Here is a 72,089-nt window from a genome sequence, read left to right as displayed (position 1 = left end):
GAAAAGATCTGTACATTTAGGTCCACCCTGTAGGGGAGTTGTCTTTACTGTGACGTGACAATTCAAACTGGTCTGACAAAACACAGGGGATCAGAGGACTTCTCTATTTCTGCCTGAATACCCTGAGGTAAGACTTTCCACTCTCTATTCAAATGCACTCACACATAGAGTTTTAGTTACATTTTTATATTTTTTTAAAAGTTTGAAAAAATTAGGGCCGAACCCTTATCTCCCAACATCATTCTTTACAGGATGGTGAGACACTGACCAATCACAGAATTGACCTTTATGGATACTCCCATGATAAAAATTATTAATCTGTAAAGTAAGGAGTTTTAATGTTAAAAATCAAAAGTTAACAAAATATTTTCCATATTTATTGGTTTATGATGAATGATGATGTTGTATTTGAAACAGCATGGTTAATGACCAATGTGTACTTCCTCTGAATATCGTAGAATTATGAAGATGATAAAAAAAAGATCATTTATCTGTAGATAGTAATTTAATCATTTTTCGTATGTATGTTTGTGTCTGTGTGTGTGTGTATGTGTGTGTGTGTCTGTGTGTGTGTGTGTGTGTACATATATAGTGTTCATCTCAGACTGATCATTATGCTCAGCATCCAGATTCTGCTTATATTTAGCTGCCTGCTAATGACTGGTTATTCAAATGGTGAGTTTCTACTGACTGGTTATTCAAAGGGTGAGTTTCTTGTGAGTTTCTTGTACAGCTTCTGATAGATGCTCTGGACAAACTCCAAAAAGATTAACACTCTATACCTACAGTCGTGTATTTGATATGCAGTCTTGTAAAACAGGAAAGTAATTATATTCCGTGTTCCTCTACTGCAGTAAGGAAATGACTAAATAAGAGGACTTGGAGAAGCCACTTGAGCTGTGAAAGATGTGTAATGATTTAATTTGCTGTTTTGTATGTTACAGATTTCTACAACATTTCTTTGCCGGGGGAAATTAACGCGTTGGCTGGATCTTGTGTGCAGATTCCGTGCTCATTTTACATTTCTGACTTCAGTGACAGACTTAGAAATTCGTCTAATACTGTTCATGGTGTGTGGATTAAACATAAACCACAGTTTAAAGACAATCCGCCTGTCTTCAATGGTACTACGAACTTGACCAGAGGATTTCGCCTGATTGAGTTAGTGGGAAACCTGTCTCAGAGCAACTGCACCACAGTCTTCCACGGCCTCGGATTTAATCATTCAGATTCATATTTCTTCAGAATTGAGATGCTGCAGTTTAAAGCAACATTTAGCTGTGAGACAGTAAGAAACAGACCTTTAAGAATCACTGTTACAGGTAAGAGAAAAATTGACACAATAGTTATGCCATTGATGAATACATTCTTTTCCATTCATCACAAAAAGTCTTTTCACATCACATTAAAAATATGGCAAAACACTATCTGACACACCACAAGTGGCAAAGCTGGAGTGTCTGCTGTTTTTTTAGACTCTCCTCAGAAACCAAACATGACGTCTGTGGGTGAAGTGAAGGAGGGGACCACAGTGACACTGACCTGCTCTGTTGATGTTCCATGTCCAAAATTTGTCCCTGTCCTCTCCTGGTCTTCTCCACTAACAACAGGGGAACCTTTAACTCAGTTCAGGCAGAACGTGGACAAAACCACCTCACTTTTCTCAAATCTGACCTTCACTGTCTCATACACTCATCACATGATCAACATCTCCTGCAACGTAACTTATCCAACAGAGAGTGGGAGTTATACCAGTGCTGAGACAACCATGATTCAAGTTGCATGTAAGTGTTTTTTAAGTGGAACTTGTCATGAGAAATGATCGACATATATCCACACACACACACACACACACACACACACACACACATAACTGTCAAAGTGCTAACATTTTTTTTACTGCTTTTCTTTCCTCCTCCAAAGTCTCCCCAAAGGAAACTAAAGCCACTATTGAGCCTCCTCATCCTGTCCCAGTGGGCAGTAATGTGTTTTTATCGTGCCAAAGCCGAGCCAGTCCCACAGTGGACAACTACACCTGGTACAGAGAAGGAGAGCAGACACCAAAGGGCTTTGGAAGCAGGATAATTATGAGTGTGACTGCTGAGGATCAGGGACAGTACTACTGCCAAGCTACAAACACACAGGGTTCCCAGAACTCACCTTCTGTCCCGCTGACCATAAAGAGTGAGTTTAGTGCATTGATTATATCTGACTTAGAAACACAACACACTGACACACAGGAATGACATTAACTAAAGGGCTGAAGAACTGTCAGAAATAAAGGAAGATGACACAAAGTGACACTTCAAACCCAGAATGGAGAATCTATAAAATTAGAATACAAAACAAATTATGATATCATGCTATTTGGGAAACATTTCTTTTCCTTTTAGAGAGAATTGTTTCCATAATAAGAAGGCTGTGTTGTGTCTGCTACTGACTGGTTATTCAAAGGATAAGTTTCTTGTGAGTTTCTTGTACAGCTTCTGATAAATGCTCTGGACAAACTCCAAAAAGATTAACACTCTATACCTACAGTCGTATATTTGATCTGCAGTCTTGTAAAACAGGAAAGTAATTATATTCCGTGTTCCTCTACTGCAGTAAGGAAATGACTAAATAAGAGGACTTGGAGAAGCCACTTGAGCTGTGAAAGATGTGTAATGATTTAATTTGCTGTTTTGTATGTTACAGTGGTCTACAACATTTCTCTGCCGGGGGAAATTAACACGTTGGCTGGGTCTTGTGTGCAGATTCCGTGCTCATTTTACATCTCTGACTTCAGTGAGAAACTGAGAGACGCGTCTAATATTGTTCATGGTGTATGGATTAAACATAAACCACAGTTTGAAGACAATCCGCCTGTTTTCAATGGCACTATGAACTTGACCAGAGGATTTCGCCTGATTGAGTTAGTGGGAAACCTGTCTCAGAGCAACTGCACCACAGTCTTCCACGGCCTCGGACTTAATCATTCAGATTCGTATTACCTCAGAATTGAGATGCCTCAGTTTAAAGTAACATTTAACAATGAGACACTAAGAAACAGACCTTTAAGAATCACTGTTACAGGTAAGAGAAAAATTGACACAATAGTTATGCCATTGATGAATACATTCTTTTCCATTCATCACAAAAAGTCTTTTCACATCACATTAAAAATATGGCCAAACACTATCTGACACACCACAAGTGGCAAAGCTGGAGTGTCTGCTGTTTTTTTAGACTCTCTTCAGAAACCAAACATGACGTCTGTGGGTGAAGTGAAGGAGGGGACCACAGTGACACTGACCTGCTCTGTTGATGTTCCATGTCCAAAATTTGTCCCTGTCCTCTCCTGGTCTTCTCCACTAACAACAGGGGAACCTTTAACTCAGTTCAGGCAGAAGGTGGACAAAACCACCTCACTTTTCTCAAATCTGACCTTCACTGTCTCATACACTCATCACATGATCAACATCTCCTGCAACGTAACTTATCCAACAGAGAGTGGGAGTTATACCAGTGCTGAGACAACCATGATTCAAGTTGCATGTAAGTGTTTTTTAAGTGGAACTTGTCATGAGAAATGATCGACATATATCCACACACACACAAACACACACACACACACAAACACACACACACACACACACACACACACACACACAACTGTCAAAGTGCTAACATTTTTTTTTACTGCTTTTCTTTCCTCCTCCAAAGTCTCCCCAAAGGAAACTAAAGCCACTATTGAGCCTCCTCATCCTGTCCCAGTGGGCAGTAATGTGTTTTTATCGTGCCAAAGCCGAGCCAGTCCCACAGTGGACAACTACACCTGGTACAGAGAAGGAGAGCAGACACCAAAGGGCTTTGGAAGCAGGATAATTATGAGTGTGACTGCTGAGGATCAGGGACAGTACTACTGCCAAGCTACAAACACACAGGGTTCCCACAACTCAACTTCTGTCCCGCTGACCATAAAGAGTGAGTTTAGTGCATTGATTATATCTGACTTAGAAACACAACACACTGACACACAGGAATGACATTAACTAAAGGGCTGAAGAACTGTCAGAAATAAAGGAAGATGACACAAAGTGACACTTCAAACCCAGAATGGAGAATCTATAAAATTAGAATACAAAACAAATTATGATATCATGCTATTTGGGAAACATTTCTTTTCCTTTTAGAGAGAATTGTTTCCATAATAAGAAGGCTGTGTTGTGTCTGCTACTGACTGGTTATTCAAAGGATAAGTTTCTTGTGAGTTTCTTGTACAGCTTCTGATAAATGCTCTGGACAAACTCCAAAAAGATTAACACTCTATACCTACAGTCGTATATTTGATCTGCAGTCTTGTAAAACAGGAAAGTAATTATATTCCGTGTTCCTCTACTGCAGTAAGGAAATGACTAAATAAAAGGGCTTGGAGAAGCCACTTGAGCTGTGAAAGATGTGTAATGATTTAATTTGCTGTTTTGTATGTTACAGTGGTCTACAACATTTCTCTGCCGGGGGAAATTAACACGTTGGCTGGGTCTTGTGTGCAGATTCCGTGCTCATTTTACATCTCTGACTTCAGTGAGAAACTGAGAGACGCGTCTAATATTGTTCATGGTGTGTGGATTAAACATAAACCACAGTTTAAAGACAATCCGCCTGTTTTCAATGGCACTATGAACTTGACCAGAGGATTTCGCCTGATTGAGTTAGTGGGAAACCTGTCTCAGAGCAACTGCACCACAGTCTTCCACGGCCTCGGACTTAATCATTCAGATTTGTATTTCTTCAGAATTGAGATGCCTCAGTTTAAAGTAACATTTAACAATGAGACACTAAGAAACAGACCTTTAAGAATCACTGTTACAGGTAAGAGAAAAACTGACACAATAGTTATGCCATTGATGAATACATTCTTTTCCGTTCATCACAAAAAGTCTTTTCACATCACATTAAAACTATGGCCAAACACTATCTGACACACCACAAGTGGCAAAGCTGGAGTGTCTGCTGTTTTTTTAGACTCTCCTCAGAAACCAAACATGACGTCTGTGGGTGAAGTGAAGGAGGGGACCACAGTGACACTGACCTGCTCTGTTGATGTTCCATGTCCAAAATTTGTCCCTGTCCTCTCCTGGTCTTCTCCACTAACAACAGGGGAACCTTTAACTCAGTTCAGGCAGAACGTGGACAAAACCACCTCACTTTTCTCAAATCTGACCTTCACTGTCTCATACACTCATCACATGATCAACATCTCCTGCAACGTAACTTATCCAACAGAGAGTGGGAGTTATACCAGTGCTGAGACAACCATGATTCAAGTTGCATGTAAGTGTTTTTTAAGTGGAACTTGTCATGAGAAATGATCGACATATATCCACACACACAAACACACACACACACACACACACACACACACACACACACACACACACAACTGTCAAAGTGCTAACATTTTTTTTTACTGCTTTTCTTTCCTCCTCCAAAGTCTCCCCAAAGGAAACTAAAGCCACTATTGAGCCTCCTCATCCTGTCCCAGTGGGCAGTAATGTGTCTTTATCGTGCCAAAGCCGAGCCAATCCCACAGTGGACAACTACACCTGGTACAGAGAAGGAGAGCAGACACCAAAGGGCTTTGGAAGCAGGATAATTATGAGTGTGACTGCTGAGGATCAGGGACAGTACTACTGCCAAGCTACAAACACACAGGGTTCCCAGAACTCACCTTCTGTCCCGCTGACCATAAAGAGTGAGTTTAGTGCATTGATTATATCTGACTTAGAAACACAACACACTGACACACAGGAATGACATTAACTAAAGGGCTGAAGAACTGTCAGAAATAAAGGAAGATGACACAAAGTGACACTTCAAACCCAGAATGGAGAATCTATAAAATTAGAATACAAAACAAATTATGATATCATGCTATTTGGGAAACATTTCTTTTCCTTTTAGAGAGAAATGTTTCCATAATAAGAAGGCTGTGTTGTGTCTGCTGTTTTTTTAGACTCTCCTCAGAAACCAAACATGACGTCTGTGGGTGAAGTGAAGGAGGGGACCACAGTGTCACTGACCTGCTCTGTTGATGTTCCATGTCCAAAATTTGTCCTTGTCCTCTCCTGGTCTCCCCCACTAACAACAGGGGAACCTTTAACTCAGTTCAGGCAGAACGTGGACAAAACCACCTCACTTTTCTCAAATCTGACCCTCACTGTCTCATACACTCATCACATGATCAACATCTCCTGCAACGTAACTTATCCAACAGAGAATGAGAATCATACCAGTGCTGAGACAACCATGATTCCAGTTGTGTGTAAGTGTTTTTTAAATCGAGCTTGACATGAGAAATGATTGACATAGATCCACACACACACACACACACACACACACACACATAACTGTCAAAGTGCTAACACGTTTTCTTTTACTGCTTTTCTTTCCTCCTCCAAAGTCTCCCCAAAGGAAACTAACGCCACTATTGAGCCTCCTCAATGTGTCCCAGTGGGCAGTAATGTGTCTTTATCGTGCCAAAGCCGAGCCAGTCCCACAGTGGACAACTACACCTGGTACAGAGAAGGAGAGCAGACACCAAAGGGCTTTGGAAGCAGGATAATTATGAGTGTGACTGCTGGGGATCAGGGACAGTACTACTGCCAAGCTACAAACACACAGGGTTCCCAGAACTCATCTTCTGTCCTGCCGACCAGAGAGGGTGAGTTTGGTGCACTGACTATATCTGACTTAGAAACACAACACACTAACACACAGTAATTAAAGGGCTGAAGAACTGTCAGAAACCAAGGAAGATAACACAAAGTGACACTTCAAACCCAGAATGGAGAATCTGTAAAATTAGAATACAGAACAAATGTTGGTATTATGCTTATATCTGAAAGGAAAGAAAATAATCAATCAGACTGATTGATTGATATGTTACCGTGGTAGTGTGTCATAACCTTTTCCCATGTTCTGCGGTCGTTGACTTCTTCATGTTCCACAGCGGTTGACTGCTGTTATCGCCCATTGTTTGAAATAGTTCTGTGTTTCTTGTAACTCTATAAGACCTTGTTGTGTTTACAGGACAGCCTGAGTCAAAAGTGATGATGTACATTGGCTATGCTGGAGGAGCAGCAGTTCTACTTCTGCTTTGTGTGCTGATCGTCTGTGTCATAAGGCAAATGCACTTCTCATCTCTTTCATTGCCTCAGAGTGGAAATCGCTCTGTAGAACACTGTACAAATTTTCACACATATATATGCACAAGTTAAACCCGGATATAAGACCTTACTCAGACACAGTGTTGTATTCTGACATCAAGGTCAGGATTTAGGTATTTTGCTACGTGTGTGATAACGATGAACTAGTCACAGAAGAGATATGGTGTACAGCTAAAGTCAGGGGAAATGATGTCAGACTAATGTTTTCATATTGTCTCTGGATGACATCGTTAGCAGTGCCAAAATTATACACAACAGCACAGCTCTGGTCTGCTTACCAAGAGGGACATGTCCTGTTTTGTTTTAACTTAAAAACCTTTTTAAGTTTGGTAAGAGGAAAAGGAAATCAGAGATACATGGGACTTCACCATTTATCCTCTTCTTTTTAGTTTTTATCATGTACATCAGTTTCAGAACTGAAATGACAGATACAGATAACCGAGAATAGAAAAGTACCAGTGAGACAAGAAACAGCTAAATGTTTAATGTCTCATTTATTTCTCAGAGGGAAAAAATCCAGAAAGTCTGATATGAAGAAGGAGAAAAATCCAAGTCAGGTAAAATGGCTCCACATTTTCTATTGGTGTACACAGTTATGTACTAGATAGCTGTCAAACTTATTGTTTCTGTTTCTTTTGAAGGAGGGGGAAAATCCTAGCCAGGTAAGATGCTTTTACCACAAGTAGCTCAGCCACTATTGTATACACATTTCACTCAAAATTAATTTTATAACATCAATTGCCTGTTACTTTAAATCATCATCTATATTTAATGCATTTATTTTGAAGCAGAATGAAGAACAGGATGAGATCCACTATGGTGAGATAGATTTCTCTAAACACCAGACCAAAACCACACCTGGACCGAGCCAGAAACCTGAAGTTGGATCAGAGACAGAGTACGCAGAGGTAAAGGGGTTGCAGACTAAGAGACCGCCTGAAACTGGCAGAGAAAAAGAGGACATCTACTCTGTGGTGAAGAAAACATGATGCAATGCACTTTTTTGACACAATTCTGTTTGTAATAGAAAATTCAACAGTGACGTACAGCCTATGATCTATTTGTGCGTACTGTTGTCCTAAAGCCTAATGTTGTATTAATTTGTGTTGTTTTATTTACTGAGATGAAATGGAGGACAGTGTTAATGTTAATATTAACGCAGATCTGGTTGAAAAGTCCTAAATTCAACTAACTGATCGTTAGTTGGAGAGGGTATTGTATTTGTTGGTTTTCTTTTTTGTCGTATTGCCCAAAATAAGTTCGTAATCCAAAAGTCTACAGTAAATCAGTCCAGTTAGTTGGAGGTTGACATGTCAGAGATGGGTAGACAGCGCACAATTTGATAATCGCCACTACCAGACGTTTCTCAGATCCTAAGGTAATTTTTCCTGTAGGGTCCATTTGTGCTTGGGACATATTTGTATTGTGCATATTTACCCTGAGATGAAATCCTGCAGGTACCCCTGGTCACTTGGTAACGTGAAAGACAAGTTAACGTTAGCGCCTCTGGACGATTAGCAAACATGTTAGCTCAGCTTCAGCTGCTATCGAACATTAGCTTGTTGCTAGTTTTGTGGCATTCGCTGAATATTTTGAAAAGATGAGTGAGTGTTTGTTTGCCACACTTGTTCACATTGAGTGCTGGCTTTGCCATGACCATAAAAATGGTCGGGTAACCTAATCAACACAGACGAACAACACTATCTATCCTGTGTGTGCAGAGCAAAATGTAATAAAGATACGGCAAAATACAGTTAGCTTGTTAAAGGAAAGCTTTCGTTGTGTGTGTGTGTGTGTGTGTGTGTTTTTTTTCAGATTGCAATAGCTTGTTTAACGTGATCATATACCAAATAACTAATCACTGCTGATACCATATGCTAATAGATAAAGGAGTGATGATAATGCAGTACGCGCTTTGACACTCTCTCTCTCTCTCTCTCTCTCTCTCTCTCTCTCACATACACACACACATTCACTGGTTTGACTGTCTTCACAACTCTTTTTCATTAAGTCTTTGGATTTAGTGAACAAATTCACTGTTCATCCCGTCAATATGTAATTTATTTGTAATGAAATGAAAACATGCAAAATCCATATGGTAAATAAATAGGCGGATTTGGAAATTTGGAAATGGAAAAAGTCTGTGTCATGTTTCACTGGTTTTGAGTCATTTCTATGACTCATTTTCACTATGGAATCGTTTATTGGGTCATCCAACCATACAGTCTGCTGTTTCCATTTACTCTGATCGGATTTCGTATTCGGAGTATGTCATTGCCTCCTGCTTGTTCTGAACTTGGCCTGTTCTGTTGGCCACCGTTCCTGGATTGTGTTTTGGATTTTGGTGAAACTCCTTTTTATTAAACGTCACGAACCATGCAGTTAGTTCCTATGAACCAATCATTACAGAAGCACTGGCGATTGCTATAATTATGTTACTTCCTCATTGGTGTGTTTGTTTGTTTGTTTGTTTGGCAGAGTGCTAGAAACTAAGAACAGAGATGTCAGAGATGAGAGATTGGGTTGGAGATATTGAAGTGTGTCCTGGAAATGCATGTACTGTCTGCAGACTTCTGTGGCTCTCTGATTAAAAATGCATGTGTTTATAAACGATATGGTTATGAAATCATGAACTTACTCATTGTACAGTGGTTGTGTTGCAGTGTTACTCACTGTGGATGGATATAAAAAAGACATGAACTGTATTCACACGTATTATCACACTGTTGACAGACCGTTTCCCAAACATGTACATTATCCATCCATCCATCCATTTTCTCCCGCTTATCCGGGACCGGGTCGCGGTGGCAGCAGGCTGAGGAGGGTCGCCCAGACATCCCTTTCCCCGGCTACATCCACCAGCTCCTCCTGGGGGATCCCAAGGCGTTCCCAGGCCAGCCGAGATATATATTTCTCCCAACGTGTCCTGGGTCTTCCCCGGGGTCTCCTCCCAGTTGGTCGCGCCCGGAACACCTCCATAGGGAGGTGCCCAGGAGGCATCCTGACTAGATGCCCGAACCACCTCAACTGATTCCTTTCAATGCGGAGGAGCAGCGGCTCTACTCCAAGCTCCTCCCGGGTGTCCGAGCTCCTCACCCTATCCCTAAGGGTACGCCCAGCCACCCTGCGGAGGAAGCTCATTTCCGCCGCTTGTATCCGCAATCTCATTCTTTCGGTCACTACCCAGAGTTCGTGACCATAGGTGAGGGTTGGAACAAAGATCGACTGGTAAATTGAGAGCCTTGCCTTCTGACTCAGCTCCTTCTTCACCACGACGGTCCGGTACAACGACCGCATGACTGCCGCCGCCGCCCCGATCCGCCTGTCGATCTCCCGCTCCATTTTACCCTCACTCGTGAACAAGACCCCGAGATACTTGAACTCCTCCACCTGAGGCAGGAACTCAGTCCCAATTCGGAGGGGGCAAGCCACCTTTTTCCGGCATAGGACCATGGCCTCGGACTTGGAGGTGCTGATCTTCATCCCGACCGCTTCACACTCGGCTGCAAACCGCCCCAATGTGTGCTGGAGGTCACAGTTTGATGAGGCCAACAGAACCACATCATCTGCAAAAAGCAGAGACGCAATCCTAAGGCCACCGTACTGGACACCCTCCTCACCCCGACTGCGCCTTGAGATCCTGTCCATGAAAATTAAGAACAAGATCGGAGACAAGGTACAGCCCTGGCGGAGTCCAACACTCACTGGGAATGAGTTTGACTTTGTGCCGAGAATACGGACACAGCTCTCACTGCGGTTGTACAGGGACCGAATGGCTCGCAGCAGTGAACCTGGCACCCCATACTCCCGCAGTACCCCCCACAGGACACCCTGGGGGACACGATCGTAAGCCTTCTCCAGGTCCACAAAACACATGTAGACTGGATTGGCAAATTCCCATGATCCCTCCAGTATCCGTGCGAGGGTGAACAGCTGGTCCGTTGTTCCACGGCCACGACGGAATCCACATTGTTCCTCCTGTATCCGAGGTTCAACAATCGGCCGCAGTCTCCTTTCCAGTACCTTAGAGTAGGCTTTCCCAGAGAGGCTGAGTAGTGTGATACCCCGATAATTGGAGCACACTCTCCGGTCCCCTTTTTTAAAAATGGGGACCACCACCCCCGTCTGCCACTCCACAGGCACTGTCCCTGACTCCCATGCAACGCTGAAGAGGCGTGTCAGCCATGACAGCCCAACAACATCCAAAGCCTTCAGCATTTCAGGGCGGATCTCATCCACCCCTGGCGCCTTGCCACTGTGGAGTTTTCTAACTGCCTCAGTGACCTCTGCCAGAGAGATGGGTGACGACCCTCCTGAATCTTCTGGTCCTGCCTCCTCTATGGAGGGCATGTCAGTCGGATTTAGGAGCTCCTCAAAGTGTTCCTTCCACCGTCCGACCACATCCTCAGTTGAGGTCAGGACCTCCCCATCCCTGCTGAGAACAGCCTGGACGAGGCCCTGCCTGCCCTTCCTGAGTCGCCTGACGGTTTGCCAGAACCTCTTTGAGGCCAAGCGAAAGTCCTTTTCCATGGCCTCCCCAAACTCCTCCCATACCCGAGTTTTTGCTTCCATGACAGCCGTCGCTGCTGCCCTTTTGGCATGCCGGTACCTCTCAGCCAATTCCGGAGTCCCCCGTGCTAGCCAAGCCCGGAAGGCCTCCTTCTTCAGCCTGACGGCTTCCCTCACCGGTGGCGTCCACCACCGGGTCCTTGGGTTGCCGCCACGACAGGCACCAACGACCGTCTGGCCACAGCTCAAAGCTGCCACTTCAACAATGGAGGCTCTGAACAGGGTCCATTCAGACTCCATGTCCCCAGCCTCCCTCGGGATCAGGGAGAAGCTCCTCCGGAGGTGTGAGTTGAAGATCTTCCGTACAGGGTCCTCAGCCAGCCGTTCCCAGTTCACCCTCACAATGCGCTTGGGTTTACCAGGTCTGTCTGGCAGCCTCCCCCGCCATCTGATCCAACTCACCACCAGGTGGTGATCAGTTGACAACTCTGCCCCTCTCTTCACCCGAGTGTCCAGCACATACGGCCACAGGTCTGATGAGACAACTACAAAGTCGATCATCGACCGTTGGCCTAAGGAGCTCTGGTACCAGGTACACTTATGAGCTACCTTATGCTCGAACATGGTGTTCGTTATGGGCAATCCATGACTCGCACAGAAGTCCAATAACAAAGCACCACTCGGGTTCAGATCAGGTAGGCCGTTCCTCCCAATCACTCCCCTCCAAGTCTCTCCATCATTGCCAACGTGAGCATTGAAGTCTCCCAGTAGAACTACAGAGTCCCCAGATGGTGTCTTCACTAGGACACTTTCCAGTGTATCTAGGAAGGCTGGGTACTCTGAGCTGCCGTTCGGCGCGTACGCCGTCACGACAGTCAGAGATTTCCCCCCTGCAACCCGAAGGCGCAGTGAGGCAACCCTTTCGTTCACCGGGACAAACTCCAACACGGCGGCGCTCAGTCAGGGGGCTAACAAGTAACCCCACACCTGCCCGCCGCCTCTCGCCCCAGGCAACTCCAGAGAAGGACAGAGTCCAGCCCCCATCCAGGAGTTTGGTTCCAGAGCCAAGGCTGTGCGTAGAAGTGAGCCCAACTATATTTAGTTGGTATCGCTCCACCTCCCGCACAAGTTCCGGCTCCTTCCCCCCCAGAGAGGTGACATTCCACGTACCAAAAGCCAGTTTCTGCACCGTAAGTCCAGTCCGCTGGGGCCCTCTCCCCATCCTGCCACCCGTGTGGCATCGCACCCAGCCCCTATTTCTCTCCTCGCAGGTGGTGGGCCCACGAGAGGGCAGCCCCACGTTGCTCATTCGGGCTGAGCCCGGCCGGACCCCGTGGCAGGTCCAGCCACCAGGCGCTCGTCGACGAGCTCCCCTCCCAGGCCTGGCTCCAGGAGGTGGCCCCAGTCTCCCTATTCCGGGCGAGGTGCCTGTATCTTCGTGGGTGCTTATCATAAGGGCTTTCCGAATCGCTTTTTGTCTGGCCCCTCACCTGGGACCTCTCTGCCTTGGGTGACCCTACCAGGAGCTTAATGCTCCAGGCAGCACAGCTCCCAGGATCAGAGGGACTCACAAACCCCTCCACCACGATAAGGTTGCGATTCCAGGAGGGGAACATGTACATTATAAAATCCATAAAAACTAGTGTGTGTGCGTGTGTGTGTATGTGTGTGCGCATGTGCGTGTGTGTGTTTTGGCAAATAAGTACCAGAGAAAGTCAGTTTGAGGTCCTTTATTCAATATCATCTCCAATAATAAAGACATTTTTACATTCCTTTGCTGAAAAACATGTTCAGCAACCTTTGGTCCAGAACTCTTTGGTTTAGCTGAAGTGTAAACTTAATCTTATCGAGGTTCATTACAGAGAAAACATAAAAAAACAATTTTCTTTGGATTAGAATATAATTAAAACATTGTTTTGGTTGACTGCTGGTGTCTTCCCTGGATGTGTCCTTCATGTGTCCCAGGTTCTTGGTTTGGTTGGAGGAGGAGCTGGTAAACATTTGATTGGGTTTTAAAATCTGTAGCGAAATGTAGGTAAGGCACTGAGACACTGATAAAGTCAAATTATCTGAAGCCTAAACACATCCACTCATTATCAGTGAAGATGGGCCATTCCTGAGTTTTACTGGAAAATATTACAGTGTGTGTAACTATTTATTTATTTATTTATCTAAAACATAAATTCATTTCAGGCTTTTCCCATTACAGATGTCTTCAGCCCGCAATGACACTCAGTTAAAAAGTACTAACCCCCTCCCATCCCAATCCCCAACCCCTCTGTCTCAGGCCCCACCCCCACAATGCAGACCCCCACACTGCAGCGTCAGTGTAATGTAGTGTTCATCGTTTATTCTTTTTTTTTCTTTTCAATCGCATCTCTGTGGCTTTCTTTATTTTCTCTCTCCATCCCTCAATCCCTCACTTTCTCCTCCAGTGCTCTCAGCTCTGCCTCCACCTGGGAAGGGAGGTCAGACCCCACCTGTTGGGTGAAGTAAGATCGGAGCTCCTGGGCCTCTTTCTGCCAGAAGGGTTTTGGCAGATCGAACAGGGCTCCCATATCCACCTTGCCTCCCAGGCCTGTCACATTGATGGCGCCCTCTTGTGGTACCCATCCGACAATGCTCTTTTTCGCAGCCTCATCCTCTCAGCTATGTTTGCAACGGCGGAAGATGCACTCCAGCATGCAGACATTCTCGCCGAAGCCCGACCACAGGAAGGAGCCGGTCTTTGGGTCTTTTCGCAACCAGTTAATGTGGAAAATCTTCGGCAGCTGGTTGGGGCTTGTTTCCATGCTCAGCCAGTGGGTGAGGTAGTCGGTGAAGTTATCGCTGAAAAACGGCAAAAGGGCCGTGCATGATCACCTTGCTTGTGAACAAGGAATAAAAACAGAACAGTCTGACAAAACTCTCCCCATTAAACAGATACAAGGTTACCACCTTCTCAGATTATCTCCACTCCAGATGTAGAACAGATCCAATGAAAGCATTAGCCCTCACAACCATTAATTATGGTTAGTTTTTCATTGATATTTAAGGACTAATTGTCCAACTCAACTCTAATGATGATAAACCAGCGCTGGTCGTGTGGCTAATGACACCACAGGCAACTTCTGTGGTTTTCTGTGGTTCTGCACCTCAACAGTATCAACCACGGCACAGGCCTGCTGATTTCACTTCCCTGAATAAGGTTTTTGTGTAATGGATGAGTAATATCTTTAATGTGTACCGTATAAAACACTCAGTGGAAATAATGATGGTTCATGAAAGTGATGCTTTTTCTACTGGAGCTTTGCATCCTATAATCACACATGTATGATGATATATTCTCAGGCTACCAAACAACACCTATGTTCATCTTTATGCTCTGAGGAATACAGACACCGAGAGAAAGATCATTATCAAATCACAGAACATATTGAAAACACAGTGGGAATAACAAAAAAACGTGATTGAAAAATCGAAATGATCAAAATGTTCATGGTTACTGTGTTGATTACACATCTCTCCTGACACTCTGTCAGTCAAACGACTCCACGAGAGAAGCCTTCACACATCAGAAATAACTGTTACTTGGTTGGGTGGCACACTGAGTCAGGTGAGGCCTGGTTTTCCTTATGTTGTGAAGAGCGAAGCTTTGTCTTCTATATAATGAATGCTCATTGTTCTACCACACAGACACATTTTACAAATTTTATTTTTCAAATGAATAAGAATGATTCATAACATCTTACTTATTTTCCTTAAATGTGTGGAGCACCCACTGTCAGCCGGGATCCTTGTTGGAGCGAAACTTTCCCTGAGTCTTTCTGGGCCCTGTTTACACCTAGCATTAGATACCATTTTGGTTATCCAATCACAAGTGGACAGGTCTTGATTTTAAGACTCCAGTGCAGAGTTAACCATCAGTCCAGGCTCAGGAGACGGACAGTGGGGTGTCCATCCTCACCGCCAGACAACGTAAGGGAAATTTGGAGTCCCCTGTAATGAGAGTTGCTAATTCTCAGAGACAACAAACTTCAGATGTGATGAATCATTTCTTTTTAATTTTACATGCATGGGAGAAGCGCACCTCAGAGATGAAGTGCAGTTCTCACTAGGGTTAAGGAGTGCAGAGGTTTTCATACAGTGAGATGGACTTCCAAGGACATGTGTGGGAGTATACAAGATCATTTTTCTCATGGAGAACAGGATACTTGATGTTTGTTCCCAGGTGTTGCAGACACACAGAGACCCTGTATTCTATATAATAAATGCTCATTGTTCTAACACACAGATACATTTTGCAGTATAGAGTTATTAAGCAAGCACAGGTCCCTACAATATTAATACTTCATCAGTCCAGTAAAAGGTACTGCATAGAACCCACTTAACAAAACACAGAATTCACCTTAATTACAAACTGAGGTACACTGAAAACTGACACAGAGCAATTACCAAGAATAGAAAAGAGCCAGGGAGACAAGAAGCATCTAAATGTTTAATCTCTGATCTATTTCTCAGAGGGACACAATCCAAAAAGTCTGATGTGAAACAAGAGGAAAATCCAAGCCAGGTAAAATGGCTCCACCCCATTTTCTATTGATGTATTCATTTATTTACTAATTGGCTGTCAAACTTATTGTATACACCTTTCACCCAAAATTAATTTACAGTATCAACTGCTTGAATTTAATCAGACATTTACATGTAATGCATCTGTTTTGAAGCACAGTGTAGAACAGAGTGAGATTCACAATCACGAATGAGATACACGAGGACTGTTCCTCTGTTGGCCACTAGAGGGAGCCATGGCACACCAGAAGTCCATAGAAGAGATGCTTGTCTGGTGTCGTTAGCCGCACTGTGTCTTGTTTATTTAGATGTGTTTAAGCATTTGTGATGTTATGTTGCCCAGTCTTTGAGTTTAAGCTAGGCAGATGTGATTACTTTCCCCCCCGTAACCTCAGTTGGGTTTAGACCTTTTTTTTTGCTTTAGTTTAGGACTTTTATTTCTGTTCATGTGTTTTGGACCTTTGCATGAGTTTTTGATAAAACATTCTGCCAATGTTTTGCAAAGACTTGAAGTCCTGATCAGGAACCTGAAGCTGGATCGGAGAGAGAATACACAGAGGTGAAAATGGTCACAGAGCGAGAGACCATTTGAAACCACTGGTTAAAAAGAGGATCTCTCCACACAATGCTCAAGTACACATGATGGACAACACCTTTTTCTGTATTTCTTTTTTTTTTGGCACTAAACTGTTTTGTAATACAAAATTTCACAGTGACCTATAGACTATGAATTGTTTGTGGGTACTTTTGTTTTAGAGCTTAATGTTTTTTAGTTTTTTTTTTGTTTATTTGTTTTACACATCACTATGTAATAGATGACAGTGTCAATGTAAATCTACATGTCTGGTTACACACACACACACACACACACACACACACACACACACACACATTCACTGGTTCAGCTGTCTGCACAAGTCTTTCTCATGAAGTCTGTGGATTTAGTGAACAAGTCCATCGTTTTTAATTTTAAATGTATGTTCTGCTACCTCTGTACTGTCAATATGTCATTTATTTGTAAGAAGATGCTGAGCTATATTAATGTGCGAGTATAAATACCTTTCACTAAAATTAGAGAAACTTTGCAGTTCATTAAAGTTGAGACTCAGAGGAAGAATGATAAATAAAGAGAAACACATTTACTTCCTTTTGTATGGTGAGATAAGTTTGTCAAGTTTGTACTTTTGTAAGCATAGGCGTGATGAAAAGGCAAGATGCTAACAGTACTTCTATATGGTGTATTTACATACACTTCTATGTATAATATTCCACAGTTAGTTATATTTGTAAATATTTTTGACCAAGGGAAAACTCTGAAGTGATGAGATGAAACATTGAGTAGACTGGGATCATCCATCATAAAAAACTCCTGTCACGTCCCTGTGAGTTAGGTCTAGGGACTGTGGGGGGTAACGAAAAAGAACTTAAAGCGAGGGGGGAAAGATAGATTGGAAATGGAAATACGTGAATTGTGAATTTATTTATAAGTCAAGAAAAGTGAAAATAAAGGGTTACAACAAAACCAAAAGTCATAACCAAAACTACTTCCTCCACGCTGCACAGAGCGTAATTGCCGTCATCAGAAGCTACAGTTTAAACACACAGCATAACTGCTTTAATCAGACAATAAAATACACACACAGAGACGTCACTTACAATGCACACACACACAGTGTTGACACTGCCGTCTGGCCCACTGGCCCCGTCTGTGGGTCTCCACAGGTCTTTTAAAACAGCCGGTTCCAGTGAACAATTAAGCACTGGCGCCCGTTAACCACTCATGGTAACGATGAGCACAGGGGAGGGCGGTACCTGGAGAGAGACATAAAAAAAACCACTCCTCAACACCACAGTCGTAACAACTCCTTTCACGGTTATTTGCCCTCTACTCAAAAGATGCATTTCCAAAATCCACTGATACAAAATAAACTGGACATCTAGTAAATACCTGGTGATGTGAATACATTGAGTCTGCGATTAGAGAGGAAAAGGAGGTAGTCAACATGAATTAAAGAATGAATTAAAGTCTACTTTGGATTAAAGAATGAAACCGTTTCAAAAGGAAGCAAACGGAGAAGAAAAACCACACTAATCGCTGTCACTTGTCCTGTGAACTCGACTTGTTAGTTCTAAGGGGAAAATCAACACAGTTTTTTCTGACACGCTGTCAGCTAAACAGATCTGATGCTTTTGCTGGTCAAACTGCTCTTCACACCCTATCTTATTTAGGCTGATTTCACTGTAGTTCACTGTCAACAATAACTGTAATGTGTGTACAACTTAGTCAGAGCGGAACGCTGAAGCTCCATACATTCTACCAGTCTGTTCTTGCGCCATCTTCTATACTATAGTGTGCTGGGCAGAGAGCATCACAGCAAAGGCCGCCAGCAGACTGAATAAACTCATACACCAGACTGGGTCTGTCACTGGATCCCAGTTGGCCACACTGGAGGAGGTGGTGGAGGACAGAATACGGGCAAAACTGCTTGTGATCCAGTGCAATCCTCCCAGCCCCCTACACAACATGGTTGTTAAGCTAAAGAGCAGTTTTAGCAGCAGACTTATCCAACCCCGGTGTGGTAAAGGAGCGACACAGGAGGTCATTCCTGCCGGGTGCTATCAGACTTTACAGTCCATCTGCTTTTGACTGCAGACATTGATCTGCTTGTGGACTAAACTTGCGGCAATATTTATTCTTAGCACACTGCTCGTCACGTCAGGACTACCACAGCACGGATTTTACCCGATCACGTGAATATATAAGGACTACTGTCAAACTGGGACTTCCATCTTATTTGTCTTTTATTATTCCAATCACTTTCCAATCATCTATCTATCTGTCTATCTATCTATCTATCTATCTATCTATCTATCTATCTATCTATCTATCTATCTATCTATCTATCTATCTATCTTTATCTGTTGGTTGGTTGGTTGGTTGGTTGGTTGGTTGGTCGATCTTTGCTCTCTGGCCTTGCGTACAATTTGCCTTATTTTGCCTGACAGTGATGTTGCTTTTTGTGCAGTTTTAATAATCACTGTATTGGTGTCGTTCCTGCTGAGTTCGATGTTTGCTAGTGCAAGGCTTCACAGCTAACGCTGCTCAGAGGACCGACCAAAGGCAAGTTTTGTTTTTAATACAGCACGATTTAGCCTAGAACCGGCAATTATTAACCAGAGTATACATGCAGCAGTCAGTCATCTGCAGGACAGAATGAACTGGTAGCCCAACACCTTATCATACGGTTTTCATGTTAAAACAAATGGATGATTGTTCCGAGAGAGATCTTTCCTGCATGATCTTACATATACCACTATATTGTAATGGACAGTGTCATAGTGTCACAACTGTCGAGAAGACAACATCCTGCAGCCCACTACCGATACTGAGGGTGGGGAGGTTGGTTTAAATAAAGTAGTTGACTCACCAGTAGCACGGATGTCTCGCGTGGACTGCACAGCTGTCAAGCCAAGTTTGATACCTGACTATTAATTTGCAACCATATTTGCAGAATTATTCAAATACACCACAACCACTGTATCAGAAAATTTCTTCAGGCACTTCAGTAAAAAATGTGACCGACAATTTCTGTCATAATTCAGTTTATTTCTCAATTCCATGGTTTTGATTTGATAGTATTTGGTTTATTTCTCATTGTTAGTAGCAAACGCTGAGTAAAGATACAGGCGAATAATAAATATTAAACTGCAACAGCCAAATTTAAGGGGTTTTAAATAAGGAAATAAATGGTGTAGGTGTGAGAGGCAGTGAATTGTAAGGGGAAGTAAGATCCATCTGTATGAAAATTATGAAAATTTATTTTATCATCCCTAAAGGTGTTTTTAGCATTTTGAAAGGGTTTATTTTCAGGATTGTTGAGAAAAAGAGTATTTCATAACAGAAAACAAAGCAAAACATTAATGCTGTTGTTGTCTGTTTTAATACCACTACACATTTATAACACAACACACATACATATATATCAATCCATCCATACATACATACATACAAAACTACTTGGGTAATAGAACTGCAAATGGCATAAGTAATATTGATGTTAATCGAACACAATGTGCACTACATTGCTTGTTGACTTTTGAAGAACTACTTAATGGTGACATGTTGCAACACGCAGAGGTATAGAGAGGAAGTGGTGGAGGTGACCAAGTGGTTTAGTGAAACATGCACTCATTAAAATTAGAAAAGAAAGAAAAGAAAAAAAAAAGTAAGAAAGAGAACTGCCTCTCTGTGGGGCAATGAAAAAAGCTGCTATACTCCTAACTGACATTCATTTTAATGTTTTTCTTTCTCTCTTTCCTTTTTATTTTTTTTAATAAGTGTAAATTAACATCAGTGAATTCATAGTGTTTAATGTGTGAAATCTGTAGATTCTGAATCTACTGAATTCCAGCTGAGGTTTACAGGCCCTGATTGTCCCTGGTGTAAATATGATTGTAATCTGAACAGAGTGAGGGGTCATCCAAGACTCCATACAAACCCAGATTGATGACCTTCACATGTCCTCTTCAGACATCTTACATGGATCATCAGTCTGTATAATCTAATAGCACAATCAGGGAGGAAAAGATCTGTACATTTAGGTCCACCCTGTAGGGGAGTTGTCTTTACTGTGACGTGACAATTCAAACTGGTCTGACAAAACACAGCGGATCAGAGGACTTCTCTATTTCTGCCTGAATACCCTGAGGTAAGACTTTCCACTCTCTATTCAAATGCACTCACACACAGAGTTTTAGTTACACTTTTAATATTTTTTCAAAGGTTTGAAAACAGTTAGAGCTGAACCCTTATCTCCCAACATCACTCTTAACAGGATCATTAGACAGTGACCAATCACAGAATTGACCTTTATGGATATTACAAAAAGGTAAAGTAGGAAAAGGATAATATTTTTAAAAAAATTCAAAAATTAACATAATATTATCCATGTTTTTAGTTGTTGATGATAAATGATGATGTTGTAGTTGAAACAGCATGGCCAATGACCAGTGTACACTTTGCATGTCACAGAATTATGACAATTATAAAGCTGATAATTTATCTAAAGATAATAATTTAATCGTGTGTGTGTGTGTGTGTGTGTGTGTGTGCGCGCGCGCGCGCGTGTGTGTTTATATCTAGTGTTCATCTCAGACTGATCATTATGCTCAGCATCCAGATTCTGGTTATCTTTAGCTGCCTGCTACTGACTGGTTATTCAAACGGTGAGTTTCTACTGACTGGTTATTCAAAGGGTGAGTTTCTACTGACTGATTATTCAAAGGGTGAGTTTCTACTGACTGATTATTCAAAGGGTGAGTTTCTACTGACTGATTATTCAAAGGGTGAGTTTCTACTGACTGGTTATTCAAAAGGTGAGCTTCTTGTGAGTTCCTTGTACAGCTTCTAACAGATACTGTGGACAAACTCCAAAAAGATTAACACTCTATACCTACAGTCGTATATTTGATCTGCAGTCTTGTAAAACAGGAAAGTAATTATATTCCGTGTTCCTCTACTGCAGTAAGGAAATGACTAAATAAGAGGACTTGGAGAAGCCACTTGAGCTGTGAAAGATGTGTAATGATTTAATTTGCTGTTTTGTATGTTACAGTGGTCTACAACATTTCTCTGCCGGGGGAAATTAATGCATTGGCTGGGTCTTGTGTGCAGATTCCATGTTCATTTTACATTTCTGACTTCAGTGACAAACTGAGAGATTCGTCTAATTCTGTTCATGGTGTCTGGATTAAACATAAACCACAGTTTGCTGAAGCTGACAGTCTGGTGGTTTTCAATGGCACTACGAACTTGACCAGAGAATTTCGCCTGATTGAGTTAGTGGGAAACCTGTCTCAGAGAGACTGCACCACAGTCTTCCATGGCCTCAGACTTAATCATTCAGATTTGTATTTCTTCAGAATTGAGATGTCGCAGTTTAAATTAACATTTAACAATAAGACACTAAGAAACAGACCTTTAAGAATCACTGTTACAGGTAAGAGAGAAATTGGCACAGTAGTTATGCTGTTGATGAATAATTTCTTTTCCATTCATCACAAAAAGTCTTTTCACATCACATTAAAAATATGGCAAAACACTATCTGACACACCACAAGTGGCAAAGCTGGAGTGTCTGCTGTTTTTTTAGACTCTCCTCAGAAACCAAACATGGCGTCTGTGGGTGAAGTGAAGGAGGGGACCACAGTGACACTGACCTGCTCTGTTGATGTTCCATGTCCAAAATTTGTCCCTGTCCTCTCCTGGACTTCTCCACTAACAACAGGGGAACCTTTAACTCAGTTCAGGCAGAAGGTGGATAAAGCCACCTCACTTTTCTCAAATCTGACCTTCACTGTCTCATACACTCATCACATGATCAACATCTCCTGCCACGTAACTTATCCAACAGAGAGTGGGAGTTATACCAGTGCTGAGACAACCATGATTCGAGTCGTGTGTAAGTCTTTTTGTAAATGTAACTTGTCATGAGAAATGATCAACATAGATCCACACACACACACATACACACACACGCACATACACACACACATAACTGTCAAAATGCTAACACGTGGGCAGTAATGTGTCTTTATCCTGCCAAAGCCGAGCCAATCCCACAGTGGACAACTACACCTGGTACAGAGAAGGAGAGCAGACACCAAAGGGCTTTGGAAGCAGGATAATTATGAGTGTGACTGCTGAGGATCAGGGACAGTACTACTGCCAAGCTACAAACACACAGGGTTCCCACAACTCACCTTCTGTCCTGCTGACCATAAAGGGTGAGTTTAGTGCATTGATTATATCTGACTTAGAAACACAACACACTGACACACAGGAATGACATTAACTAAAGGGCTGAAGAACTGTCAGAAATAAAGGAAGACAACACTAAGTGATACTATATGGTACTAAACCCAGCAGCTGCATAATTCAGATTAAAAAAATGACGAATACAAACAGTATTTTCACTGTATTTGAGACATACACACACACACACAGAAAAATGATAGATTAGACTGATTGGTTTGGGGCAACTCTGTGTTTCTTGTAATATGATAATACCAGAGGAATTTGTACAATAAGAGCAGAAAACAAATGATGGTATTATGCTTGTATCTGAAAGGGAAAAAATCAGTTAGACTGATTGGTTGATATGTTAACCTTGTACCGTGTCATAACCCTTTCCCATGTTCCCCTGCGGTTGAAGTGGTTCTGTGTTTTGTGTAATTCGATAAGATTTTATTGTGTTTACAGGACAGCCTGAGTCAAAAGTGATGATGTCCATTCGCCACGCTGGAGGAGCAGCAGTTCTACTTCTGCTCTGTGTGCTGATCATCTTGGACATAAGGCAAATGCAGTTCTCTTCTCTTTCATTGCCTCAGAGTCTCTGTAGAAACCCATGTAAATTTCCACACATATAGTATGTGTAACAATAAAACCCATATATAAGAACCAACTCAAACATCTGTGTTGTATTCAGAGATTTGAGGCCAGGATTAAAGTGTTTCGCTACTCCCCTGTGATAACGACGAACTAGTCAGAGAAGTGTTATGGTGTATATGTAAAGTCAGGGGAAATAGTATCAGGTTGACTAATATCTCAACATTGTCCCTGGATGACATCACTGTCAGGGTCAAAATTAGATACAACAGCCAAGCTAACATGGCTAATCGACCATGGTAAAGTGTTTAGTACAAATACTTTCAGTCTGTCATGCAATACTAATTACAGTTGATCTAATAAAAGTTACTTCATAGAACCCACTTAACAAAACACAGACTTCATCTTAATTACAAAATGAGGTACACTGATAACTGACAAATAGCAATTACCAAGAACAGAAAAGAGCCAGAGAGACAAGAAGCATCTAAATGTTTAATATCTGATCTATTTCTCAGAGGGACACAATCCAAAAAGTCTGATGTGAAGCAAGAGGAAAATCCAAGCCAGGTAAAATGGCTCCACTCCATTTTCTATTGATGTATTCATTTATTTACGAAGAGGCTGTCAAACTCATTGCATACACTTTTCACCCAAAATTAATTTACAATATCATCTGTGTGATTTTTAATCACATATTTACATGGGATGCATCTGTTCTGAAGCACAATGTAGTACAGAGTGAGATTCACAATCACGAATGAGACACACGAGGACTGTTCCTCTGTTGGCCACTAGAGGGAGCCATGGCACACCAGAAGTCTACAGAGGACGTGCTTGTCTGTTGCCGTTAGCTGCACTGTGTCTTGTTTATTTAGATGTGTTTAAGCATTGCCTTTGTGATGTTATGTTGCTCAGTCTTTGAGTTTAAATTAGGCAGATGTGATTACTTTCCCCCATAACCTCAGTTGGGTTTAGACCTTTTTTGCTTTAATTTAGGACTTTTATCTCTGTTCATGTGTTTTGGACCTTTGCATGAGTTTTTGATAAAACATTCTGCCAATGTTTTGCAATGACTTGAAGACCTGATCAGGAACCTGAAGCTGCATCGGAGAGAGAATACACAGAGGTGAAAATGGTCACAGAGTGCGAGACCACTTGGAACTACCATAGAAAAAGAAGGTCTCTCCACACAGTGCTCAAGTACTCATGAAAAACAGCACCTTTTTCTCTTTTTCTTTTTTTTTAGGGTGGGGGGGGGGGGGGGCACAATGCCATTTTGTAATGCAAAATTTCACGGTGACGGATAGCCTATGAATTGTTTGTGGGTAGGCTATTTTTGTCTTAGAATTCAATGTTTTATTTATTTATTTATTTTTGTTTCTTTGTTTGTTTGTTTTACACATCAAGATGTAATAGAGAACAGTGTTAATGTAAATCTACAGATCTGGTTAAAACATTTTGTGTTCACTGTCAGTTTTTAAAGTGTATTGATTGATGTTCTTTCTTGTTGTGTTGCCCATGGTAAGTCCATTATCCAAAAGTCCACAGTAAATCAGTCAGCCCAGTTAGTATGAAATCAACATTTAAAAGAACATCTCTGATGTTGTGTAGTGAGGTAATGGTATTCCAGAACCTACAAGTAATCTAGAGCCTTGTTTCAAAAAAAATAAAAAACTGGATGCTCTTCCAAGGAAATGTTGTCCACACGTTGAAAAACCTGAAAAAGACTATCCAATGTGTTCCTTTAAAATTCAGTGTCTCTTATCTTTGTTTAGAATAGGTGTTTTTAGTATGTGGAATTTGTTTTTAACAAATAGTATTGTAGGGCAGTAAAGCTGTTTATCTTTACAGAGACAGAGAACAAGGTCTGTCTGACACTCTGAAGACACTTTATGTTTACACACACACGTACAAACACACAAACACAAACGCGCACACACACACACACATTCACTGGTTCAGCTGTATTCACAAGTCCTTCTCCTGAAGTTTTTGGATTTACTGAACAAGTTCATCGTTTGTAATTTTAAACGTATGTTCTGGTACCTCCTGTACTGTCAATATGTCATTTATTTGTAAGAAGATGCTGAGTTATATTAAGAGTTATGTAAGTGTTTAAATACCTTCCACTAAAAGAACATCAGCTCATGTGGTTGACACTTGGGGGAAAAATTATTTTAAATAAAGAGAAATGCATTTACCTTTTATATGGTGAGATAAGTTTGTGAAGTTTGTACTTTTGTAAGAGTTGCATGTAGGTGTATATATGTGGAAATAGCAATCTCCTCTTATTATTCTAGAGGATTTCGTGAGGTGAAACCGTGTCTCCCTGTCTAATTATTTATTCCCTGTATTATCAGGATCCTAACACCTGTTGCGCCAGTCCCATAACATAACTGTAGGTATGATGAAAAGGGAAGATGCTAACAGTTCATCTGTATGGTGTATTTACATACACTTCTATGTGTAATATTCCACAATTAGTTACATTTGTAAATACTGTTGACCAGGGGAAACTCTGAAGTGAAGAGATGAAAAATTGAGTGGACTAACTTTAACTAACTTTAGTTTAAAGAATGAAACCATTTAAAAAGGAAGGAAACGGAGAAGAAAAACCACACTGGTAACTGTCACTTGTCCTGTGAACTTGACTTGTTAGTTCTAAAGGGAAAATCAACACTATTTTTCTAACACGCTGTTAGTTAACCAGATCTGATGCTTTTACTGATCAAACTGCTCTTCATCTTATTTGCAATAACTGTGGTGTCTGTACAGCTTTGTCAGAGAAGAGCGTTGAAATCTGGGGAGTAGACCACAACCGCTTCAAAAATGCCTCTAGTCTTACTCATAAGAGCTCCAGTCACAGATCAATACATTATATTACATTAACATGCAACATTTCATAAACAAATGAGGTATCTCTTTCAGCTGTCAAGGATTAAACACAACATCACACTAGGCATTTACCACTTCACTGCTTTACTACTAAGATCTTACTTTTTGTGCAGTTTTAATAAACACTGTATTGGTGTCCTTTCTACTGAATTTGATGTTTATAGCCTAGTCCTGACAATTACTAACCAGAGTGTACATGCAGCAGTCAGTCATCTGCAGGACGGAATGAACTGGTAGCCCAACACCTTATCACGCGGTTTTCATGTTAAAGCAAATGGGTGATTGTTCCGAGAGAGAGCTTTCCTGCATGATGATCTTACATACACCACTATATTGTAATGGACAGTGTCACAGCGTCACAACTGTCGAGAAGACAACATCCTGCAGCCCACCACCGATACTGAGGGTGGGGAGGTTGGTTTAAATAAAGTAGTTGACTCACCAGTCGTGGGCTGCACAGCTGTCAAGCCAAGTTTGATGCCCGACAATTAATTTACCACATTCGCAGAATTATTCAAATACACCACAACCACCGTATCGGAAAAGTTCGTCAGGCAAAAAATACGTGACCGACAATTTGACAACATGACCGACAATTTATTTCTCAATTCTGTGTTTTTTTGTTTGATAGTACTTGTTTTGTTTTTCGTTGCTAGTAGCAAAAGTTGAGCAAAGATACAGGCGAACAGTAAATATCAAACTGCAATAGTCAAATTAAGGGGTCTTAAATAAGGAAACAAAATGTGTAGTTGAGTTGTAAGGGGAAGTAAGATCCATCGATATGAAAATATATTTTATTATCACTGGAAGTGTTTTTAGCATTTTGAAAGGGTTTATTTCCAAGACTGTTGAAAAAAAAATTATGGAATATGTATTTTTTCATAATAGAAAACATAGCAAAACATTAATGCTGTCGTTGTCCGTTTTAATACAACTACATATTTATAACGCAACGCACATACATATATACATACATACAAAAATTACTTGGGTGATAGAACTTCAAATGACACAAGTAATATTAATGCAAATCAAATGTAATGAACTACTTAATGATAAGATATCCCGACACAGGGAGTTATAAAGAGAGGAGGTGGTGGAAGTGTCCGAGTGACCAAGTGACTTAGTGAAACATGTAGGTCCTACTCACAAAAAAAGAAAAGAAAAAAGAAAGTAAGAAAGAAAGTAAGAAAGAACGAAAGAAAGAATGAAAGAGAACTGCCTCACTGTGGGGCAATGAAAAAAAAAAAAACTGCTACGCTGCAACTGACATTCATTTGAATGTCTTTCTTCCTTTCTTCCTTTTTCTGTTTTGTAAGTGTAAGTTACTGTCAGCGAAATATAGTGTTTAATCTGTGAAATCTGTAGATTCTGAATCTACTGAATTCCAGCTGAGGTTTACAGGCCCTGAATGTCCCTGGTGTAAATATGATTGTAATCTGAACAGAGTGAGGGGTCATCCAAGACTCCATACAAACTCAGATTAATGACCTTCACGTGTCCTCTTAAGACATCTTACATGGATCATCACTCTGTATATTCTAATAGCACAATCAGGGTGGAAAAGATCTGTACATTTAGGTCCACCCTGTAGGGGAGTTGTCTTTACTGTCACGTGACAATTCAAATTGGTCTGACAAAACACAGCAGATCAGAGAACTTCTCTATTTCTGCCTGAATACCCTGAGGTAAGACTTTCCACTCTCTATTCAAATGCACTCACACATAGAGTTTTAGTTACATTTTTGATATTTTTTCAAAGGTTTGAAAACAGTTAGAGTTGAACCCTTATCTCCCAACATCATTCTTAACAGGATGGTTAATCACAGAATTGACCTTTATGGATATTCACATGATAAAAATTACAAAAAGGTAAAGTAGGAAAAGGATAATGTTTAAAAAAAAATCAAAAATTAACATAACATGTTTTTTGTTGTTGATGATAAATGATGATGTTGTAGTTGAAACAGCATGGCCAATGACCAGTGTGCACTCCGCATATCACAGAATTATGAAGATGACAAAGATGATAATTTATCTGAAGATAATAATAATTTCATCATTGTGTGTGTGTGTGTGTGTGTGTATGTTTATATGTAGTGTTCATCTTGGACTGATCATTATGCTCAGCATCCAGATTCTGCTTACATTTAGCTGCCTGCTAATGACTGGTTACTCAAACGGTGAGTTTCTACTGACTGGTTATTCAAAGGGTGAGTTTCTTGTGAGTTCCTTGTACAGCTTCTAACAGATACTGTGGACAAACTACGAAAAGACAAACTCTCTAAATTACGCTTGTGTATTTGATCTGCAGTCTTGTAAAATAGGAAAGTAATTATGTTTTGTGCTCCCCTATTCAGTGAGGAAGTGACTAAATAAGAGGACTTGGAGAAGACACTTGATCTGTGAAATATGTGTAATAATTTAATTTGCTGTTTTGTATGTTACAGAGTTCTACAATATTTCTCTGCCGGGGGAAATTAATGCATTGGCTGGGTCTTGTGTGCAGATTCCATGTTCATTTTACATTCTTGACTTCAGTGACAAACTGAGAAAATCATCTAATTCTGTTTATGGTGTCTGGATTAAACATAAACCACAGTTTGCTGAAGCTGACAGTCTGGTGGTTTTCAATGGGACTACGAACTTGACCAGAGGATTTCGCCTGATTGAGTTAGTGGGAAACCTGTCTCAGAGCAACTGCACCACAGTCTTCCACGGCCTCGGACTTCATCATTCAGATCTGTATTTCTTCAGAATTGAGATGCTGAAGTTTAAAGCAACATTTAACTGTGAGACAGTAAGAAACAAACCTTTAAAAATCACTGTTACAGGTAAGGGAAAATTTGGCACAGTAGTTATGCCATTTATGAATATTTTCTTTTTCATTAATCACAAAAAGTCCTTGCACATCACACTAACATTTGTTGTGTCTGCTGTTTTCTTAGACTCTCCTCAGAAACCAAACATGACGTTTGTGGGTGAAGTGAAGGAGGGGACCACAGTGACACTGACCTGCTCTGTTGATGTTCCATGTCCAAAATTTGTCCCTGTCCTCTCCTGGTCTCCCCCACTAACAACAGGGGAACCTTTAATTCAGTTCAGGCAGAACGTGAAAAAAACCACCTCACTTTTCTCAAATCTGACCTTCGCTGTCTCATACACTCATCACATGATCAACATCTCCTGCAACGTAACTTATCCAACAGAGAGTGAGAATTATACCAGTGCTGAGACAACCATGATTCGAGTTGAGTGTAAGTGTTTTTTAAGTGGAACTTGTCATGAGAAATGATCTACATAGATCCACACACACACACACACACACACACACACACATACACACACATAACTGTGAAAGTGCTAACATTTTTTTTACTGCTTTTCTTTCCTCCTCCAAAGTCTCCCCAAAGGAAACTAAAGCCACTATTGAGCCTCCTCATCCTGTCCCAGTGGGCAGTAATGTGTCTTTATCGTGCCAAAGCCAAGCCAATCCCACAGTGGACAACTACACCTGGTACAGAGAAGGAGAGCAGACACCAAAGGGCTTTGGAAGCAGGATAATTATGAGTGTGACTGCTGAGGATCAGGGACAGTACTACTGCCAAGCTACAAACACACAGGGTTCCCACAACTCACCTTCTGTCCTGCTGGCCATAGAGGGTGAGTTTAGTGCACTGATTATATATGACTTAGAAACACAATACACTGACACACAGAGATGACATTAACTAAAGGGCTGAAGAACTGTCAGAAATAAAGGAAGACAACACTAAGTGACACTATAAACCCAGAGTGAAGAATCTGTAAAATTAGAATACAAAACAAATTACATTGATGGTAATATGCTTGTATCTGAAAGGAAAGAAAATAATCAATTAGACTAATTGATTGATATGTTACCGCGGTTGTGTGTCATAACCTTTTTCCCATGTTCCACAGTGGTCATTGACTTCTGTCATTGTCCATTGTTTGAAATAGTTCTGTGTCCCTTGTAACTCAATAAGATTTTATTGTGTTTACAGGACAGCCTGAGTCAAAAGTGATGATGGACATTGGCTGTGCTGGAGGAGCAGCAGTTCTACTTCTGCTTTGTGTGCTGATCGTCTGTATCATAAGGCAAATGCAGTTGTCTTCTCTTTCATTGCCTAAGAGTGGAAATCCCTCTGTAGAACACTGTACAAATTTTCACACATATATGTGTACAAGTTAAACCCAGATATAAGTCAGTTACAGTTATAAGTCAGTTATCGTGTACATCAGTTTCAGACCTGAAAAGACATATGCCAATAACCGAGAATAGAAAAGTACCAGTGAGACAAGAAACAGCTAAATGTTTAATGTCTCATTTATTTCTCAGAGGGAAAAAATCCAGAAAGTCTGATATGAAGAAGGAGAAAAATCCAAGTCAGGTAAAATGGCTCCACATTTTCTATTGGTGTACACAGTTATGTACTAGATAGCTGTCAAACTTATTGTTTCTGTTTGTTTTGAACGGGGAAAATCCTAGCCAGGTAAGATGTTTCCACCAAAAGTGGCTCAACTATTATTGGATACACCTGTCACTCAAAATCAATTTTATGACATCAACTGCCTGTTTTTTTGAATCATGTATTTATATTTAATGCATCTGTTTTGAAGCAGAGTGAAAAACAGGATGAGATCCACTATGGTGAGATAGACTTCTCTAAACTTCAGACCAAAAACACATCTGGACCGAGCCAGAAACCTGAAGTTGGATCAGAGACAGAGTACGCAGAGGTAAAGGGGTTGCAGACTAAGAGACCGCCTGAAACTGGCAGAGAAAAAGAGGGCATCTACTCCGTAGTGAAGAAAACATGATGCAAGGCACTTTTTTGACACAATTCTGTTTGTAATAGAAAATTTAATATAGCCTATGATCTATTTGTGGGTATTTTCTTAAAGCCTGATGTTTCATTCATTTTTATTGTTTTATACATGAAGATGAAATAGAGGATTGTGTTAATGTGAATGTTAATGTTAGTGCAGATCTGTTTAAAAAGTCCTCAGTTCAACTAGTTGATTGTTTGTTTGAGTGGGCACTGTATTTGTTGATTTTCTTTTTTGTTGTATTGCCCAAAGTCCGTAATCCAAAAGTCTACAATAAATCAGTCAGCCCAGTTAGTTTGAGGTCAACATGTCAGAGATGGGGACTCAAGTTTGCGACTTGGACTCGAGTTGCCCTGAAGTCGAACACACAGTGACTTGCGACTTGACTTGACACTAATCCTCACAAGACTTGAGACTCAACCCGTACTTGAGATTTTGGACTCGTGAAAAATCTTTATTTGATCTTTTATTGCTATTATTATTAATACGTTTTTTTTTTTTTTTTACCACATTAACAGTAAGTCCATGTCTGACGAGCTGGATGTCATTGCCTCCCTTATTACCATGCGTAACTCTCCGCATGCGTGCGGCTATAGATGACTGCAAGCCGCAGCAACTACACCGTAACCATGGCGAGCACACCTGCAGCTGCTGTGCCACTTGTGATAACCTTTGGCTATAATGCCTTTCACACAAGGCCCAAACAAAAGAATGGCTAAATGCAAGGTGTGCGGTACCAAAATAAAGAATGCTGGATCGACCATAACAAATTTGATCAGGCACCTCAAAACGCACCCGGATAGGTCAGTGAGTCACTTGATAATGTGAAAGACAAGTAGACGTTAGCGCCTATGGACGGTTAGCAAACATGTTAGCTCAGCATCAGCTATCGAACATTAGCTTGTTACTTGTTTCGTAGCTGTGGGAGGTTAACTTGATTAGACTGGCGTTCGCTGAATATTTTGAAAAGATGAGTGAGTGTGTGTTTTTCTTGCCACACCTGTTCTTATAGAGTGCTGGCTTTGCCATGACTATAAAAATGGTCGGGTAGCCTAAACACAGACGAACAGCACTATCTATCCTGTGTGTGCAGAACAAAAAAATAACAAAAGTGTTGCAAAATACACTTACTAACCTTTTAAAGGAAAGCTTTCGTTGTGTGTGCTTTTTTCATATTGCCTTGCTTGTTTAAAGTGATCATATACCAAACAACTAATCAATGCTGATACTGTAGGCTAATAGATAAAGGAGTGATGATAACACAGTACATGCTCTGAACTTCTCAGATAGAGCAATGCAGTGTTGTAATCAGACCGGATGGCATGCAGCATATGATAGAAAGCTCATTACAACCATAAGAGACTTGAGACTTGACTCGGACTTGTGACCAAAGACTTGAGAGTAGACTTGGACTCTAGCTCAAAGACTTGAGAGTTGACTTGGACTTGTGACCAAAGACTTGAGAGTTGACTTGGACTTTAGCTCAAAGACTTGTGAGCATCTTTGCAACATCCCGAGAACATCTCTACTGGTGTAGTGTAGTAAGGTGATAGTAGTTTGGAGTCTACGCTGTAAAAACAAAAACAAAGCAGAAAAACATTAAAAACATTTTGACATCTGTTTGACTCTCTGAGGAGCACACACACACACACATACACTCACAAACACACACACATTCACTTGTTCGGCTGCCTTCACAACTTTTCTTCATTAAATCTTTGGATTTAGGAAACAAGTTCATTGTATTTAATTTCGAATGTTTGTACTGCTGTCTCCTATCCTGTCAGTATGTAATTTATTTGTTATCAGATGCTGAGTTATATTAATATTAGTGTTTTAAGTCTTTTCACTAAGAGAACAGAAACTTGGCAGCTCTTAGGGCTGAAACTCAGGGGAGAAATGATTTCTAAGAAAGAGAAATGCATTTACTTCCTCTTATGTGGTGAGATAAATTTGTCACGTTTGTACTTTTGTAACTGTGCGCATGATGAAAATGGAAAGATTTTCAACATATTTTTGTTGGAAATAAAAAATATGCAAAATCCATGTGGTAATTAAATCTCATGGTGAATTTGTCTATTTCTGTGTCTTGTGTCACTGGTTTGAGTCATTTCTTTAACTCATTTTCACTATGGAACAGTTCGTTGGGTCACCCAACCATACAGCCTGCTGTCTCCAAACTTAGTAACTCTGAAAACAGTATGAGAAGTTGAGGAGCCCTGTTGACTGTGACCTATTACTTGGTTTTCATATCCTCTGTATGCCATTGCTTCCTGCTTGTTCTGAACTTAGCCTGTTCTGTTGACCACCGTTCCTGGATTGTGTTTTGGATTTTGGTGAAACTCCTTCTCATTAAACATTTTATTAAACCGTTTCCATCTCTAAGGTACCCTCAAGGCTAAACACATACATTATAAAATCTGTAAAAACTAATGTGCGGGTGTTTGCATGTGTGCACGTGTGTGTATGTGTGTGTGCGAATGTGCATGTGCATGTGTGTGTTTTGAGAAATAAGTACCAGAGACAGTCAATTTGAGGTCCTTTATTCAATATCGTCTCCAATAATAAAGACATTTTCACATTCCTTTGCTGAAAAACATGTTCAGCAACCTTTGGTCCAGGAATCTTCAGTTTACTTTAAGTGTAAACATAATCTTATCAAGGTTCATTACAAAAAACAAAAATCAAAACAAAAAAAAACAAACGATTTTCTTTGGATTAGAATGTAATTAAAACATTGTATTGGTTGACTGCTGGTGCCTTCCCTGAATGTGTCCTTCATGTGTCCCAGGTTCTTGGTTTGGTTGGAGGAGGACCATAAACAGATAAACTGCATTACCGTTAAAACACAATGTGAAATCTAACCTCTGTGTAATCCCACTTTTCAGCAGCATGAGACTAACAGAGCTACACTAAGGTCCTGTCAACCTCTCAACACTTACAGCTGGAATCTTCAATAGATGATTGTCCATTTGCTTTGCTTTGAATGGGAAAGGTTAAATTTTCACTCAGAAACAGATTACAGTCAGCTGAGCAAACAGTGTGATAAACTAGTGTCTAGATGTTCTAGTGTCTAATTGGTGATGCTTTGGCTGATAGCTTGTAAACATTCAGTTAAGTTTTAAATCCTGTGGTGAAATGTAAGTAAGGCACAGAGGCACTGATTAAGTTAAATGATCTAATGGCTAACCCACTCATTAACAGTGAGCTGGGTGGGGCCTTTGCGTGTTTCCATGCTTAGCCAGTGGGCGAGGTAGTCTGTGAAGTTATCGCTGAAAAACGGCCACATGGCGAAGGGGTCATGCATGATCACCTTGCCTGTGGAACAAGGAATAAAAACAGAACAGTCTGACAAAATGCTCCCCTTTAAACAGAGACAAGGTTACCATCTTCTCAGATTATCTCCACTCCAGACGTAGAACAGATCCAATGAAAGCATTAGCCCTCACAACCATTAATTATGGTTAATTTTTCATTGATATTTAAGGACTAATTGTCCAACTCAACTCTAATGATGGTAAACCAGTGTTAGCCCTGTGGCTAATGACACCACAGGCAACTTCTGTGGTTTTCTGTGGTTATGCACTTCAGCAGTATCAACCATGGCACAGGCCTGCTGATTTCACTTCCCTGAATAAGGTTTTTGTATAATGGATGAGTAATATCTTCAATACGTAACGTATAAAACACTCAGTGGAAATAATGATGGTTCATGAAAGTGATGCTGTTTCTACTGGAGCTTTGCATCCTATAATCATACATGTAGGATGATACATTCTCAGGCTACTAAACGACATCTATGTTCACCTTTATGCTCTGCAGCCGCTGTGGACTCTGACCTCATAGAAGCACCAACAAACACACCATGACGCCAGTTAAACGTCTCATAAACCAGTGGCACTCCTGAGAGACACAGAGAGAGAGACAGAGAGAGAGAGAGAAAAGACTACATAACACAGAAGGAATAAACCAATTTCTTATTTATCTATGATGTTCTGTTTTATTTTTCAAGATGAAGACAAAGTTAATTACAGTCTAAAGAGATTAGATGTAAAGAACGAGAGAAAGAGAGAGAGAGAGAGAGAGGAATACAGACACAGAGAGAAAGATCATTATCAAAGTTCTCTAGAAAGTATTCTGTTATACTAGTTATCTAGCAATACCAAAATCAAATCACAGAACATATTGAAAACACAGTGGGAATAACAAAGAAACGTAATAGAAAAATCAAAATGATCAAAATGTTCATGGTTACTGTGTTGATTACACGTCTCTCCTGACACTCTGTCAGTCAAACGACTCCACGAGAGAAGCCTTCACACATCAGAAATAACTGTCACTTTGACGAACAATAAATTTTGAATTTGCATTTAAATTCATAAATGCAAATTCAAAATGTTTTATTTATCAACAACAATATATCATTCTAAATGTATTAAAATATTGAAGCATGACACTATAAATGATTCCTGAGTGAGTGGGTTTCATGACTGGATGATCTCTTGTGAACTGTGGAAGTGAAAAAAATCTCTGAGTTAATTTTTTTTTGTTTTGCCTGGACACCTTACCTTCTGGCCTCCTGCCCCCAAATATGATGGCATCAATGGGCACACCCTCATCGCTCTCCCACAGGGGGTCTATGATCGGGCACTGGGCGGCTGGAGCACAGAACCTGGAGTTTGGGTGGGCGCACAGTGTGGGGTCTCCTACGAAACACAGCAGGGGCAGCATGCCACTTGCAGTCACTGTTTATATCTATTATAATTAATCACAGAGATGTATTACTGGACTACGTGTTTATGTAGAATGCGACTTGTATTGAGCTGCTCTGTGAAACTGATGGGTTTTTTTTTGTGTGACAGTGACTGTTAATTGAGTTGTATCTTTGGTTAGGGGCAGTGTAACAGGGAGTAGACACTGCAAAGAAAAGAGCCAGAAGACACTGAGAAGTACTGAAACCTCACAAATACTGGGTGATAGTCACACACACACACACACACACACACAGTCACACATACACACACACACACACACTCATGCTGCGTCAGTGACATCTTAATACTGTTATGGTGTTTTTTTGTAAGATATCATTTGTCTAGATACAACACAGGAATACCATCTGTTTAAATTGAACTTTCAGACTTTTTATATTGTCCCAAACTTAGTGCAGGACAATATACATGCTTTCAGGGTTAATTTATATTCAATATTTTCAATCTAAGTCTAAATTCTCTGCTTGTCTGAAGTGAATTATAAATATTTGAAGGCACAAAAGCACACACACACACACACACACACACACACACACACAAACACACACACACACACACGCACACTGTGTAAAAAGATTCAGGGCTAGTGCTTTGATTCCAGATCAGCCCACCAGGTGGTGCTGTTTCCACTCACTTACCGTGTTTCCAAGATTTCCCGTGCCAGTCTGTCAGGGTGATACCCGGAGCTGGGAGATCCAGGTCTTCCCACCACACGCCCCCCCTCGTTGCTGGTCTCACCCACGTTTGTAAACACTGTGTTTTTAGTGATGGTTGCCATGGCGTGAGGGTTGGTCTTTGAGGATGTGCCGGGGGCTACGCCAAAAAAGCCATTCTCTGGGTTGATGGCCCTGAGTTTTCCTGAGAGATACAAACAAACAGGCTGATATATAACATCACTAATGTAAGATACGTGTTTTTTTAATCATTGTTTATATGTAATAAATACATAAGTACACCTTATGGTTTGTAATGCCTGCAGCGTTAAGACAGCACAAAGGCAATTTAGAAACCCATGTACAACTTAAAAATACTGAATTAAAACAATACAGGATTACAAATATCCTGTGTAGAGCCTAAACACTAAACCTAGAGGCTATAGTTGTATCAGATAATAACTGAAACATGATTGGGTATTACTCTATGTGTGTGACACAGTAGTTATAACAGTGGTACTGCTGTAACCCTGAGGGTTAGTGATTCCCAAAATCTGAATGAAAGAGAGAGAAAGAAAGAAAGAAAGAAAGAAAGAAAGAAAGAAAGAAAGAAAGAAAGATACATTTAACCAGCGAAGGAGTAAAGGAGTAAACCAGATCCTACTCATTGCAGGCCGGTGAGATTTTCAGTGTTCAGCAAAGTTCAGATTTATTTTTGATGCAGAAGAAATACAGAGAAATTGTAATCCCAACAAATTATACTATTTATGATTATAATCTCCTGTAGACCAAATATAACAGTTTAGAATTACGTTCTAAACTTAACAATATTTATATATATAATCTCTCGGTTCCTCTCTGTGGGACATGTCTTGGATTTGAGTCTCTCACCAGCATGTGTTCAGCCAACCAACCTTCGTCTTTGGCTATTCGAGAAGCAATACGCAGGGCAAAACATTTCTTGCCCAGGAGAGAGCTCCCACCGTAACCACTGCCAAAGGACAGAATCTGTCTGGTGTCTGGCAGATGAGAGATCAGAACCTTAGATAACTGGGCCATGAGTTGACCAGTGGTTCTGAAAGTGAAAGAGAGAAAGAGAAAGAGAGATAGAGAGAGGGAGAGAGAGAGTGAGTGAGTGAGAGAGAGAGAGAGAGAGAGAGAGAGAGAGAGAGAGAAAGAACATTTTGCACATCCTCCTTGGTAACAGTAACAGGTGGTAAGAGGATTCAGAAGTATCTTCCTCAAAACGAACTTTTTCAGTATGAAACAGTGAACAGATTCATTGTTTGCCTAATATTGAAATTGCCTGAGAAAAAAACTGGTACATAGATGAACAGATAGAACCATGTTTGGGTAATGAAACAATTCTCACTAATAGTCACATACATACTGAGGAAGATGTGAAAATACCTTTAAGGGGCAGATGTCTGCCCACAGAGTGCCAATTAAGGTTTACACGAGTGCATAATTTTACAACTCATTGTTCTATCACACAGATACATTCTGCAGTATATAGTTATTGAGCAAGCACAGGTCCCTATAATATTAATACTTCATCACGACATTAGTCATGACGCATATTTTCCTTCTAAAATTACAATCATAATGCAAAGCGATATTTTTCTTACAACACCAACAAGCGAATGGCTAACTGGTCAACTAGCCAATGGCTAACATGGCTAATTTTGTACTAACACTTTCAGTCTGTCATGCAATACTAAGTCACAGTCAATCCAGTAAAAGGTACTGCATAGAACAAAACACAGACTTTACCTCCATTAAACTGAGGTACACTGGAAACTAACAAATAGCAATTACCAAGAACAGAAAAGAGCCAGAGAGACAAGAAGCATCTAAATGTTTAATATCTGATCTATGTCTCAGAGGGACACAATTCAAAAAGTCTGATGTGAAACAAGAGGAAAATCCAAGCCAGGCAAAATGACTCCTCTCCATTTTCTACTGATGTATTCATTTATTTACTAAGTGGCTGTCAAACGTACAGTACACACGTTTTGCTTGACTTTTAATCACACATTTACATGTAATGCATCTGTTTTGAAGCACAATGTAGAACAGAGTGAGATTCACAATCACGAGTCAGACAAATGAGGACTGTTCCTCTATTTACCACTAGAGGGAGCCATGTCATACCAGAAGTCTACAGAAGACGTGCATGTCTGGTGTCATTAGCTGCACTATGTCTTGTTTATTTAGATGTGTTTAAGCATTGCCTCTGTGATGTTATGTTGCTCAGTCTTTGAGTTTAAATTAGGCAGATGTGATTACTTTCCCCCGTAACCTCAGTTGGGTTTAGACCTTCTTTTTTTTTTTGCTTTAATTTGGGACTTTTATTTGTGTTCATGTGTTTTGGACCTTTGCATGAGTTTTTGATAAAACATTCTGCCAGTGTTTTGCAATGACTTGAAGATCTGATCAGGAACCTAAAGCTGGATCGGAGAGAGAATACACAGAGGTGAAAATGGTCACAGAGCGAGAGACCATTTGAAACCACTGGTTAAAAAGAGGGTCTCTCCACACAGGGCTCAAGTACACGTGAAAAACAGCACTTTTTTCTCTTCTTTTTTTTTTTGGCACAATTCTGTTTTGTAATACAAAATTTCACAGTGACCTATAGCCTATGAATTGTTTGTGGCTATTTTTGTCTTAGAGTTGAATGTTTTATTATTTTTTTGTTTATTTGTTTTACACATCAAGATGTGATAGACAATAGTGTTAATGTAAATCTACATGTCTGGTTATACACACACACACACACACACACACACTCATATTCACTGGTTCAGCTGTCTGCGCAAGTCTTTCTCATGAAGTCTGTGGATTTAGTGAACAATTTCATTGTATTTAATTTTAAATGTATGTTCTGCTACCTCCTGTACTGTCAATATGTCATTTATTGGTAAGATGCTGAGCTATATTAATGTCAACATTTAAATACCTTTCACTAAAAGAACATAAATTTACAGCTCTTAACGTTGACACTCGGGAGAAAATTATTTTTAATAAAGAGAAACGCATTTACTTCCTTTTATGTGGTGCAATAAGTTTGTCACGTTTGCACTTTTGTAACTGTGGGTATGATGAAAACAGAAGATGCTAACAGTTCATCTATATGGTGTATTTACATACACTTCTATATATATGTAACGGTCTTAATTCTTCTTTTATCTCTACCTCTGCGTTGTGATTTTTTTCCTTTTAATAACCTCTCCAAGTCGATTAAAGTGTGATCGCTAATGTTTATTTATAGTTTCCCTGACAAGAACAAAAACGTTTTCAGGACCTTCGCTCACTAGCAACATTGAAACCACACGAAAACACCCTGTGATATCGGTTACAGACTGGGAAGAACACAGTGTACAAAATGTATAACTAATAATACTATATGTACACTATATAATCTTATATATGTATAAAAATAATGATGTATGAAAGAAAAAAATGTACCTGACAATAACAAAAACATTTTCAGGACCTTCGCTCACTAGCAACATTAAAACCACACGAAAACACTACAAAGAAAGAAATCTTAGCTGCGTTGCCTAGTGACAGCTGGTCAAACAGCTGATATGAATATGCTATAAATAACTCAATAAAAACCGTTATATTTCACCAACGTGTTCTTTAGTAGTACATAATATATTATTAATAATAAATGAAAGAACTTAGATATGATCTTTGAAAATAAGATTGAATACATTAATGGGTGATTAAACTTTTCAACCTACCCCTGTGATATCGGTTACAGACTGGGAAGAGGGGCGGAGTTTTACTTCCCAAGTCTGCATAGGCACGAGGGGCGGGGTCTCAGGCTCAAAGAGATAAACACTACATGGCAAATGGTATGATACATTGATCTGCTGCATATACTATTCCACAATTAGTTATATTTGTAAATATTGTTGACCGGGGAGAAAACTCTGAAGTGAAGAGATGAAAAATTGAGTGGACTGGGATTATAAAAAAATCCATCATAAAAAACTCCTTTTATGGTTATTTGCCCTCTACTCAAAGATGCATTTCCAAAATCCACTGATACAAAATAAACTGGACACCTAGTAAATACTTGCTGATGTGAATATATTGAGAAATTTGTGATTAGAGGGAAAAGTCTACATAAAAGCATGTATACCTCTCATTTCCACGCAATCTAATAGTAAAGACTATAACTAACTAACCTTCAAAAAATGAAACCGTTTCAAAAGGAAGGAAATGGAGAAGAAAAACCACACTAATAGCTGTCACTTGTCCTGTGAACTCGACTTGTTAGTTCTAAAGGGAAAATCAACACAGTTTTTCTGACACGCTGTCAGTTAACCAGATCTGATGCTTTTACTGATCAAACTGCTCTTCATACCCCATCTCATTTAGGCTGATTTCACTGTAGTTCACTGTCGACAATAACTGTTGAGTGTACAGTTTGGACAGAGAAGAACGTTGAAATCTAGGGAGTAGACCACAACCGGTTCAAAAATACCTCCAGTCTTACTCATAAGAGCTCCAGGCACAGATCAACACATTACATTACATTAAAGTCCAACATTTCATAAACAAATGAAGTATCTCTTTCAGTTGTCAAGGATTGAACACAACATCACACTAGGAATTTACCACTTCACACTTCTCACACTGTCTCAGTTCTTTCTTCACATTTCTCTTCTCATCGCAGTAAAAATATGACTTTTTTTAACCCTTTTTTGTTTTGTTATGACTATCTATCTATCTGTCTGTCTATCTATCTATCTATCTATCTATCTATCTATCTATCTATCTATCTATCTATCTATCTATCTATCTGTCTATCTGTCTATCTATCTATCTGTCTATCTATCTATCTATCTATCTATCTATCTATCTATCTATCTATCTTTGTGTAGTTTTAATAAACATTGTAGTGGTGTTGTTCCTGCTGAGTTTGATGTTTGCTACTGCAAGGCTTCACAGCTAACGCTGTTCAGATGACCAACCAGAGGCAAGTTTTGTCTTTAATACAGCACAATTATTAACCAGAGTGTACATGCAGCAGTCAGTCATCTGCAGGACAGAATGAACTGGTAGCCTAACACCTTATCATACGGTTTTCATGTTAAAACAAATGGATGATTGTTCCGAGATAGATCTTTCCTGCATGATCTTACATACACCACTGTAACTGTCGAGAAGACAAGATCCTGCAGCCCACCACCGATACTGAGGGTGAGGAGGTTGGTTTAAATAAAGTAGTTGACTCACCAGTAGCACGGATGTCTCGCATGGACTGCACAGCTGTCAAGCCAAGTTTGATACCTGGCTAATAATTTGCAGCCATATTCGCAGAAATATTCAAATACGCCACAACCACTGTATCAGAAAATTTCTTCAGGCACTTCAGTAAAAAATGTGACCGACGATTTCTGTCATAATTCAGTTTATTTCTCAATTCCATGGTTTTGACTTGATAGTATTTGGTTTATTTCTCATTGTTAGTAGCAAAAGTTGAGTAAAGATACAGGCGAATAATAAATATTAAACTGCAACAGCCAAATTTAAGGGGTTTTAAATAAGCAAATAAATGGTGTAGGTGTGAGAGGCGGTGAATTGTAAGGGGAAGTAAGATCCATCTGTATGAAAATGTATTCAATCATCACTAGAAGTGTTTTTAGCATTTTGAAAGGGTTTATTTCCTGGATTGTTGAGAAAAGATTTTTTCATGACAGAAAAAAAAGCAAAACATTATCTGTTTTGATATAACTACACATTTATCACACAACACACATACGTATATATCCATCCATACATACATGCAAAAACGATTTGAGTAACAGAACTTCAAATGACACAAGTGATATTGATGTTAATCGAACACAATGTGCATCACATTGCTTGTTGACTTTTGATGAACTACTTAATGGTGACATGTTGCAACACACAGAGATATAGTGAGGAAGTGGTGGGAGGTGACCAAGTGGTTTAGTGAAACATGCGCTCACAAAAACAAAGAAAAGAAAGAAAAGAAAAAAAAGTAAGAAAGAGAACCGCCTCTCTGTGGGGCAATGAAAAAAGCTCCTATACAGTACTCCTAACTGACATTCATTTTAATGTTATTCTTTCTTTCTGTCTTTCTTTCTTTCCTTTTCTATATATAAGTGTAAGTTAATATCGGTGAATTCATAGTCTTTAATGTGTGAAATCTGTAGATTCTGAATCTACTCAATTCCAGCTGAGGTTTACAGGCCCTGAATGTCCCTGGTGTAAATATGATTGTAATCTGAACAGAGTGAGGGGTCATCCAAGACTCCATACGAACCCAGATTAATGACCTTCATTTGTCCTCTTCAGACATCTTACATGGATCATCAGTCTGTATAATCTAATAGTACAAATACAGGAGGAAAAAGATTTGCATATTCAGGTCCACCCTGTAGGGGAGTTGTCTTTACTGTCACGTGACAATTCAAATTGGTCTGACAAAACACAGGGGATCAGAGAACTTCTCTATTTCTGCCTGAATGTCCTGAGGTGAGACTTTCCACTCTCTATTCAAATGCTCTCACACACATAGTTTTAGTTACACTTTTAATATTTTTTCAAAGGTTTGAAAACAGTTGGAGTTGAACCCTTATCTCCCAACATCATTCTTAACAGGATGGTTAGACAGTGACCAATCACAGAATTGACCTTTATGGATATTCCCATGATAAAAAATACAAATCTGCAAAGTAGGAAAAGGATAGTGTTAAAAGTTAAAAAATTAAAAAATAACATAATATTTTCCATGTTTTTTGTTGTTTATGATGAATGATAATATTGTATTTGAAACAGCATGGTTAATGACCAATGTATACTTCCTCTGTACGTCACATAATTATGAAGATGATGAAGATGATAATTTATCTATAGATAATAATAACTTAATCATTTGTGTGTGTGTGTGTGTGTGTGTGTGTGTGTGTGTGTGTGTGTGTTTATATCTAGTGTTCATCTTGGACTGATCATTATGCTCAGTATCCAGATTCTGCTGATCTTTAGCTGCCTGCTACTGACTGGTTATTCATACGGTGAGTTTTTTGTGCAGCTTCTAACAGATACTGTGGACAAACTCCAAAAAGATGAACACTATATATCTACACTTGTGTATTTGAAATGCTGTCTGGTAAAACCGGAAAGTAATTATGTTCTGTGTTCCCCTATTCAGTAAGGAAGTGACTAAATAAGAAGACTTGGAGAAGACACTTGAGCTGTGAAAGATGTGTAATAATTTAATTTTCTGTTTGGTATGTTACAGAGTTCTACAACATTTCTCTGCCGGGGGAAATTAACGCGTTGGCTGGATCTTGTGTGCAGATTCCATGTTCATTTTACGTCTCTGACTTCAGTGACAAACTGAGAAAATCGTCTAATACTGTTCATGGTGTGTGGATTAAACATAAACCACAGTTTGAAGACAATCCGCCTGTTTTCAATGGCAGTACGAACTTGACCAGAGGATTTCACCTGATTGAGTTAGTGGGAAACCTGTCTCAGAGCAACTGCACCACAGTCTTCCACGGCCTTGGACTTAATCATTCAGATTCATATTTCTTCAGAATTGAGATGTTGCAATTTAAAGTAACATTAAACCGTGAGTCATCAAGAAACAAAGCTTTAAGAATCACTGTTACAGGTAAGAGAAAAACTGGCACAGTAGTTCTTCTGTTGATGAATAATTTCTTTTCCATTCATCACAAAAAGTCTTTGCACATCACATTAAAAATATGGCAAAACATTATCTGACACACCACAAGTGGCAAAGCTGGAGTGTCTGCTGTTTTTTTAGACTCTCCTCAGAAACCAAACATGACGTCTGTGGGTGAAGTGAAGGAGGGGACCACAGTGACACTGACCTGCTCTGTTGATGCTCCATGTCCAAAATTTGTCCCTGTCCTCTCCTGGTCTCCTCCACTAACAACAGGGGAACCTTTAACTCAGTTCAGGCAGAACGTGGACAAAACCACCTCACTTTTCTCAAATCTGACCCTCACTGTCTCATACACTCATCACATGATCAACATCTCCTGCAACGTAACTTATCCAACTGAGAGACAGAATTATACCAGTGCTGAGACAACCATGATTCGAGTTGTGTGTAAGTGTTTTTCAAATGTAACTTGTCATGAGAAATGAACGACATGGATCCACACACACACACACACACACACACACACACACACATACACACACACACACACACACACACACACACACACACATAACTGTCAAAGTGCTAACACTTTTCTTTTACTGCTTTTCTTTCCAAAGTCTCCCCAAAGGAAACTAAAGCCACTATTGAGCCTCCTCATCCTGTCCCAGTGGGCAGTAATGTGTCTTTATCGTGCCAAAGCCAAGCCAATCCCACAGTGGACAACTACACCTGGTACAGAGAAGGAGAGCAGACACCAAAGGGCTTTGGAAGCAGGATAATTGTGAATGTGACTGCTGAGGATCAGGGACAGTACTACTGCCAAGCTACAAACACACAGGGTTCCCAGAACTCACCTTCTGTCCTGCTGGCCATAGAGAGTGAGTTTAGTGCACTGATTATATTTGACTTAGAAACACAACATACTGACACACAGAAATGACATTAACTAAAGGGCTGAAGAACTGTCAGAAATAAAGGAAGATAACACAAAGTGATACTATATAGTACACTATAGTGACACTACTGGATAAAAAAGATTAAAAATACAAATGGTATTTTCACTGTATTTGAGACAAACACACACACATACACACACACAGAAAAATGATAGATTAGATTGATTGGTTTGGGGTGACTGTGTGTTTCTTGTAATATGAGAATACCAGAAGAATCTGTAAAATAAGGATAGAAAACAAATGGTGGTATTATGCTTGTATCTGAAAGGGAAAAAATCAGTTAGACTGATTGGTTGATATGTTAATCTTGTACTTTGTCATAACCCTTTTCCCATGTTCCCCTGCGGTTGACTGCAGTCGTGTTTGAAGTGGTTCTGTGTTTTGTGTAATTCGATAAGATTTTATTGTGTTTACAGGACAGCCTGAGTCAAAAGTGATGATGTCCATTCGCCACGCTGGAGGAGCAGCAGTTCTACTTCTGCTCTGTGTGATAATCGTCTTGGACATAAGGCAAATGCAGTTCTCTTCTCTTTCATTGCCTCAGAGTCTCAGTAGAAACCCATGTAAATTTACACACATACAGTATGTGTAATAATAAAACCCATATGTAAGACTCAAACATCTGTGTTGTATTCAGAGATTTGAGGCCAGGATTAAAGTGTTTTGCTACTCGCCTGTGATAACGATGAACTAGTCAGAGAAGTGTTATGGTGTACAGCCAGAGTGAGGTAATGGTATCAGGCTGACTAATATCTCAACATTGTCTCTGGATGACATCACTGTTAGGGTCAAAATTAGATACAACAGCCAAGCTAACATGGCTAATCGAGCATGGTAAAGTGTTTAGTACAAATACTTTCAGTCTGTCATGCAATACTAATTACAGTTGATCTAATAAAAGGTACTGCATAGAACCCACTTAACAAAACACAGACTTTATCTTAATTACAAACTGAGGTACACTGAAAACAGACAAATAGCAATTAAAAAGAATAGAAAAGAGCCAGAGAGACAAGAAGCATCTAAATGTTTAATATCTGATCTATGTCTCAGAGGGACACAATCCAAAAAGTCTGATGTGAAGCAAGAGGAAAATCCAAGCCAGGTAAAATGGCTCCACTCCATTTTCTACTGATGTATTCATTTATTTACTAAGTGGCTGTCAAACTTATTGTGTACACCTTTCACCCAAAATTAATTTACAATATCATCTGTGTGATTTTTAATCACATATTTACATGGGATGCATCTGTTTTGAGGCACAGTGTAGTACAGAGTGAGATTCACAATCACGAATGAGACACACGAGGACTGTTCCTCTGTTGGCCACTAGAGGGAGCCATGGCACACCAGAAGTCCACAGAGGACGTGCTTGTCTGTTGCCGTTAGCTGCACTGTGTCTTGTTTATTTAGATGTGTTTAAGCATTGCCTTTGTGATGTTATGCTGCTCAGTCTTTGAGTTTAAGCTAGGCAGATTTGATTACTTTCCCCCGTAACCCCAGCTGGGTTTGGACCTTTTTTTTTTTGCTTTAATTTAGGACTTTTATTTGTGTTCATGTGTTTTGGACCTTTGCATGAGTTTTTGCTAAAACATTCTGCCAATGTTTTTCAAAGACTTGAAGACCTGATCAGGAACCTGAAGCTGGATCGGAGAGAGAATACATAGAGGTGAGAATTGTCATAGAGTGCGAGACCACTTGGAACTACCATAGAAAAAGAGGATCTCTCCACCCAGTACTCAAGTAAACAAGAAAAACAGCACCGTTTTCTCTTTTTCTTCTTTTTGGGAGGGGATGGTGGCGCACAATGCCATTTTGTAATGCAAAATTTCACAGTGACGGATAGCCTATGAATTGTTTGTGGGTAGGCTATTTTTGCCTTAGAGCTCAATGTTTTGTTTAATTATTTATTTTTGTTTCTTTGTTTGTTTTACACATCAAGATGTAATAGAGGACAGTGTTAATGTAAATCTACAGATCTGATTAAAACGTTTTGTGTTCACTGTCAGTTTTTAAAGTGTATTGATTGATGCTCTTTCTTGTTGTGTTGCCCATGGTAAGTCCATTATCCAAAAGTCCACAGTAAATCAGTCAGCCCAGTTAGTATGAACTCAACATTCAAAGAACATCTCTGATGTAGTGTAGTGAGGTCATGGTATTCCAGAACCTACAGGTAATCTAGAGCCTTGTTTCAAAATAGAATTAAAAACTGGATGCTCTTCCAAGGAAATGTTGCCCACATGTTGGAAAACCTGAAAAAGACTATCCAATGTGTTCCTTTAAAATTCAGTGTCTCTTATCTTTGTTATGCATATGTGTTTTTAGTATGTGGAATTTGTTTTTGAACAAGTTCATCATTTTTAATTTTAAATGTATGTTCTGCTACCTCCTGTACTGTCAGTATGTAATTTATTTGTAAGAAGATGCTGAGTTATATTAAGAGTTATATAATGAGTTATGTAAGTGTTTAAATACCTTCCACTAAAAGAACATCAGATCATGTGGTTGACACTCGGGGAAAAATTATTTTAAATAAAGAGAAATGCATTTACCTCCTTTTATATGGTGAGATAAGTTTGTCAAGTTTGTACTTTTGTAAGGGTTGCCTGTAGGTGTATATATGTGTAAGCGGCGATCTCCTCTCATTATTCTGGAGGATTTTGTGAGGTGAAACCATGTCTCCCTGTCTAATTATTTATTCCCTGTATTATCAGGATCCTAACACCTGTTGCACCACAATGTGGGACCCGTAACATAACTGTAGGCATGATGAAAACGGAAGATGCTAACAGTTCTTCTAAATGGTGTTTTTACTGGTCAAACTGCTGTTCATACCCCATCTTATTTAGGCTGATTTCACTGTAGTTCACTGTCGACAATAACTGTTGAGTGTACAGTTTGGACAGAGAAGAACGTTGAAATCTAGGGAGACAACCGGTTCAAAAATACCTCCAGTCTTACTCATAAGAGCTCCAGGCACAGATCAACACATTACATTACATTAAAGTCCAACATTTCATAAACAAATGAAGTATCTCTTTCAGTTGTCAAGGATTGAACACAACATCACACTAGGAATTTACCACTTCACACTTCTCACACTGTCTCAGTTCTTTCTTCACATTTCTCTTCTCATCGCAGTAAAAATATGACTTTTTTTAACCCTTTTTTGTCTTGTTATGACTATCTATCTATCTATCTATCTATCTATCTATCTATCTATCTATCTATCTATCTATCTATCTATCTTTATGTAGTTTTAATAAACATTGTAGTGGTGTTGTTCCTGCTGAGTTTGATGTTTGCTACTGCAAGGCTTCACGGCTAACGCTGCTCAGAGGACCAGGGGCAAGTTTTGTTTTTAATACAGCACAATTATTAACCAGAGTGTACATGCAGCAGTCAGTCATCTGCAGGGCGGAATGAACTGGTAGCCTAACACCTTATCATACGGTTTTCATGTTAAAACAAATGGATGATTGTTCCGAGATAGATCTTTCCTGCATGATCTTACATACACCACTGTAACTGTCGAGAAGACAAGATCCTGCAGCCCACCACCGATACTGAGGGTGGGGAGGCTGGTTTAAATTAAGTAGTTGACTCACCAGTAGCACGGATGTCTCGCATGGACTGCACAGCTGTCAAGCCAAGTTTTATACCCGGCCAATAATTTGCAGCCATATTTGCAGAATTATTCAGATACACCACAACCACTGTATCGGAAAATTTCGTCAGACACTTCAATAAAAAACGTGACCGACAATTTATGTCATAATTCAGTTTATTTCTCAATTCCATAGTTTTGATTTGATGGCATTTGGTTTATTTCTCATTGTTAGTAGCAAAAGTTGAGTAAAGATACAGGCGAATAATAAATATTAAACTGCAACAGCCAAATTTAAGGGGTTTTAAATAAGCAAATAAATGGTGTAGGTGTGAGAGGCGGTGAATTGTAAGGGGAAGTAAGATCCATCTGTATGAAAATGTATTCAATCATCACTAGAAGTGTTTTTAGCATTCTCAAAGGGTTTATTTCCAGGATTGTTGAAAAAATAAAAGTCTGGAATATGTAATTTTTCATAATAGAGAAGACAAAAACAAAGCAAAACATTAATGCTGTCTTTGTCTGTTTTAATACAGCTACACATTTATAACACTACACACATACATATATATCCACCTATCCATACATACACACAAACGTATAAAACTATTTGAGTAACAGAACTTCAAATGACTCAAGTAATATTAATGTTAATCAAACGCATTGTACATCACATTGCTTGTTGACTTTTGATGAACCCTTTAATGGTGACATGTTGCAACACAGAGAGTTATAGAGAGAGGAAGTGGTGGAGGTTACCAAGTGACTTAGTGAAACATGCACTCACAAAAAAAAAGAGAAAAGAAAAGGAAAAGAAAGAAAGAAAGAAAGAAAGAAAGAAAGAAAGAAAGAAAGAAAGAAAGAAAGAAAGAAAGAAAGAAAGAAAGAAAGAAAGAGAACTGCCTCTCTGTGGGCCAATGAAAAAAGCTGCTACACTCATAACTGACATTTATTTTATTGTTTTTATTTATAAGTGTAAGCTAATATCAGTGAATTCATGGAATTTAATCTGTCAGTTCTGAAGATTCTGAGTCTACTGAATTCCAGCTGAGGTTTACAGGCCCTGAATGTCCCTGGTGTAAATATGATTGTAATCTGAACAGAGTGAGGGGTCATCCAAGACTCCATACAAACCCAGATTAATGACCTTCATTTGTCCTCTTCAGACATCTTACATGGATCATCAGTCTGTATAATCTAATAGCACAATCAGGGTGGAAAAGATCTGTACATTTAGGTCCACCCTGTGGGGGAGTTGTCTTTACTGTCACGTGACAATTCAAACGGGTCTGACAAAACACAGCAGATCAGAGAACTTCTCTATTTCTCCCTCAATGCCCTGCGGTAAGACTTTCCACTCTCTATTTAAATGCACTCACACACAGAATTTTAGTTACATTTTGATATTTTTTAAAGGTTTGAAAAAAATTAGAGCTGAACCCTTATCTCCCAACATCATTCTTAACAGGATGATTAGACCACGGATGATTGATCACAGAATTGATAAAAATGATTAATCTGTAAAGTAAGGATAACAGTTATGATGTTAAAAATCAAAGGTTAACGAAATATATTCCATGTTTTTTGTTGATCATGATGAATGATGATGTAGTTGAAACAGCATGGTTAATGACCAATGTATGCTTCCTCTGCATATCACAGAATTATGAAGATGATAATTTATCTGAAGATAATAAAAAAATTTCGTATGTGTGTGTGTGTTCATATCTAGTGTTCATCTTGGACTGATCATTATGCTCAGCATCCAGATTCTGCTTATCTTTAGCTGCCTGCTACTGACTGGTTATTCAAACGGTGAGTTTCTACTGACTGGTTATTCAAATGGTGAATTTCTTGTGAGTTCCTTGTGCAGCTTCTAACAGATACAGTGGACAAACTACGAAAACACAAACTCTCTAAATTACGCTTGTGTATTTGATCTGCAGTCTTGTAAAAAAGGAAAGTAATTATGTTCTGTGCTCCCCTATTCAGTGAGGAAGTGACTAAATAAGAGGACTTGGAGAAGACACTTGATCTGTGAAAGATGTGTAATAATTTAATTTGCTGTTTTGTATGTTACAGAGTTCTACAACATTTCTCTGCCGGGGGAAATTAACGCGTTGGCTGGGTCTTGTGTGCAGATTCCATGTTCATTTTACATCTCTGACTTCAGTGGCAAACTGAGAAAATCGTCTAATACTGTTCATGGTGTGTGGATTAAACATAAATCACAGTTTAAAGACAATCCGCCGGTTTTCAATGGCACTACGAACTTGACCAGAGGATTTCGCCTGATTGAGTTAGTGGGAAACCTGTCTCAGAGCAACTGCACCACAGTCTTCCATGGCCTCGGACTTAATCATTCAGATTTGTATTTCTTCAGAATTGAGATGCCGCAGTTTAAAGTAACATTTAACAAGGAGACACTAAGAAACAGACCTTTAAGAATCATTGTTACAGGTAAGAGAGAAATTGCCACAGTGCTTATGCCGTTAATGAATAAATTCTTTTCCATTCATCACAAAAAGTCCTTGCACATCAAATTAAAAATTTGGCAAAACACTATCTGACACACCACAAGTGGGAAAAGTGGAGTCAGGTGCTAATGCAATAAAGATTTCCTTTCAGGAAGGAATGCTTCCCCAAATAAGAAGGCTGTGTTGTGTCTGCTGTTTTTTTAGACTCTCCTCAGAAACCAAACATGACGTCTGTGGGTGAAGTGAAGGAGGGGACCACAGTGACACTGACCTGCTCTGTTGATGTTCCATGTCCAAAATTTGTCCCTGTCCTCTCCTGGTCTTCTCCACTAACAACAGGGGAACCTTTAACTCAGTTCAGGCAGAACGTGGACAAAACCACCTCACTTTTCTCAAATCTAACTTTCACTGTCTCATACACTCATCACATGATCAACATCTCCCGCAACGTAACTTATCCAACAGAGAGTGGGAGTTATACCAGTGCTGAGACAACCATGATTCGAGTTGTGTGTAAGTGTTTGTTTTTTAAGTGGAACTTGACATGAGAATTGATCAACATAGATGCAAACACACACACACACACACACACACACACACACACACACACATAACTGTCAAAGTGCTAACATGTTTTCTTTTACTGCTTTTCTTTCCTCCTCCAAAGTCTCCCCAAAGGAAACTAAAGCCACTATTGAGTCTCCTCATCCTGTTCCAGTGGGCAGTAATGTGTCTTTATCGTGCCAAAGCCAAGCCAATCCCACAGTGGACAACTACACCTGGTACAGAGAAGGAGAGCGGACACCAAAGGGCTTTGGAAGCAGGATAACTGTAAATGTGACTGCTGAGGATCAGGGAAAGTACTACTGCCAAGCTACAAACACACAGGGTTCCCAGAACTCACCTTCTGTCCTGCTGACCATAGAGGGTGAGTTTGGTGCACTGACTATATCTGACTTAGAAACACAACACACTGACACACAGTAGTTAAAGGGCTGAAGAACTGTCAGAAACAAAGGAAGATAACACAAAGTGACACTTCAAACCCAGAATGGAGAATCTGTAAAATTAGAATACAGAACAAATTTTGGTATTATGCTTATATCTGAAAGGAAAGAAAATAATCAATCAGACTGATTGATTGATATGTTACCGTGGTAGTGTGTCATAACCTTTTCCCATGTTCTGCTGTCGTTGACTTCTTCATGTTCCACAGCGGTTGACTGCTGTTATCGCCCATTGTTTGAAATAGTTCTGTGTTTCTTGTAACTCAATAAGACCTTGTGTTTACAGGACAGCCTGAGCCAAAGTCAAAAGTGATGATGTACATTGGCTATGCTGGAGGAGCAGCAGTTCTACTTCTGCTTTGTGTGCTGATCGTCTGTGTCATAAGGCAAATGCACTTCTCATCTCTTTCATTGCCTCAGTGGAAATCGCTCTGTAGAACACTGTACAAATGTCCACACATATATGTGGACAAGTTAAGCTTACTTCAACTCAGTGTAGTATTCAGACATCCAGGTCAGGATTTAAGCATTTCACTACTCGACTGTGATAACGATGAACTAGTCAGAGAAGAATTATGGTGTACAGCTAAAGTCAGGGGAAATGATGTCAGATTGACTAATGTTTTCATATTGTCTCTGGATGACATCATTAGCAGAGCCACAATTATACACAACAGCCCAGCTCTGGTCTGTTTACCAAGAGGGACATGACCTGTTTTGTTTTAACTTAAGAACTTTTTTAAGTTTGGTAAGAGGAAAAGCAAATCAGAGATACATGGGACTTCACCATTTATCCTCTTCTTTTTAGTTTGTATCGTGTACATCAGTTACAGAACTGAAATGACAGATACAGATAACCAGAATAGAAAAGTACCAGTGAGGCAAGAAACAGCTAAATGTTTAATGTCTCATTTATTTCTCAGAGGGAAAAAATCCAAAAAGTCTGATATGAAGAAGGAGAAAAATCCAAGTCAGGTAAAATGGCTCCACATTTTCTATTGGTGTACACAGTTATGTACTAGATAGCTGTCAAACTTAATGTTTCTGTTTGTTTTGAAGGAGGGGGGAAATCCTAGCCAGGTAAGATGCTTCCACCACAAGTGGCTCAACCACTATTGTATACACCTGTCACTCAAACTAATTTTATGACATCAACTGCCTGTTTCTTTAAATCATGTATTTATATTTAATGCATCTGTTTTGAAGCAGAGTGAAGAACAGAATGAGATCCACTATGGTGAGGTAGACTTCTCTAAACGCCAGACCAAAAACACATCTGGACCGAACCAGAAACCTGAAGTTGGATCAGAGACAGAGTACGCAGAGGTAAAGGGGTTGCAGACTAAGAGACCGCCTGAAACTGGCAGAGAAAAAGAGGACATCTACTCCGTAGTGAAGAAAACATGATTTGACACAATTCTGTTTGTAATAGAAAATTTAACAGTGACATATAGCCTATGATCTATTTTTGGGTATTGTTGTCTTAAAGTCTAATGTTTTATTAACCAAACCAAGCAAAACAAAACAAAACCGAACCAAACCAAACCAAACCAAACAAAAGAAAAGAAAAGAAAAGAAAAGAAAAGAAAAGAAAAGAAAAGAAAAGAAAAGAAAACAAAACAAAACAAAACAAAACAAAAAACAGTGAAGTGAACCTGTTTAAGACAGGACCCATACAGATTGACTTTCTGAAGAGCACACACACACACACACACACACACACACATGCACACGCACACGCATTACACACACACATTCACTTGTTCGACTGCCTTCACAATTCTTTTTCATTAAGTCTTTGGATTTAGGAAACAAGTTTACAAGTTGTATTTAGTTTTGAATGTTTGTTCTGCTATCTCCTATCCTCTCAGTATTAATTTGTATTTATAATTAATATTTTAAGTCCTTTCACCAAGAGGTTATGGTTGAAACTCAGGGGAGAAATTATTTCTAAGAAAGAGAAATACTTTCACTTCCTTTTTTGTGGTGCAGTAAGTTTGTCAAGTTTGTACTTTGATGAAAACGGAAACATTGTCAACATATTTTTTTTAGAAATGAAAACATGCAAAATCCATATGGTAAATAAATCTCGAGGTGGATTTGAAAATGGAAAAAGGCTATTTCTGTGTCTTGTTTCACCTGTTTTGAGTGGTTTCTTTGACTCATTTTCAGTTTGTTGGGTCACCCAACCATACAGCCTGCTGTCTCCACGTGTGGTGGAGAATGCTCCTCCAGTACCAGTGAATGCAGTGGCCATGTTTAGAGGTAGTGAACGCAGCTCAGGCCTGACTCCTCCCCCAGCCAATGCCCTAATAAGGGTTAGACTATATAAAGCACCTGGTGGTACATGCTCACCCTTTTGCTCCTGTCCCTGTGAGTCTGCATTGGCTTATGGTGGGCGGTGTTCCAGTACTACAGTTTGTGCCGATTGCTTACACACTGGAAGTGAATGCCTTGACAAAAGCACCAAAACCGTAACTTTTCCAACCATGTCTTAAACAAAGGCACCACAACTACAAACACATGTTCTGCTTTGCGCTCTGTTTGCAATTCTGTAACACACTGTTTGCAAAACACTACACACCGTTTCCTACATTGGACACATTGTTCACGAATGAACCTCTTGCAATCATTGGGAAAACACTTCTATCAGAAATGCAAAACATAGCTGAAATTGGCAACACCCAAACATACATATGAAAACACTTGCACGGTAATTAAACACCAATCAGTCTGAGCCTTAGCGCTACAAATAGACCTCAGGTAAGCTTTCGGTGGGGGTGGGGGCTCCTGCAAGGAGTCTGCTAGGTGTTCTCCATCACCATATCACCCTAGGTCGCTACAACACAGCACACATAATCACATTTCTGGATGTACTACATACTTGCACTGGACAGACCAGAGCAGCCCAGGTTTGTTGTGATCTGGGATAATGTTAGTTTCCACCAGGCTGCTCTGGTCTGAGACTGGTTCACCAACAACAATAACTTCACAGTTGTATACTTGCCCCCTTACTCCCCATTTCTCAGTCCTACTGAGGAATTCTTTTCGGCTTGGCTTTGGAAAGTGTATGACCACCAACCACATGCCCGCCTGCCTCTTCTGCAAGCAATGGAAGAGGTATGTGGAGACACTGAGGTGGGGTCAGTCCAGGGTTGGATACTGCACGCAAAGCGATAGTTTCCCTGTTGCCCAGCCAGGGATGACATTACTTGTGATGTGAACGAGGTGATGTGGCCAGACCCTAACAGAGGGCGGGATCCATAAACCATCCACCTCATCCCTTACAATTCCATAAATACAAATTTTTGTTTATCATTGCACTGTAATTTTACTGTTATTATTTTTGAGTTTAGCGTAACATATTGTATTGGTTACTGTACTGCAATTCTATTTTTCTTTGTGTTTTCTTGTTGTTGTAAAAACCTACAATGGCAAAAAAAAATAAGCTGTATATACTTTTCCTCTGAAGCTTTTCTTTTTTGTGTGTTCATTGAAATGAGAGTAGATGTACTGTACTGGAACAATCTTTCACAGGAGCCTGTATAAGAAAATTAAAAAAGTATACGAAATACTAAAGACAGAAGTGCTTTGTATAAAGTACATCAGCGTGTTGTTGCTGCTTTCAAAGAGTAATTCAAATGGTGCATGTGTGCATCATTTTGTCGCAAAAATGCCATTTTGAAAAAGGATTGTTAGGTTTTGATTGCAGAGTTTCTTTTTGACATAGAAGTGAGATGTTTGTCTCGAATGTGTCTCATTCGCTTGTGTGTAGAGTTTTGACACAATGAGCGAAATTCCGCAATGAGTGTGTAAACAATCATAAAAAACTGTAACCCCTTGGTTTGACCCGCTGGCTGGGCATGTTGAACAATTGTTGTCTGCCCATCCACAAGTGGCCTCGGTTCAGTTTTCTTAGTTTAGTTTCTGTTGGACTGGCAGTTTATGTGGTTTAGGGTTTAACTACCGTTTTAGGTTTTGTAATAAGGCCTTTCAAGTTAAATTTGTAAAAGTGCTGTATTTATACCCATACACTCATGGTTTCTGTCATTTGGGTTATTTTATTTATTTATATTTTTTTCCCAGCAACTCCACTCCTTGTTCTTTTGATCAATTTGTTCAGTTCAATAAAACATTTGACTTTGAAAAAGCGTCTCTGTCTCATATCAGTAACGAGTCTGTGTGCTTTATTGGTCTCCAAACCAATACTCGAGGTTCTTGGGACAGTATGTCCCGGGGCGTGAGTCCCAAGGTGGCGTAGTCTGTCTTCTCTCCATTCTCGCCTTATTGCCCCTCGCCACACAGGCGTAGAATCTCAGAAAACCGTGTGAGAAGCCGAGAAGACCTTTTTTTACTGTGATCGCATTGATTTCATATTCTGTCATTGCCTCCTCCTTGATCTGAACTTGGCCTGTTCGGTCAACCGCTGTTCTTGGATTGTATTTTGGATTTTGGTGAGACTCCTTTTTATTAAACTTCACGAACCATGCAGTTGGATCCTATGAACCAGTCATTACAGAAGCACTGGTGATTGCTGTAATTGCGTTACTATCTTTGCTTGTTCGCTTGACCCTAACACATGTCAGCAGTGAGAGATTGGGTTGGAGATATTGAACTATGTCCTGAAAACGGATGTACTGTCTGCAGACTTCTGTGGCTCTCTGATTAAAAATGCATGTGTTCATAAACTATATGATTATGAAATCATGAACTTACTCATTGTACAGTGGTTGTGTTGCAGTGTTACTCACTATGCCTGAATATAAAATAGACACAAACTATATCACACTGACACTTTCCTATTACTTCTGACCAGTTTTTTTTTCATTAAAGTTTTTCATCTCTGAGCTTACATCTAAACACATTAGTTTTAACAGATTTTATAATTTGTGTGTGTTGACGTAAGTACCAGAGACAGTCAAGTTGAGGTCCTTTATTCAATATCATCTCCAATAATAAAGACATTTTCACATTCCTTTGCTGAGAAACATGTTCAGCAACCTTTGGTCCAGAAATCTTCAGTTTAGTTTAAGTGTAAACTTAATCTCATTGAGGTTCATTACAAAAAAAACAATTCGTTTTGAACTAGAATATAATTAAAACATTGTATTGGTTGACTGCTGGTGTCTTCCCTGAAGGTGTCCTTCATGTGTCCCAGGTTCTTGGTTTGGTTGGAGGAGGACCATAAACAGATAAACTGCATTACCGTTAAAACACAATGTGAAATCTAACCTCTCTGTAATCCCACTTTTCAGCAGCATGAGACTAACAGAGCTACACTAAAGTCCTTTCAACCTCTCAACACTTACAGCTGGAATCATCAATAGATTTGCTTTGCTTTGAATGGGGAAGGTTAAATTTTCACTCAGAAACAGATTACAGTCAGTTGAGCAAACAGTGTGACAAACCTCACAGTGGGAGAATTAGGTCGTTTTTTTTTCACCCTGTGTTTTGGGTTATGTATCAGTCACACTATTTCCAAATGGTTATTTTGTCCTGTTTGCCAGTGAAAACAGAACCTCCCCAATCTTTATCCTGAGGTAACTCCTGACCAATCACAGGTGACATGTTCTAGTGTCTAGATGTTCTAGTGTCTAATTGCTGATGCTTTGGCTGATAGCTTGTAAACATTCGATTGAGTTTTAAAATCTGTCGTGAAATGTAAGTAAGGCACTGAGGCACTGATTAAGTTAAATTATCTAATGCCTAACCCACTCATTAACAGTGAGGGCGTGCTGTTCCCGAGTTTTACTTGAAAATGTCACAGTGTGTCACTGTTTATTTTTTTTAAAACATAAATTCAATTCAGGCTTTGCTTTTCCCATTACAGAGTTCTTCAACCCGCAATGACACTCAGTTAAAAAGTACCAACCCCCTCCCATCCCAATCCCAACCCCTCTGTCTCAGGTCCCACCCCCACAATGCAGACCCCCACACTGCAGCGTCAGTGTAATGTAGTGTTCATCGTTTATTCTTTTTTTTCTTCTTTTCATTCGCCTCTCTGTGGCTTTCTTTATTTTCTCTCTCCATCCCTCAATCCCTCACTCTCTCCTCCAGTGCTCTCAGCTCTGCCTCCACCTGGGCAGGGAGGTCAGACCCCACCTGCTGGGTGAAGTAAGATCGGAGCTCCTGGGCCTCTTTCTGCCAGAAGGGTTTTGGCAGATCGAACAGGGCTCCCATATCCACCTTGCCTCCCAGGCCTGTCACATCGATGGCGCCCTCTTGTGGTACCCATCCGACGATGCTCTTTTTCGCAGCCTCGTCCTCTCGGCTACGTTCGCAACGGCGGAAGATCCACTCCAGCACGCGGGCGTTCTCACCAAAACCCGGCCACAGGAAGGAGCCGTTCTTCGGGTCTTTTCGGAACCAGTTAACGTGGAAAATCTTCGGCAGCTGGGTGGGGCCTTTGCGTGTTTCCATGCTCAGCCAGTGGGCGAGGTAGTCGCCGAAGTTATAGCCGAAAAACGGCCGCATGGCGAACGGGTCGTGCATGATCACCTTGCCTGTGGAACAAGGAATAAAAACAGAACAGTCTGACAAAACGCTCCCCATTAAACAGAGACAAGGTTACCACCTTCTCAGATTATCTCCACTCCAGACGTAGAACAGATCCAATGAAAGCATTAGCCCTCACAACCATTAATTATGGTTAATGTTTCATTGATATTTAAGGACTAATTGTCCAACTGAACTCTAATGATGATAAACCAGTCCTGGTCGTGTGGCTAATGATGCCACAGACAACTTCTGTGGTTTTCTGCGGTTATGCACTTCAACAGTATCAACCACGGCACAGGCCTGCTGATTTCACTTCCCTGAATAAGGTTTCCATGTAATGGATGTAGTGTTGCCTGGTAAACCGTACTGAAAAAGTACTGCGGTACTAGTGTTTTGAAAACGGTACAATACCAGCATTTTGAAAAAAAAAATCAATACTTTTATCATGCGAACGGCTATTTGAACTGGCTAATAGAAATCTGTCTCTGTAAACACAACGCTGACTGCGGTGATGTTGCAATAGCGGTGTGTGTGACGTTGCAGGAAACAACCCTGACAACCCTGAGTTTGTAACATGAGCCACAGCATAAAGTGAGTTGGGAGCAACGGTAGAGAGAGCGGAGACGTGCAGAGACGGAAGCGGCTTCAGCAACACCTGAACATCGACAAAGAGGGGGCCCGAAGTGGAGTATGGGGATACTTCGGCTTTCAAGCGGACAAAAAAGGGTGAGCCCCTAAACACAGCAGCACCGCTGTGCAAGCGCTGTTTTACAGTGTGTCTCGAGAAGGGAGGCAACACGTCAAACCTGTTTAATACATATAAATCTATTCTGAATTTTGACAAAGAAAAGGTCAGAATTAAGATAAGGATCAACGGCTGAGTTGACAGTAGTTACACAGCCAAGACTTAGGATGGGTTAGAGGTAACTGAACAGTTTGAGATCATGCTGCGATTTCAATTAACACGGATTATTGTCATTTTACATAGAATGCCATTGCTTTAATTTATGTTTTTTTCCTTCTAAAAATATTTTCTGTTTTTTTCTTATATTAATAAAAAAAACCAACGATTTTGAAATTCCATGTTCTGTCGTCTATTCTTCCATTACTTTTCCTGATGTTTTAGGTTTTTGCTGTGGTATTGCTTTGGTATCGGTATTGAGATATTTAAGCAGGTATTGTATCGAAGTCATAATTCTGGTATCGTGACAACACTAAATGGATGAGTAATATCTTTACGTAACGTATAAAATACTCAATGGAAATAATGACTTTTCATGAAAGTGATGCTGTTTCTACTAGAGCTTTGCGTCCTATAATCACACATATAAGATGACATTCTCAGGCTACCAAACGACATCTATGTTCACCTTTATGCTCTGCAGCCGCTGTGGACTCTGACCTCATGGAAGCACCAACAAACACACCATGACGCCAGTTAAATGTCTCATAAACCAGTGGCACTCCTGAGAGAGAGAGAGAGAGAGAGAGAGACAGAGAGAACACTCAACACAGAAGGAATAAACCATTTTTCTTATTTATCTATGATGTTCTGTTCTATTTTTCAAGATGAAGACAAAGTTAATTACAGTCTAAAGAGATTAGACGTAAAGAATGAGAGAGAGAGAGGGAGAGAGAGAGAGGAATACAGACACAGAGAGAAAGATCATTATCAAAGTTCTCTAGAAAGTATTGTTATGCTAATTATCTAGTAGCACCAAAATCAAATCACAGAACATATTGAAAACACAGTGGGAATAACAAAGAAACGTGATAAAAAAATCGAAATGATCAAAATGTTCATGGTTACTGTGTTGATTACACGTCTCTCCTGACACTCTGTCAGTCAAACGACTCCACGAGAGAAGCCTTCACACATCAGAAAAAAACTGTCACTTTGACATCTGACACGCTTCACACATCATTCACAGCGGAAAAAAGTGCTGCATTATTTTTCTGTTCAAAATAGTTTTATTCTGTGGAGAAATGCATGTTATAGGCCCAAATTCAAAGATCTTTTATCGTTGTCAATGTATAAATCTCATGAATTCATATTTTTTAATGTTTAAAGACTTATTGAACAATAATGTGCTGAGCTGCAAATTCAAAATGTTCTATTTATCAACATCATATCATTCTAAATGTATTAGAGTAAATGTATTGAAGCATGACACTATAAATGGCTGGGTGGGTTTCATGACTGGACGATCTCGTGTGAACTGTGGAAGTGAACAAAATCTCTGAGTTAATTTTTTTTTTGTTTTGCCTGGACACCTTACCTTCTGGCCTCCTGCCCCCAAATATGATGGCATCAATGGGCACACCCTCATCGCTCTCCCACAGGGGGTCTATGATCGGGCACTGGGCGGCTGGAGCACAGAACCTGGAGTTTGGGTGGGCGCACAGTGTGGGGTCTCCTACAAAACACAGCAGGGGCAGCATGCCACTCTTATAGCAGTCACTGTTTATATCTATTATAATAAATCACAGAGATGTATTATTGGGCTATGTGTTTATGTAGAATGGGACTTGTATTAAACTGTTATGTGAAACTGATGGGATTTTTTATGTGACAGTGACTGTTAATTGAGTTGTATCTTTGGTTAGGGGCAGTGTAACAGGGAGTAGGCACTGCAAAGAAAAGAGCCAGAAGACACTGTGAAATACTGAAACCTCACCAGTACTGGGTGATAGTCACACACACACACACACACACAGTCACACACACACACAGTCACACACACATACACTCATGCTCTGTCAGTGACATGTCTTCTTAATAATGTTACAGTGTGTTTTTTGTCCCTAAGATATCATTTGTCTAGATACAACACAGCAATTACACCCATTTAAAATGAACTTTCAGACTTTTTATATTGTCCCAAACTTAGTGCAGGACAATATATATGCTTTCAGAGTTAATTTAAATTGAATATTTCCAATCAAAGTCTAAATTCTCTGCTTGTCTCAAGTGAACGATGAATATCTGAGGGCACAAACACACACACTCACACGCACATCTTGGAAAAAGATTCAGGGCCAGGGCTTTGGTGCCAAATCAGCCCACCAGGTGGTGCTGTTTCCACTCACTTACCGTGTTTCCAGGATTTCCCGTGCCAGTCTGTCAGTGTGATGCCCGGAGCTGGAGGGTCCAGACCTTCCCACCACACCCCCCCATCGCTGGTCTCACCCACGTTTGTAAACACTGTGTTTTTAGCGATGGTTGCCATGGCGTGAGGGTTGGTCTTTAAGGATGTGCCGGGGGCTACGCCAAAGAAACCGTTCTCTGGGTTGATGGCCCTGAGTTTTCCTGAGAGAAACCAACAAACAGGTCAATATATAATGTCACTAATGTAAGAGACATGTTTGTTTTCTTTTTATTGTTGTTTGTATGCAATAAATACAGGTAATATACCCTGTATGTCCTGCAATGCCTTCAGTGTTAAGATAGCACAAAGCCAATTTAGAAAACAATACACAACTTAAAAATACCAGTGAAGAAGAGGAAGTACTTCATTTGTCACACACACATTGGGCAGTGAGCAGTGAAATACAGCCTCTGCATTTAAACCATCCTAACACCAGTGAGCACACACACACTAGAGGTGTGAGCACACACACACACACTAGAGGAGTGAGCACACACACACACACACTTGAGGAGTGAGCGCACACACACACACACACACACTATGAGCTAGGAGCAGTGGACAGCCACCAACGCCACCGGAGCAACTCCAGGTCTTCTTGCCGGTGCCTTGATCAAGGTCACTGACATGAGTACTAATCCTAGCATACATGTCCTTGTTTTATAAAACAATATAGTATTACAAATACCCTGTGTAGAGCCTAAACACTGAACCTAGAGGATATAGTTGTATAATAAGTGAAACATGATTGGGTATTACTCTATGTGTGTGACACAGTAGTTATAACAGTGGTACTGTTGTAACATTGGAGTAGCGTTACGGTTGTTTTACGGTTGTTTGGTGTTGCGGTAGTCTGTCAGACGGTGCCTCTCAAAGATGCCTTTGTCTCACCTTGACTGTCGAACTTCATCCAGGCGATGTCGTCTCCCACGCACTCCACCTTCCAGCCGGGCAGCGCGGGCTTCATCATGGCCAGGTTGGTCTTACCACACGCGCTGGGAAACGCGGCAGCCACGTACCGCTTCACTCCCTGAGGGTTAGTGATTCCCAGGATCTGAGAGAGAGAGAGAGAGAGAAAGAAAGAAAGATAGAAGGATTACATTTAACCAGTGAAGGAGTAATGGAGTAAACCAGATCCTACTCATTACAGGCCGGTGAGATTTTCAGTGTTCAGCAAAGTTCAGATTTATTTTTGAAGCAGAAGAAATACAGAGAAGTTGTAATCCCAACTAATTATACCCTTGATGATTATAATCTCCTGTAGGCCAAATATAACAGTTTAGAATTACGTTCTGAACTTAACAATATTTATATATATAATCTCTCGGTTCCTCTCTGTGGGACATGTCTTGGATTCGAGTCTCTCACCAGCATGTGTTCGGCCAGCCAGCCTTCGTCTTTGGCTATTCGAGAAGCAATACGCAGGGCAAAACATTTCTTGCCCAGGAGAGAGTTCCCACCGTAACCACTGCCAAAGGACAGAATCTGTCTGGTGTCTGGCAGATGAGAGATCAGAACCTTGTCTGGATTACAGGGCCATGAGTTGACCAGTGGTGCTGAAAGAGAGAAAGATAAATAGATGGAGAAAGAGACAGTAGAGAGAGAGAGAGAGAGAGACAGAGAGAGAATGACAGAGAGATCATTTTGCACATCCACCTTAGCGTCAGTAACAGGTGGTAAGAGGATTCAAAAAGTACCCTCTTCAAAACTAACTTTTTCAGTATGTAACAGTTAACAGATACATTGTTTGCCTTATTGCGTAAACTGCTTGAGAAAAAAAACCTGGTACAATGAGCGAGGGGTAATGAAAAAATTCTCACGAATAGTCACATACATACTGAGGAAGATGTGAAAATACCTTTGAGGGGCAGCGGTCTGCCTAGAGAATGCTGACATCGTACAAACTCCGCCCCCTCCGCCAGCTTCTTCAAGACAGGCGTGCCCATGCGAGTCATAATGCCCATGCTGGCCACCACATACGGCGAGTCGGTCACCTGCACGCCGAACTTCGCTAAAGACGAGTTCACTGGTCCCATACTGAACGGGATGACGTACATCGTCCGGCCTGGCAGAGAGAGAGAGAGGGAGACAGAGAAAGAGAGAGAGAGGGAGACAGAGAGAGAGAGGGAGACAGAGAGAGATAGGGAGAGAGAGATATGCATAGAGAGGGGAGAGACAGGGTGGGGGGTGTACAGGGAGAAGGGGGAGGCAAGAGATTGGATATATGGGTCGTCTGTGTGTGAAGCATTTACCACCTTTTCTAGTCCCTATATTGCTGACAGTTTAGTGAATTGGTATCAGGTGACATGAGTATATGGAACTAACTAACTGTCTCTCTCTCTCTCACACACACACACACACACACACACAAAGACGTACCTTCCATGCAGCCAGGGAAGCGGTCCTCTCTGGCCTTCTGGAAGTCACTCTCACTCATCCAGCTGCCCAGCTGACTCTTGGCCCCTCCGCTGGGGATAGGGATGGTGTCTCTCTGCTCCTTAGTAACAATCACCGTCTTACTCTCCACACGAGCAACATCCTTAGGATCTGTTCTGGCCAACCAGCTACACACAGCAAAAACACAGACACTCATCAGTACAGATTCAGTTACGTGTCATAAAGTACACATGACACCTATGGTACAGCAATACATGAACACAGGTGGTTTTTGGATGGACGGATGGATGGATGGATGGATGGATGGACGGGCAGAAACAGAAGCATAGGTAGACAGACTGAGAGATGGACAGAGAGATGGACAGACAGATGGACAGACAGATAGATAGATAGATAGATAGATAGATAGATAGATAGATAGATAGATAGATAGATAGATAGATGGGTAGATGGGTAGATGGGTAGATAGGTAGGTAGGTAGGCAGATGGATAGACAGATAGATAAACTGTTTTGAAGTGTTTGCAGTGAGAAACCCAGTAAATGACAGTTATGACGACAGGTTTACACAGAAAGAACACAGTGATGCCTTGCGCCTCACGCTGGTCATTTTATTGTACTGCAGTCAGGGCACAAACAGAAGAGGCCACTGCAGAGACACTGCAGCAGTAGCATCCACTGAAGTAGAGCTTTCATTCTCACCACTCACCAGTTCTCGTACTTGGGCAGTTTTTTAACCATGCCCTCTTTCTCCAGACCCGCCAGGATGTTTGCCGTTTCCTCGGGCGTTCCCGTCACCACGTGCACTTTCGCGGGTTTACACTCATTTGCCGCGGCAGACACAAAGTCTGACACGGCCGGGGGAAGAGACGGGACGGAGGCGAGGGAGCGGACCCCGACCGCGGCAGTCCCCACACCGCCTCGCCTGAGGAGGAACCACAGAGGAGTGAATCAGAGGCAGTCAAACACAGCGACACCTGCTGGAGTATTGAGTTAGTCAGATGAATATGCACGTCCATTCCGACAACAGCGATGAAACAGGGCTGCTGGGGAAAGCCAAGCTACGCACGAAGGACAGCCAGTGACCCTTTACCATGCTCCAGACCCTGTCACATAGCCCGTGCACATCTGCTATGAGTCCCTCCCACTGGTCGCTTAGCGATCAGTCAACCAATTAAAATTCATCATGCCGAGTAGTACACAGTGCAGTCAGGGTCCTCCGCTTCCTTTATTGCACGTTACAAATACGGCTTCTCTTAGTCCACTCTGTGAGTCTATCTGCTGTCATGATATTAAAGTCTGCGAGGGTCAACATTTGGGACCAGTCCGGCGGTGAACTGATTACTTCTCTAAGCAATATATTTACATGACCATATAATCACTGCTGCAACTAACGAGTGTAATTAAACAGTCAGTTAGGAGAGCAGCGCAGTCAGGAACAGAGCCACACTTGGAGAAAGGGGGAAAAAAAAAACCAAAAATGATCCCTGTGGTGAATATTACATACATTTGGCACATACATTACGGCATATGTATTACACACTCTATAGGGACTAAATCTATACGTTCACTGCGCCTGCCAGGTTCAGGGAAAGTGATGAGTCGTAATATTATGTAACATAGTTGGTGTAGAGAAAACTACTGGAACTGTAATAAGCATAGTAGCGGACCTCTCTGAGAGGCTTGATCACAACAAACACAACAATAGAACAACTGAGCAGTAGAACAACAGTAGTAAAAATGAAACTCTTATTGTGAGGGTTGGTTTAAATTAACAGAGAGTTTATGGCCGGTCTTTGGAAGAGTCTGTTACGCATTAAAAGTGAAAAGAATCGGTACAAGGAAACCGAGGTGCTAACGACCTGATCATTAGCAGTTGTAATTAATTCATTACGTGTAAATTATGCACGAGGACGATTCGCATGGTCATATGACACAGGAGAAAGGAACTTTGTTTCTCTTTGAACCTCTTCACAAGGTTATCAGTGACGAGATCACTAGAATACAGGATCAATAAAACCATTCAATCACAATGGAAAAGTGGCCAGCTGATATCATATTGACAACTGATATCATACTGACAAGATTAAAAAAAAAAAAAGAAGTCAGCAGTTCTTCACAACACGTGCACCGGGAACAATCTCTCTCTCTCTCTCTCTCTCTCACTCTCTCTCTCTCTTTCTGTCTGTCTCTCTCTCTCTTTCTCTTTCTCCTTCTCTCTTTCTCTCTCTGTCTCACTCTCCCTCTCCATATGTCTGTGTACATAAGACTGAGGAGGGTGACCGTCATTATGTCCATATGAAGAGATATACTAGAGCCACTAGACAGTTTCGACTCGTTAGAGTCATACTGTGGATCGTCAGCTTAGCCTCTGCAGTTCCAGACATTTCAGGAACACTGCCTATGGGTATTTTGAAGAGAGAATAACCCGAATGGTTCTACAGGGCACACATTGACAGACAGACATGCCTCAACTTGACTCCAAAAGTCTAAAAATATCTGGGAGACATGTGTTAGAGAGTTGGTCGAGAGGAGTCGGGTCCAATGGATTTGGAACGCCAGACCTTTCAGAGGAAAACATGAGTGCTGAGTTTAATACATAAAGAAAAAAAGAATCATTAGTGTTAAGGTGTGAGTGATGTTGATGATGCTGAAATGGGGGAGATGTGAGTGTTGTGTAAGGTGTTGAGGTAAAGTAAGTCTGTTCTCATCATTTTGACTGGCGAGAGAGGCCGTGTGACGGCTGACTACAGAAGTCATTCAGTCTATGGTTCACATCCTGCTGATAGCCATCGAGTCAAACTTTGTTTACAAAGAAGTAGACTCCTCTTCAGTTGGAGAGGATGCTAGAGAGGAACGAACACACACACACACATACGCACACACACTTTCATACAAGAACACATACACGTACAATATCAATCAAGACCATCATGTTTATGAGAGGCAGTGACTTAAAAGAAGACAGGAAACTGGTTTGGGCTGTCCGTTGTCTTAGAGACGACACGACCACAGTAACATTCCAACCCCGGGCTGATTACACGATGCTTTCAAATAGCGTTTTGTCGCTTCCGCTTCTGACTGAAGATCTGTAGCACATGTGAATCATTTAGAACACACAGCCCATTGATTATGACATAAATGACCAGCATGCAGCACCGGTTTCAAGCTAATTTGGGCAATTCTGGCCGTAAGTGACCCTGTAAGCAGAGGAGATGTCTTTTGGAACTTTAGGGCCCCCTATCACCTTTTAACATATCCAATGTTCACAGAAGATATCCTGCAACACAGCTTAGCTTTGAGTGAGTGACCCCCACCCACCCATCCCCCCATGCACATGCCCCCCCCCCCCCCCCCCCCCCCAACCCCACCATCCCAAATACATTGCTGTTGGTTGCAGATGGATCAAGAAAGTCAATGAGCAAAAAAAAAAAAAAGACCTTTTAACAGTTTGAAAGAAGACAGAAACCGCACCTCTCTACACAGCATGCACACGTCAAACCAACTTGCGTCATCAGTGGCACAAAGCCAAGCCCCGTTCACTGTTCACAGTATCAAAATAAAATGACAGAAAGAAGAACAATGTTGTTTAACTGCAGTGTAAGTATGCAAAAAGAACAGAGACAAAAACAAAGAGAGAGAGAGAGAGAGACTGGATAAAAGGAAAAAGGAAAAAGGAGGAGTAAAGGTTAACAGAGTAAAGTTCAACCCTAGTCTTTGAGGAACACGATATTCTAGTCTCCCAAATGACAAAAAAAACAGGCCAGAAATCATCTGAGACCAATGCAGCTTGATCGCACTCAAAACGCTATTCCTTATTAGGCCAATTATTCGACTCATAAGGTCGGGGAGGAAGAGTGTGACTCGCGACCAGTCAAACTTGTGACCGAAATTACGGAGACGGGGGTCGTTCGGAGGGAGACGGCCGCTGGGTTCCTGCTGCTTCTCCAATCGCTCTGTCCTTTCAATCTCTTTCACGAAACTGCCTTTCTTTCATTATCCTCCTCTCCTTTCTTTCTCTTACCCTCCCCCGACACAATCTTTTCATCCGCCCCACAACACCTCCTCCCTTGCCACTTCTAAGAGTATATGTTAAAGCACTTTGCCCTGGTCTCAGGGCAATCAAAGGCCCCTCCTCAATGACACTTTATTTCCAGTGTTGCGGGGGGACATTAAAACACTTTTTGCAGTCTCAGCGCTGAGTTCAAGATATCTACGTTATATTCCCGTGACTGGGAGACGGCTATGTCGTGTGGGGAGTCTGTGTGTTTGGGCTATGCTGGGCCTCCCTAGTGTGTTTTACTGGGCTGGAGAACTGGGTGAAGGCATGACAGAAGTCTGAGAACAAAGATAAGTCTGTCAATGTATCAGAGTTTGACCCCTGTACTCTCTCTCGCTCCCTCTCTCTCTCTCTCCCTCCCTCTCTCTCACTCCCTCTCTCTTTCTCTGTCTCTCTCTCTCTCTCTCTCTCTCTCACTCCCTCTCTCTTTCTCTCTCTCTCTCTCCCTCTCTCTCTCCCTCACTCCCTCTCTTTCTCTCTCTCTCTCCCTCTCTTTCTCTCTCTCTCTCTCTCTCTCTCTCTCACTCCCCCTCTTTCTCTCTCTCTCTCTCTCTCTCTCTCCCTCTCTCTCTCCCTCACTCCCTCTCTTTCTCTCTCTCTCTCTCTCTTCTCATCAGTACTGCTGAGCTTTGCTCTGTGTCGATCCTCCTGTGCTGGAACATAGCACGCCTCCAAGCAAACCGACCAATCAAACGTCATCCCAGGCAAACACTCCCACTAAAGCCCTGAATGCTTCGGGTTAATATCCTCAATGATCACAGTCAATAATACAGCTATACGCACGTAACGCATGCACACACATGTACATGCAAGATATAGTAATGTCATTTGCTTAGTGAGACAGCAGTGTGCAAACACTGTCAGACACACACACAAACACACACATACACATGCATGCATGCACACTCATCTTAGTATCCTTCCCTGAACACACCTGATATACATATGTAAGCACTTGATAGCAAAAAACAAACACTCTTTTCCCAAACACAAAATCATGCTGGATGTTGAGGGAGATTTCAGTATTATGCATTCATTCTGATTATAATTACTTCACGTCACCGGGCCACGTAGCTTCTCCCCCCTGCAACAGAGAACGAGTAGAAAAGTATGTAGAATAACTTGCACGTGCACATGAGAATTCCTTGAATGTATCCGCCTTTGTCATTGGCTTTCGCAACCTCCTTAACAATCTTTCACTCTTTCACACACACGTACGCACACACACTAGTATCCTTCTGGTTCTCCACACAGCACTTGTTTATTGAGTATCGCTAAAACCTGTAGTGCTTAATGCACAGGTGTAACTGAAAAATGCCACATGGTGATAATCATTAAGACCTAGTGTACATTCTTCCGATGCATAATTCAGTTCCACACATAATTAGCTGTAGTTTCAAAAATGCGCCAGGAATTTAGGAAGAAAAAAAATTCGGTATCTTCTCGGCGTCTTTGTTCCCAACCGTTTATGGAACTTTGTGTTCTGTTCTTTGATTTGTTGTTGTTGCTGTTGTTGTTGTTGTTTGTCAGTGCTCACATATAAAATACAGCGCTTCACATGAACACAGGACATGTTCATATGATCACGCTAAGTGTTCACTTCTACTCTCAGACAATAAAACCATTTCAGAGAATCGCTCTGTGATTTGGTGGCGTTGTTGAGTACATGTTTCCAAAGCTAAAAGTCCTTTCACAGTCTCTCTGCCACCCCACAGCCGGATGCGGACTATCAAATAGATTTTTCCAACCTTCGGCTGTCGGCAATACAACCGAGGAGTCAGACAACCCTCACCGTAAAATTTTCTCTGTCCCTCATTGCAGTGATGGCTAAACCTAAAGATGTTTTCACAAATTCATATGACATATTCCCCCCTATTTTGGGTAAACGTCTATGTTGCGTATTACGTGTTGTTTGTCATTTAAGAAGGACCTTTTCAGAGGGATGATTAAATGGGATTACTTCCAAGTGGAATATACTCAACGAGATACTGACTGTAACTGGCTGTAATATTCATTATAAAATTTGTATTGTTAAATTGCACATCACGTTGCCTTTCATCAGGTCAGCGCTCAGATGGCAGCTACAACAAAAACATAAACTGCCTGTAATCTTAAACTGTAACAACTGGAAGTAGCGTTTATCCTACTGGCTGTTTAAACAGACATCGAGAACACGGTGTGCGTCGCAGACAGGGAGAGAGCCATACACTGCGTACACTCTGTTCCACGAGGACAAGGCTGAGGAAATGGATGACAGTTTACAAAACAGCAAAAGAAAAAAAATAAATAACTCACCTTCGCAGAACTCCCAGCAGAAGACACGACATCTCTGTTGCACTACTCAAGTAAATAAAATAATTTAAAGATGAAAAATAAAAAAAACTAAAACAAAACTTTTTAAAAAAAAAAAAAAAAGGTGTCCGAAAAAGGTTACTGAATGCGTTTGAATGCACTTCAGAACCAATCACTTCTCATATCTGATCGGTCTGTGAGGTGGGACTCAAATGTTGAGGTTACGATGCCTCACGTAAACGTCCAGTGAGAGAACCTTGCACCTAAACACGTGTAGCTTATCACAAACGCACACACCCCGGCGCAGATCCTATTGCGTTACCCTATCAGCCCAGTCTGGAGTATTCGCTTTGTCGTTCAGATGAGACATGCGAAAGTACAGTCTCCTTTGTCTAACACGTTGAGCGCTCAGGTCATAAATTACAGTAACTATTTGTGCAGCAACTTCTGTCAATAAGCAGCCTATCCTTGGGCACGAGCCAAACATAAGGTCAGTAAGTTACCGAAGCGATTCAAGTAGCTGCACGATCAATAAATTACGACAAGAAGAGAGAGAGAGAAAAAAACTAGCTCTTGCATCTCGGTCAAAAACCTTTGAGTTAGGTCTGCTCAAACAATTTTCTGAATCTTGCAATTTCCAATGCTTGTCTGTTTTCTCTGTCGCCTTCCAAAAGCCTACATCACCGTAAAGACCGGCTGATGCAAGCCGTAGTTCCTGTATCCGCTTAGAGGTAGTTTAACCAGGGCGCGCCTTGAGCAGTTAAGTGTTTCTGAAGACCAAAAAACCCTAAGTTGTGAAGCGTGGGGTTTGTGTTCTCTATCTTCTGTTCAGGTGGTCGACGTCCCCAAGGAGGTGGTGCGAGCGATAAGATAGTGCCAAGTCAGCAAACGTAAAGAACTCACCCCAGAACTCTAGGCGGAAGCGCGCGCACATTCGTGTTGCTGGTTACCCTGCATTCTCTTGTTACACACGTATCCCACAAAGTCCCTCGGTTATTGGTCATTTCAAAACAGTGAAAGCGTCCTCCCTTGAGAAATTACGACGTGTTGGAGGTGAATGGCGGTATATGATAATCGTATGTAGCTGTCATGTCATAAAACTTTAATTGTCCCTTTGTTTTTATGTTTACCGTTCAGT

At 40.7% G+C, this 72,089-nt stretch overlaps 1 protein-coding gene and 1 pseudogene across 2 annotated transcripts; both read right to left on the bottom strand.

Moving 5' to 3' along the window:
• Positions 1-14,107: 14,107 nt before the first annotated feature.
• On the bottom strand, positions 14,108-42,104 carry LOC115806453 (phosphoenolpyruvate carboxykinase [GTP], mitochondrial-like; annotated as a pseudogene).
• Positions 42,105-58,590: 16,486 nt separating this feature from the next.
• pck2 (phosphoenolpyruvate carboxykinase 2 (mitochondrial)) lies at positions 58,591-70,986 on the bottom strand. Of its 2 annotated transcripts, XM_030769505.1 has the most exons (10): positions 70,955-70,986; positions 65,309-65,524; positions 64,584-64,768; positions 64,063-64,269; positions 63,573-63,760; positions 63,096-63,258; positions 62,150-62,365; positions 61,335-61,472; positions 60,426-60,521; positions 58,936-59,059 (listed from the first exon to the last, which is right to left on the bottom strand). In XM_030769505.1, the coding sequence occupies exons 1-10, from the start codon at positions 70,984-70,986 to the stop codon at positions 59,052-59,054; spliced, it is 1,449 nt and encodes a 482-aa protein (XP_030625365.1). In that variant the 3' UTR covers positions 58,936-59,051. The 2 variants fall into 2 exon arrangements, with proteins under 2 accessions (XP_030625364.1, XP_030625365.1); XM_030769504.1 differs by lacking the exon at positions 70,955-70,986 and having other exon boundaries at positions 58,591-59,060.
• Between the last annotated feature and the right edge of the window lie 1,103 nt (positions 70,987-72,089).

Source organism: Chanos chanos, chromosome 3 (genome assembly GCF_902362185.1).
Source record: "Chanos chanos chromosome 3, fChaCha1.1, whole genome shotgun sequence".
Taxonomy (NCBI): Eukaryota; Metazoa; Chordata; class Actinopteri; order Gonorynchiformes; family Chanidae; genus Chanos; species Chanos chanos.
The sequence above is the reverse complement of the archived record's forward strand: the minus strand, read 5'-3'. Positions and strand labels throughout refer to the sequence as shown.

Excerpts from the sequence above, each read along its gene's own strand:
- pck2 (XM_030769504.1), bottom strand. The coding sequence starts at position 65,340 with ATGGTTAAAAAACTGCCCAAGTACGAGAACTG. Across the intron at positions 63,259-63,572 it reads GGCTGGCCGAACACATGCTG|ATCCTGGGAATCACTAACCC; the intron begins GTGAGAGACTCG and ends TCTCTCTCTCAG. Across the intron at positions 59,061-60,425 it reads AGCGGCTGCAGAGCATAAAG|GCAAGGTGATCATGCACGAC; the intron begins GTGAACATAGAT and ends CTTGTTCCACAG.